At 40.7% G+C, this 57,442-nt stretch overlaps 1 protein-coding gene and 1 pseudogene across 6 annotated transcripts; both read left to right on the top strand.

The window, feature by feature from the left end:
• Positions 1-2,803: 2,803 nt before the first annotated feature.
• On the top strand, positions 2,804-33,722 carry CUNH2orf42 (chromosome unknown C2orf42 homolog). 6 transcript variants are annotated; one of them, XM_045580866.1, is made up of 11 exons: positions 2,812-2,877; positions 9,086-9,198; positions 12,319-12,567; positions 13,363-14,198; positions 16,332-16,442; positions 19,260-19,364; positions 21,112-21,216; positions 23,265-23,372; positions 26,027-26,127; positions 27,771-27,933; positions 33,070-33,722. In XM_045580866.1, the coding sequence occupies exons 4-11, from the start codon at positions 13,376-13,378 to the stop codon at positions 33,276-33,278; spliced, it is 1,725 nt and encodes a 574-aa protein (XP_045436822.1). In that variant the 5' UTR covers positions 2,812-2,877; positions 9,086-9,198; positions 12,319-12,567; positions 13,363-13,375; the 3' UTR covers positions 33,279-33,722. The 6 variants fall into 6 exon arrangements, with proteins under 6 accessions (XP_036291512.1, XP_045436825.1, XP_045436826.1 ...); XM_036435619.2 differs by lacking the exon at positions 9,086-9,198 and having other exon boundaries at positions 2,804-2,877; XM_045580869.1 differs by lacking the exon at positions 19,260-19,364 and having other exon boundaries at positions 2,811-2,877.
• On the top strand, positions 29,227-50,797 carry LOC118717483 (annotated as a pseudogene).
• The last annotated feature ends 6,645 nt before the right edge of the window (positions 50,798-57,442 follow it).

The following is a 57,442-nucleotide window of genomic DNA, read 5'->3' as shown; positions in this document are numbered from 1 at the left end:
CTATCAATCAGGAAACTTCCAAGAACTGTAATATCCTGAGAGGAAAGAAGATGTATTCAAGAAATTAGAACAGTGATAATAGTAAAATATCAGAACAAGAAATTAAAATAGGAATAAATTCACTGATAATATTAAGAGACAAATGTTCTACTCCTGGCCAAGCTTGGTTAGAGCGTCAGTGGGGGGGGGGTGCAAAAGGCAGCTGATCAATGATTCTCTCTCATCGATGTTTCTAACTCTCTATCCCTCTCTCTTCCTATTTGTAAAAAATCAATAAAATACATATTTTTTAAAATCTGCAAGTTCCAGAAATAAAGGCAAATATTTTTTAAAAATCATAACAAAAAATTGTAGAAATTCCAAAACACGTACTTATGAGCCAAAGACAATATCACAGTAAAAAACGTTTAAATATAAAATTGTTAATGAATGAAAATAATACATATCAGCCCTGCCAGTTTGGCTCAGTGGATAGAGCGTCAGCCTGTGGACTCAAGGGTCCCAAGTTCGATTCCGATCAAGGGCATGTACCTTGGTTGCAGGCCCATCCCCAGTAGGAAGTGTGCAAGAGGCAGCTGGTCGATGTTTCTCTCTCATCGATATTTCTAACTCTCTATCCCTCTCTCTTCCTCTCTGTAAAAAAATCAATAAATATATATTTTTTTAAAAAAATATCAAAATTTGTGGTTAAATGGCACTTTGAAAACAATGTATAACTTTAATGCTAATAGAAAAGAAGGGATTAAAATTAATGAGCTATGTTTCCTGCTTAGGAGGTTAGAAAATGAATAATGAAAGAAATTATGAAATGGGGGCAAATATTAATATAATTGAAAACAAATATATAATAAACTAGCTCAAATAAGCCAAAAAGTTTGTTCTTTTGAAAAGATTAATAAAATATATAACATCATGTGGTAAAACTAATCAGAAAAAAGAAAGCACAAGTAAAATTAGGAACAAAAAGAGGGTTTTCGCTATAGATACAGCCAAGATTTAAAAAGAAGTTGGAGCTGAAACCAGTTTGGCTCAGGGGATAGAGCGTCAGTCTGTGGACTGAAAGGTCCCAGGTTCGATTCTGGTCAGGGGCATGTACATTGGTTGCAGGCACATCTCCGGTAAAGGGGTGTGCAGGAGGAAGTCGATGTTTCTCTCTCGTTTCTGGCTCTCTATCCCTCTCCATTCCTCTCTCTAGAGAAAATCAATAAAATACATTAAAAAAATAAAAAGAAGTTGGAAATTTAAATGCATATTAGTAAATGAAAGAAGCCAATCTGAAAGACTAATCTATAATATCAATCATATAACCTTTGCTGAAACCGATTTGGCTCAGTGGATAGAAAGTCAGCCTGCTGACTGAAGTGTCCCGGGTTCGATTCCAGTCAAGGGCATGCACCTTGGTTGGGGCACATCCAAGGGGGTGTGCAAGAGGCAACTGATCAATGACTCTCTCATCGATGTTTCTAATTATTTCTCGCCCTCTCTGTAAAAAAAAAAATCAATAAAATATATTAAAAAAATAATATAACCTTCTGGAAATGGTAAAACTTTGGACATAGTAAAAGTATCAGTGGTTTTAGGGGGTTAGGAGGAAGTGAGGGATGAACTTGAAAGTGAGGACTTTTAACAGTGAAACTATCATAAGAAAGTGAGGACTTTTAACAGTGAAACTATTCTGTATACTACAATGGTCAATACCTATTATTTACATTTGTCAAAACCTATAGACTATATACACCATCAAGAGTGAACCCTAGTGTAAAATATGGATTTTAGGTGATAATGATGTTTCAATGTATTGTAAGTTCATCGATCATAACAAATTTACCACTGCAGTGCAGGATGTCAATAGTGTGTTAGGAACAAGGAGTGAATAGATGGGCACTGTCTGTACTTTCTGTTCAATTTTATTTTATTATTTTTTCATCACCGTTTATTACCCCCCATACCCTCTTCCACCTCCCTCCCTCCCACCCTGCTCAATTTTTATGTGAACCTACAACTGCTCTAAAAAAAAGTTTATTAATTTAAACTAAATTATATCCTAGAGGGGGAGAATAACTATAATAAAAAATATTATCTCAAGACGAAAGTGTGCCTTTCTCCCTTTTACCTCCTGGAAAGGATCATTTTCCCAGGCAACCTTCTCACAGAGCCAGGAAAGTAGCAAGACCAGGGCCATAGTTTCAGGAAATCGACACACACACTCCTCTCACCCTTAATACACTGCACTCAGGAGCGATCTTCACTCACGAACAAAAATCATATTTATTTAAAAAAATCATTTATTCTTCGTGATCCCAAGGACCAGAACTAGGACGTAGGACGCCGATTTCAACGCATTATATAAGGGAAAACGTTAAAATAATATGTCAGACTACAGTTAAGAGAGAAAAAGATAGCTTAATATAAACGTAGAAGGGATAGAGCGCATAACCTGTTGAATAAGACTTCCTTGGATAAAATGGCAAGACGCCACCGGTATCTGCTAATCACGTAGAAAATCTAAGACGATTTTTTGTCTCATCATTACCAATGGAACTCTTACTCAGAAACAGGACTCTCACAGGCCTGCAATAGTCCAGACCAGCCCTAGAGCTGTCAGTGCCTTCCGATCTAGGAGGGTCGGCCAGAGACACTGCAGCCCCTGCAGTGAAGAATCTGAGTGAAACTCCCCAGGTAAGCGCAGGTTCCACCACGTATTCTGCAGCTATTCTCAGCAGCCTACAGGAGAAAACTCCAACTCCCATCAGACAACGCGAGTTGAGGTGGGCGGGCACTCACCGCGCATGGGCGGCTCTGGCCAATAACGACTGTCGTTACAGCGAACAGTTTGGCCGCGTTTGTAAAAGACCGCGGCAGGCGAAGAGAGAGGAGGTGAGGGCGGTCGTCAGCTTGGGGCCTTGGGGCCGCGAGGTGGGGGGGTGGGGGCCCGGGGCAGGTGAGGGGGCCGTGCTGACAGAAGGCGGGGGCGGCGGTGGAACGGGTGTAGAGCCTAGAATCCCAGCGGGGAGAGTGTCCAAGGAACAGGGCGCGAGCCAGGTGTTGCTTCTGTTCGGGGCCTACTTAGAACCGGAAGTGAGCCCTCGCGCGGGGAGGATGCCGGGAAACTGGCCCGGGTGGTGCCGTCGGGGGCTGGCTGGTTCCGGAATCCGGGAGGGAGGTGCAGCCTAGGAGGCCCCTTTACCAGAGACGACCCTGCATTTCTCCATTGGCCTTTCTGCGGCGTTCGACTCCGCGCAGGGCTAATGGAGGCATCTTGGGCCGTGAGTCGGGGGTTCTGGCTTCTAGGCCTGCCCCTGCCTCTCATTTGTGTTTTGTCCAGGAAGCCATCAGATTCCGAAATCACACTAGGTCCTAGGATATCAGGTGGCTGACTGTGAGACATTCATCACAGCATTCCTTTCTCCGAGTCAGTTTCTTCCTCAAGATGAGTGTGTTAGTAGTACCTACTTCGCAGGATTATGGAGTTCACGAAAGAAACGTCCAAATCTGCAAGAATTTGTATGAGTGTATTTGAGCCAAACCATTTCCAGGAAGCAAAATCTCAACGGAAAGAGAAAATGCTCCAGAGAAGAGCAGTTTTGCACTTTATTTTATACATTAGGATCAAAGGGAAAGATGTAAGGGGGATACATGAACTTCACTGTTGATAGATTAGGGAGGTGGTAGAAAGCAAAACTGGGAAATCTCTGGGATTTGATAAATATAATAGACAATCTACTTCTTTTACACAGGTTTGTAAAGGATAGTTAACAGTTAACCTGTTAACCGGGGAGTTCCCTTTTTAATTACGCAACAATTACGCAACGTACAACGGGCGCATACTCTTTCACTAGTAGGACGTGTCAGTACGTCACTCCCCGTAATTTTATATTATTATTATTTTTATTTATACTTACTTAAAATAAATTAAATATATATTTTTTCGTTTATTTATATATAAAGCACAAAGGAAAATACAAAATTACAAACAAATAGAAAAGGATACCAACAAAAAAATGGAAACATCGAATTAAAAAATTACAAATTTTACAATTATAAAGATTACAAAAATATATATTTTTATTTCTATACACAATAAAAATATAAAAAGTTAATTACAGAACAATAAACAAAAGCACACAAATAAAATAGAAATATTGAGTTTAAAAAATTGAAATATAGATGTAAAAATTCAAAACTCAACTTCCGTGTGATATATTTTAAAACAATTGTTGATACATAGTGCTACCTTACAATCCACCAGTATGTAGATTCTTTCCAAACACCTTTTTTGTAGCAAACTCGGCATTTCCTGGATTTAGTTTTTCCTATATCGCTTTTCATTTGTTCTGGAAAATGCCTTTTAACTAAGTGAGATGGTTTAGATGTAGAGCTGCTTGTTGATGTCTTTGGGTGGGTTTTCATTATGTTGTTATCTACCAATTTCTCTACACTATCAAAAAGTGTAATCGATCCAAATGACCTTTATCTTTTTTGTATATAATATATGCACTGAAGCAGCACATATTAATTAATCATAGGAAAAAATTTAAAATTTTTTTACCCTATTACGGACAGCTGTGTAGGCCACTATAACTCCATCTCCCAAATCTACGCCGCCCATATTCTTGTTATAATCCAGGACAACATTCGGTTTTTCTTGCCTTCTTCCTCTCTTTTCAGTCATTGTCTTTTTGTCATTATGAATAGAACTGAGCATCAATACGTCTTTTTTTTTTTAAATATATATTTTATTGATTTTTTACAGAGAGGAAGAGAGAGGGATAGAGAGCTAGAAACATCGATGAGAGAGAGTCATCGACCAGCTGCCTCTTGCACACCCCCTACCGGGGATGTGCCCGCAACCAAGGTACATGCCCTTGACCGAAATCGAACCCGGGACCCTTCAGTCCCTAAGCCGACGCTCTATCCATTGAGCCAAACCGGCCTCGGCAATACGTCTTTTTTATCCTTCCATTTTAAAACCATAAGTTTGTCTTTGATTCTTACATATATTCATTTTTCTGTAATTTTTTTGTTTTTATTTCACTGGGGATTCCGACTCTGTTTATCCTCATTGTTCCAACAATGTCTGTATTGTTTTGACACAAGAGTTCAGCCAAATGAATTGACATATAGAAATTATAAGTAAATCCTATACCCTTTATTCAGTAAGTCATGTGTTAACTCCAAAACACTTCTTGTTGATTGTTTTTCTTGTGGGTTGTTCGAACCATAATTTGTGTCCTTGCCTGTGTATAAAATTATATTTTGTACATATCCAGATTGGCTTGCACTCAAAATAAACAACTTCATTCCAAATCTAGCTCTTTTTATAGATATATATTGTTTCCAAGATAAATTCCCTTTCCATAATAAAAGAGATTCATCTACGCATATTTCTCGTTCACATACATAAAAACTTTTAAATTTTTCTGACAAATTATTGATGATTGGATCAGTTTTATATGTTTTTTATTATATAAAGGTTGGAGATATAAAAATATATAAGTAAATAATATAAATACGAAAATAGGTACCATATTTTCCGGTGTATAAGACGACGTTTGAAACGAAAAAAAGTCAACCGAAAATCGGGGGCAAAAGACCGAAATTGCACAAAAATTACCTACAGATCTTGACGGCAAAGTAAGTCTTTTCTTTGAAGTGGGGGGTAGTCTTATACAGCGAATATAGGCCTAAACCTATGTTTTAACTGTAAAATTAGGGGGTCGTTTTATACGCCAGAAAATATGGTAGGTAAGTGTAAATACGTACCCGTCACTGCTCACCCAGAACACATCTACCACTCTCAATAGCGAAATTATTCCCTCCATGTCTTAAATTCATGTTGAGACATGTATGGATGACTAATACCTTTGTTGTTCAAAAATATACATCCTGCCCGTTTCAGGGTGCAACATATATTTCAAGGAGGTATTCATACGTCCTACCCGTACCCGATATTGTTTACGTTTGACGTATTTATACGTCCCGCTCGGTTAACAGGTTAACATGATAATGGTAACAATGAGAGGTTCTGTGGTTTCCTGTCTGGTGGGAGAATTATGCCCTGAGGGGTTTGTGAAAAGGAAATTATCCTGACATTTCAAAAGTATGTTATTGGTAGATGCAAAAAACAAATCCTCTCCCTGTCCCCCCAAAACAAACAACAACAACAACAAAATAACAGTAGGCTCAATTAAGATAAAGACCTTTTGTCAAGGAAGATATTGGCCCTCGCTGGTTTGGTTCAATGGATAGAGCATTGGCCTGCAGACTGATCCCGGGTTTGATCCCGGACAAGGGTACATGCCTAGGTTGTGGGTTTTATCCCCAGTAGGAGGCATGCAGGAGGCAGCCAATCAGTGATTCTCATCATTGATGTTCCTCCCTCCCTCTCTCTTCTCTATTATTGTTAAGATGACACTACTCCCGAATTGATCTATAGATAACCATATAATCCCTATCAAAATTAACAAGATAATCAATAAAAAATATATTTTTAAAAGGAAGATACTGGCCTAGGACATGACTATAGCCATGACTCACTATTAGTTAGGAATTTTAAATTTCAGACCATCTTATGTGGTTTCATTAGGTGTCTGAGTTTGTAAGGCCTTTGGCCTCCCCTGAGCTTGTCTGCTTTAGAGTGTGGCTCCTTTTTCATCCACAATGGTGAGAAATACATGAGGAAAATAAATGCATGGGAAGGGCTAACTTGTACTTAGTAAGCATTAGTAAGTTTTATGTTTATTTTATTTATTTTTTAAATATATATTTTATTGATTTTTTACAGAGAGGAGGGGAGAGAGATAGAGAGCTAGAAACATCGATGAGAGAGAAACATTGACCAGCTGCCTCCTGCACACCCCCTACCGGGGATGTGCCCACAACCAACGTACATGCCCCTGACCGGAATCGAACCTGGGACCTTTCTACCGCTGAGCCAAACCGGTTTCGGCAGTAAGTTTTATGTTTAATTCATGGTGATCATTTGTTGTCTTCACTTAGTGTAGAAAATTTACATATCTGTAAAAATTTAAATAGGAAACATTAAATAGCATCCACCAAGATGTATAGCTCTACAGCCAAATAGTAATTGAATGGCAACCCTCCTTCTAGGGAGCATTTTTAGGTTTGTTCTTCCAGCACTACTCCCTTTACCCCATCTTACTGAGACACCCTTTCATAGGCAGGATTCAAATACAGGTTCCTTACTAGTTGTGTTAACTTGTTTGAATATGCTTTCAATATAGAATCTAATAAGTGATACCAGTACATGTTTAAAATTCAAATATTAGAAAACAGTGAAATGTAACTCTCCCCTGGCCCTGAGTGTGTTTGCCAAGGCCAGCCAGTAGTGTGTATTCTTAACTTTGCGTAGGAAAGATTTCACAATCCAAATCCTGGGGACAGTGAAACAAGGAAAGGCTTAGCATAAAAGAAGTAACAGGAGAGCCTGGCTTGGGCTGCCTTAGCCTACTGGGAAGTCAGAGAAAAGGGGTTACCTCCGGCAAGCTGAGCTGCTGCTGCCCATTGCTCCCTTGGTTGCAAATTTTGTGGGGTCCCTTAGAGTTTAGGAGATGCACACCTGTGGGGGAAGAGGAGGGGACAGGGCATAGCACAAGCAAACTGGTTGTCATCATAGCCTTAGCTAACACCTCCATCACATCACATAATTGCCATTTCTTTTTTGTGATGAAGACATTTAAGATCTTGGCAACTTTCAAGTATACAATACAGTCTTATTAACTGTAATCACCGCCAAAACTGGTTTGGCCAGTGGATAAAGCGTCAGCCTGCGGACTGGAAGGTCACAGGTTCGATTCTGGTCAAGGGCATGTACCTTGGTTGCAGGCACATCCCCAGTAGGTGTGCAGGAGGCAGCTGATTGATGTTTCTTTCTCATCGATGTTTCTAAGTCTCTATCCCTCTCTCCTCTCTGTAAAAAAATCAATAAAACATATTTTTAAAAAACACTGTAATCACCATGCTGTATAGTAGATACCCAGAACTTGATCAGAACTGGAAGTTTTTACCCTTTGACTGATATTTCCCAATTTTTCCCACTCCCCAGCCTGGAAACCACCATTCCATTCTCTATGAGTTTGGCTTTTTTAGATTTTATATAGAAGTGATATATAGTATTTGTCCTTCTCTGTCCACATTGTCTTAATTTGATTTGTAATAAGTTTTAAAATCAGGAAGTGTGAGTCCTTCTACTTTATTCTTCTTAAGATTATTCTGGCTCTTCCAGATCCCTTGTATTTTTTTTAATGAATTTTAGGATCATCTTGTTAATTTCTGGGGGAGGAGGGAGTATCTGTAATTTTGATAGGTATTACATGGTATTTGTAGATCAATTCGGGGAGTAGTGTCATCTTAACAATATTAATTCTTCTGGTTCATGAACATGGGATGTCTTTCCTTTTTTTTAGGTCTTTAATTTCCTTCAACAATGTTTTGAAGTTTTTAGTGTACAAGTCTGCTTTTGTTGCTCAGTTTGTTTTCATCTTTGGACTTTGCTTGTAGTAATTTTTGATGTGCAGAAAATTTCATTTTTATGTAATCAAATATCAGTTTTAGTTTTTAAAATGGATAAAATATTTGAGGCTTTCTTTAAAAATATTTTTAATATGTTTTTATTGAAAGAGGAAGGGAGAGGGAGAGATAGAAACATCAGTGATGAGAGAGAATCACTGATCAGCTGCCTCCTGCATGCCCCACACTGGTGACCGAGCCCGCAACCCAGGCATGTGCCCTTGACTGAAATCTAACCTTGGACCCTTCAGTCCACAGGCTGACGCTCTATCCACTGAGCCAAATCAGCTAGGCTTAGATAAAATATTTTAATAGATTTCCCCCCAATGAGATAGACACATGGTTAAATGAGCATGTGAAACATTAGTGAGATGCCACTTCAACACACTATAATCAAACGGCTATGAGAAGATAGTAACATGTATTGATTGGCCAGGAAGTGGAGAAACAGGAACTTTCATTTGTTACTTGTGTGAATGTAAAATGATACAGCCAGTTTGGCAGTTTCTTAAAAAGTTAAACAAAAACTTATCTGATTCAGCAATTCCACTTCTAGGTATTTACCCAAGAGAAATGAAGCCATTTGTCTTCACAAAGACTTGCATGTTTATTTTCTCAGAAGCAGTGTTCATAGGAGTAAAAAACTGGAAACCAAGTATCTGTCAGCTGGTGAGTAGATAAAATGATATCTATACCATGGACAACTATTCAGCAATAAAAGGAATGAAATATGATACATGCCATAATGTGGTGGAATCTTGAAAACATTGAGTGAAAGAAGCCAGACTTTTATTTATTTTTTATTATTTTATTGGTCTTTTACAGAGAGGAAGGGAGAGGGATAGAGAGCTACAATAGAAACATCGATGAGAGAGAAACACCGACCAGCTGCCTCCTGCACACCCCCTACTGGGGATGTGCCCCCAACCAATGTACACGCCCTTGACCGGAATCGAATCTGGGACCCTTCAGTCCACAGACCGATGTTCTATCCACTGAGCCAAACCGGTTTCGGTGAAACCAGACTTTTAAAAGCTACGTATTATATGATTCCATCTAAATGAAGTGTTCAGAAAAGGTAAATCTATAGAGACAGAAAGCAGATTAGTGATTTCTTGGGGGTGGGAATCATTACTGCAAACAGCAAGAGGGATCTTTTCGGGGAGTGTTCTAGCTCTCTATCCCCTCTCTGTTCCTCTCTGTAAAAAATCAATAATATATATTAAAAAGAAAAGTAAAAGAGAAAAATAAAAGAATGGAATTACCATGAAGATGCTAAAAAAACCTTAGCATCTTAAGGCTTCACCTGTATGGCAAGCCAGTTTCTGCCTTGATGAACTTAGTTGTGTTTTTTCACTTAACTCATTATCAGTGAGTTTTTAGCCAAGTTCTTTCATAGAGAATTAACTCTTTTTCTGTTTTGCAAATGAAAAACCCTGAAGCTCAAAAGTTAAAAGCCTTAGTCACAGAGAGAATTGGTGGTAAAGGGCCAACTAAATCCTCCATCTTTTGACTTTGAACCCATGTTTGGCTGAATGAGAATACTTACAAAAGAAATTTATTTACCTGGGAAGGCAGTTCTGGGTAAACATGTTGATGTCTCTAGATCAGTAGTTTGGTTTTTTAAAAAATACATATTTTATTGATTTTTTTACAGAGAGGAAGGGAGAGGGATAGAGAGCTAGAAACATCGCTGAGAGAGAAACCTTTCAGTCCGTAGACCAAACTTTCTATCCACTGAGCCAAATCGGTTTTGGCAATCAGTAGTTTTTTTTGTTGTTGTTGTTGTTTTGTTTTTGTTTTTTAATATATTTTAATGATTTTGTACAGAGAAGAAGGGAGAGAGATAGAGAGTTAGAAACATCGATGAGAGAGAGTCATCGATCAGCTGCCTCTTGCACACCCCCTACTGGAGATATGCCCGCAACCAAGGTACATGCCCTTGACTGGAATCGAACCCAGGACCCTTCAGTCCCCGACGCTCTATCCATTGAGCCAAACCGGTCTCGGCGCAATCAGTAGTTTTTTATGAGTGATTTTAGCTCACCAGAGGCCATTTAGCAGTTCTTGTTTTTTTACAGCTTGTGGAGGAGGTTTGACTGCTACAACATCTAGTGGGTACTACTAAACATCCTGCGATGCATGGGATACTCCTCTAACAACTAAGAATTACCCAGACCTAAATGTCAGTAGTGCCAAGGTGAAGAAATCTTGCTATAGACCATATTTCAGAAAGCTTTATTCACTCAGTAAGCAAATATTACAGTTGGGAGACTATAGTATCAGTGAAAAGATGGGCATTCTTAGACTTTTCTTATTTGTACTTTTCAATTTGTTAATCAGTGGAATAAGATGTAGAAGAAGATGGAGGGAAATTAATACTAACAGTCTATTTCAAAATCACAAGCAAATTACCTGTGGTTTTTTGTTGTTTTTTTTCCTCCACCCGAGGATATTTTTCCATTGATTTTTAGAGAGAGTGGAAGAAAGGGAGAGACAGAAATATCGATGTGAGAGAGACACATTGATTGGTTGCATCCTGATAAGGGCCCTGGCCAGGAGGAGCCTGTAACAAAGGTATGTGCCCTTGACCTGACTCAAACCCAGAACTCTTTGGTCTGCAGACCGACACTCTATCCAATGAGCCAAACCAGCTGGGGTGCAAATTACCTTTTTAAAAAAAGCATTTAAAATATTGAACTTAATAATATGCATACTAAACTGATGGCTGAAACTTACTTTGAAATGAGTCAAAGTAAAAAAGTAATTGATGGATGACGAAGGGGATGGATAAGTAGATATGTAATAAGGCAAACACAGTAAAATGTTCATTGCATAATCTAGTGGGTAAGTATATGGAGGTTCACTATATAATTCTATATTTTTATATGTTTGAAGTTTTTAATAATGGGGACAATAAAAAACATATACTCTTAATAGACATAGGATTATTGTAAACCACATAGTTAATTTTGCTGGGGAATCTCAGACAAGTTACTTAACTTTTATTTTTTTATTAAACATTTTTTTTTTTTAATTTCAGAGAGAGGAAAGGAAAGAAGGAGAGAGACAGAAACATGAATGAAAGAGAATCATCCATCAGCTGCCTCCTGCACACCCCCTACTGAGGATTGAGCCCTGACTGGGAATCAAACCAGAGACTCCTTAGTTCATGGGAAGACTCAACCACAGAGCCACACTATCTGGGCAACAAGTTATTTAAATTTTAAAAGTTTGTCTGGCCCTAACCAGTTTGGCTCAGTGGATAAAGTGTCGGCCTGCAGACTAAAAGGTCCCACGTTCGATTCTGGTCAAAGACATGTACCTGGGTTGTGGGCACATCCCCAGTAGGGGGTGTGCAAGAGGCATCTGATCGATGTTTCTAACTCTCTGTCCCTCACCCTTTCTCTCAGTAAAAAATCAATAAAATATATATTTTTTAAAAAGTTCATCTGAATAATGGTTGATGTTTTGCTTAAATAAGATACTAATATTGTGCTGTTCAAATGAAATCATGAATGTAACAGCACTTGGAAAAGCATAAAGTACTCTAAAATAAAAATATAAGGCATTACTATTGGGAAGGATGAGTGTTTGACCAATTATACACCATGGCTCTCTGTGTTCTTGACAACTCCCTGTGTAATACCATTCACACTATTTTTTTTGCATTTGGAAGTACAAAGCAATCATTTCCATAACAATTTTTGTCAAATTAGATTCCTATTCTGAAGGAAAGAATCATTCTGTCTTTGCAAACTTTAATATTTTTTCTTGTTTTATTTATAGACTGCCAAGGTCTCCACGTAAGGCAGAGGGAATTTTCTCTGTGAAACACTGGGCAGGAGGATGCCGAATGTCTGCATTATACTATGGAGTTCGAACTTCAGAAGTCTTGGGGTTAAGCAGTAACATTTACTCTGTAAATGATTATGTCTTCGCTTGTCCTCTATGACTATCACAAACTGATGAAACACCTTTTTAGGTCTTATAAGTTTGGGTCACACCATTTTCCGGATGCTTTGGCAACTGAAACAGGTAAGATTGGGCTGGGTGTTGTGGGGAAGGGAAAGAGTTAACCTTTCCCATTCTCTAGTCCTTGCTTAAGTTAAATATCTGTGCATGTACAGATTAGATTAACTAATCTAGGTTGTTTTATGAAACAGGATTGAACCTAAAGAAATGCTTTAATTGTTACATTTGGTTTTTAATCTTCACTTTTATTTTGTTTGAGGGTTTATTTATTTTAAGTGTATTTTTATATATTTCAGAGATAGGGTGGAAAGAGAGAGAAACATCAATGATGAGAAAGGATCATTGATCAGCTGCCTCCTGCACGCCCCCTACTGGGGATCGAACCTGCAACCCAGACATGTGCCCTTGACTGGAAATGAAACCAGGAACTTTCAGTTCCCAGGCGGATGCTCTATCCACTGAGCCAAACTGTTTGAGGGTTTAAATTGATGTTGTGTTTGAGGGTACAATTTGAAGATAGTGGATAGCTTCTTTTTTTTTTTTTTTTTTTTTTTTTTGGTAAGAAAGCATTTACTTGGTAAAACACAGAGTAGAAGTAATTTCTAGAAGAAATGAGCTTAGGGAACAAGTTATAGTGGTAAAGGATGGGCCCTTGGAGGTTGGGAGTAAGGAAGCTAATGGTGACCTGTCTGGGGCAGGGAGGAAGTGGGGTAAAGGGAGAGGGAAAGAAAAAGAAAAAGGCACTGGTGTATTCTAGGTAAGGAGAGCACCTGGATAGCTTCTTTATGTTTCACTTTCTATCGTAAGTGATTTTAACTCCATGTGTATGTATGCTGATGGACTTACTGCTTTTTCTAGGGGCCTATGAAAAATGGAACCAAACTCTCTGAGGACTAAAGTCCCAGCTTTCTTATCTGATTTGGGGAAGGCCACATTGAGGGGAATAAGAAAGTGTCCCCGATGCGGCACATACAATGGAACCCGGGGACTGAGCTGTAAAAACAAGACGTGTGGAACTATATTCCGCTATGGTGCACGGAAGCAGCCTAGTGTGGAAGCTGTCAAAATCATAACAGGCTCTGATCTGCAGGTCTACTCAGTGCGGCAAAGAGACCGGGGCCCTGACTACAGATGCTTTGTAGAGCTAGGTGTTTCAGAGACGACAATCCAAACAGTGGATGGGACGATCATCACTCAGCTGAGCTCCGGACGATGTTATGTACCCTCCTGCCTGAAAGCTGCCACCCAGGGTGTTGTGGAAAACCAGTGCCAGCACATCAAGTTGGCAATAAACTGTCAGGCAGAGGCCACCCCTCTGACTCTGAAGAGCTCTGTCCTGAATGCAATACAGGCCTCCTCAGAAACCAAGCAAACCATCTGGCAGTTGGCCACAGAACCCACAGGTCCGCTCGTCCAGAGAATTACTAAAAACATTTTGGTGGTGAAATGCAAGGCGAGCCAGAAGCACAGTTTGGGGTACTTGCATACATCCTTTGTGCAGAAAATCAATGCCAAAAGCTTGCCTGAACGCCGTTTCTTCTGTTCCTGCCAGACTCTGAAGTCGCACAAGTCGAATGCCTCCAAGGATGAGGCAGCACAGAGATGCATTCATTTCTTTGCTTGCATCTGTGCCTTTGCCAGTGATGAGACATTGGCTCAGGAATTCTCAGACTTCCTAAATTTTGATTCCAGCGGTAGGTGGTATGGTGACACACTCTGTTTTACTAAAATGACAATGAAAGTGTTCCACTGATGGCATTTGGAGATTGTCCTAGCGACCTTCATAAGCAGTTGCTAGATAATTCAGATAAAAAGCATTATTTTATTTATTTATTTATTGTTTATTTATTTATTTATTTATTGTTTATTTATTTATTTATTTTTTAATATATTTTTTAATATATTTTTTACAGAGAGGAAGAGAGAGGGATAGAGAGTTAGAAACATCGATGAGAGAAAATCATCAATCACCTGCCTCTTGCAACCAAAATACATGCCCTTGACCGGAATTGAACCCAGGACCCTCCAGTCTGCAGGCCGATGCTCTATCCACTGAGCCAAACCGGCTTCCGCAGCATTCCTTCTTTTAATCCCAGTCATCATTTGCATAAAGGTTGTTTGGTTGGTTGAAATTAATGATCAAGAGACTTGAACATTTTCATTGAGACAATAAATCTAGTAAAGTTAACTTTGCTTTGATTTTTTTACTTTTCCACAGATACCCTATTTAACAAAAACAAAGAACAAAAATATTCCCTTTTATTTTGGCTTGTTTACTTTTTTATTGTCTATGAAGATAGGGAAAACAAGTACTCAGATTAAAAGAAAACCTTTGCTGAAACCGGTTTGGCTCAGTGGATAGAGCGTTGGCCTGCGGACTGAAAGGTCCCAGGTTCGATTCTGGTCAAGGGCATGTACCTTGGTTGCGGGCACGTCCCCAGTGGGGGGTGTGCAGGAGGCAGCTGATTGATGTTTCTCTCTCACCAATGTTTCTGATTCTCTATCCCTCTCCCTTCCTCTCTGTAGAGAATCAATAAAATATATTTTAAAAAAAACACCTTTTAAGTTTCTAAATCAAGTTTTTGTTGTTAACATATTTTTTAAAGAGATTTTATTTTATTTTATTTTATTTTATTTTATTTTATTTTATTGATTTTTTACAGAGAGGAAGGGAGAAGGATAGAGAGCTAGAAACGTCGATGAGAGAGAAACATCTACCAGCTGCCTCCTGCACACCCCCCACTGGGGATGTGCCCGAAACCAATGTACATGCCCTTGACCGGAATCGAACCCCGGACCTTCCAATCCGCAGGCCAACGCTCTATCCACTGAGCCAAACTGGTTTCAGCACAAATGTCAGTATTTTAATCTTTCTTATGGCTGAGTAGTATTCCATTGTAAATATGTACCATATCATCTTTATCCAATCATCCATTGAAGGACACTTTTTTAATTTAATTTAATTTATTTATTTATTTATTTATTTATTTATTTATTTATTATTTCTTTAAATATATTTTTTTGATTTTTTGATTTTTTTTTTGCCCCCATCCCTTCCTCCCATACATACCCTCCCTCCCCAGAGTTTTATGTCCATTGGTTGTACTTATATCCATGTATACAAGTCTGAAGGATACTTTTGTTGTTTCCATGTCTTGGCTACCATGAATAATGCTGCCATAAACATAGGGGGTACATATATCTTTATGAATAACTTTTCAAATTATTTGGGTAGGTACCTAGAAGGTTTGCTGGGTCAGATGGTAGCTCTATTAATTTCTTGAGGAACCTCTATACTGTTTTCCACTGTGGCCTTGTCAGTTTTCATTCTCACCACTAGTGTATGAGGGTTCCTTTTTTTCCACATGCTCTCCAATACTTGTTATTTCTTATCTTATTGAAAATAACCATTCCAATAGGTGTGAGGTGATATGTTATTGTCATTTTGATTTGCACTTCAAATGAACTTTTTTAATGTAGACAAATCACTCCATTGTTTGGGGATTTGGATTTTTTTTTTTAAATATATTTTATTGATTTTTCACAGAGAGGAAGAGAGGGTGATAGAGAGTTAGAAACATCAATGAGAGAAAGTCATCGATCAGCTGTCTCTTGCATACTCCCTACTGGGGATGTGCCCGCAACCAAGATACATGCCCTTGACCAAAATCGAACCCGGGACCCTTCAGTCCCCAAGCCAACGCTCTATCCACTGAGCCAAACCGGTTTCGGCGGATTTGGATTTTTATAAGTTCATTTTTCTTTAAATAGAGACCCATACTTCCTCCTGGGTAGTATTAATAATTCAGAAATATGTTATATTTTAGGTCTTAAAGAGATTATTGTGCCCCAGTTGGATTGCCATTCAGAATCAACAGTATCAGCTTGTGAGTCTACTCCATCTAAGGTGAAGAAGAGGAAAAAGGATGAAGTATCTGGTAAGAAGCTATTTGGTTTGTTTATGATTTTTTGTGTGTGTGTGGCATTGTTTTTTTTTTTGTTGTTTTTTTTATGGTTTTATCTTTAGAGACTGTTTTATGTGTTTCACTGGATTTCAGCAATGATAAGAATCAGTTTTTATGTGTTTCTTTTTTTGAAAAAAATTATATCTTCCAGTGATATTTCTTTCTCCAGTCAAGCTAAGAATTGGTTTTACTGATTAAATATAAGATCAAACCAAACTCAGCTCTTATTATTGAATATGTTTGTTCATCCCTTAAACATTCAGACTAGCCTTAAACCCTAACCTGCCTTTGGACAGTGTTAGAAGGTTTTCATCCATAGAATGTTTTTAAAAACTTGTGACAATAAGTCATTATCTTTTCTACATTAATATAGGAATATAGTTTGTTACTTGAAAATAACAAGTAATAATACCACTGTCAGTTAAGGACCTTTACAAATCAATATGAAATTGTTGAAGTATTCTAATAGATAAGTGTCAAAAGACATAGACTTTATTTATTTTTTAAAAATATATATTTTATTGATTTTTTACAGAGAGGAAGGGAGAGGGATAGAGAGTTAGAAACATCAATCAGCTGCCTCCTGCACACCTCCCACTGGAGAGTGTCCACAACCAAGGTACATGCCCTTGACTGGAATTGAACCTGGGACCCTTGAGTCTGCAGGCCGACGCTCTATCCACTGAACCAAACCGGCTAGGGCAAGACATAGACTTTAAATAAAGAAAATTTTTTGCCTGGTTTGCAAATGTAGACAAAACTCCAAACTCAATGGTGAAGAGAGTCCTCCTCTGCAGGCCTGGTCGCCCCCAAAAAGGAACCCTCATACACTACTGGTGAAATGCAAAAATTTTAGAAATACAAAAATTAAAATAAGATACTTTTTGCTACCAAATTAGCAAGTATTTTTAAAATTATGAGACCACAGGTAAAGGAGGTGAAGTTCAGGCTTTCTGGCATGGTTAGTGCAATGTAAATTGCCATAATTATCTGTTAAGAACCTGAAAAATACTACTATTCATAGGGATAATTGTTAAAGGTGGATCAGGTGATTATGCACAGGAGTTTTAGTGCTGGGAAGTTGGAGAAAGGGAGATAAAGTGACACTATCACTTTCATGTTGTAAGAGTTAATTCTAGCAGCAGTGTGTTGCAGAGATTGTTGTTAAATGTTTATTTATCGGTCTTTCCTAGGAAATCTTGAAATTCAAATAGTAAAGTTCTTTTCCTTTGATGCAGTAATCCACTTTTAAATAATCATTTTTTTTTTTAATATATTTTATTGATTTTACATAGAGAGGAATTGAGAGGGACAGAGAATCAGAAACGTCGATGAGAGAGAAACATCGACCAGCTGCCTCTTGCACACCCCCCACTGGGGATGTGCCCGCAACCAAGGTACATGCCCTTGACCGGAATCGAACCCGGGACCTTTCAGTCCGCAGGCCGACGCTCTATCCACTGAGCCAAACCGGTCCTGGCTTAAATAATCATTTTTAAGGAAATAATGCTCGGTACAGGAAAAGCATTTTATCCAGAAATGCTCATTTTATCATTATCCTATATAATAAAGAGGTAATGTGCAAATTGACCATCATTCCAACACACAAGATGGTCACCTCCATGTGGACACAAGATGGCTGCCACAAGAAGGCCAGCAGGGAAGGGCAGTTGTGGGCGATCAGGCCAGCAAGCGAGGGCAGTTGGGAGGGACCAGGCCAGCAGGGGAGGGCCGTTAGGGGTGACCAGGTTGGCAGGAGAGTGGTTAGGGGCAATCAGGCAGGCAGGCAGGCAGGCGAGCAGTTGGAGCCAGCAGTCCTGGATTGGGAGAGGGATCTCAAATTGGAGAAGGTGCAGGGTGGGCTGAGAGACACCCACCCTTGTGCATGAATTTTGTGCACCAGGCCTATAGTCTATATAAAAGCCTAAGCAACTGTTAAGACTTGATGACTGGTCAGCTGCTATGATGCACAATGACCACCAGGGGGCATATGCCCTCTGGTTGTTAGTGTGCACCCATAGCCAACCTCCTGCTGATGGCCAAACTGCTGCTGTCCCTCCCCCTAGCCTGCCTGGGCAAGACTGGGTGAGATGGCCCCGATTGGCCCAATTGCTGGCCAGGCCGAGAGACTCCACCAAAGCAGGCCTCTACTTTATAATATTAAAAAATTAGAAACAATTAAGCCCAACCACTGTGGATAGTTAAATGAACCATGATAAAACAACTTGCTAGAATATCAGGCAACCACTGAAAATGATTACATAGAATTTGGAGAAATTTTTAGGTCACTCAGGTAGCCAGACAAAGTACAGAATTGACTTTGTGATAAACAATGAATATTTTTAAATATAATTATTTCCCATTCTATATTTGAAACATACATTAAAGATTCATTTATTTGAGAAAAAAAAATTTTTTTTTTTTGCTTAATCTAGCAATCCTGGTAAAAATCAGTTACTTAAAAATCACAAAAACCAGCAAAATAATCTATTCATAGGGAAAAAAGGGAGATAGTTCACCAGAAAATTAATAGTGTTTGTCTGAGAGGTGGAAACAATGGGTGAAATTTTTTTTTTCTCTTTCACTTCTGGTTTCTCCCACTTTCCTAGATTTTCAGAAACTTAAAATGTTATATATAAAGGCTAATTCTAAGTTATAAATTAGGATTTATCAAAGCTAACTTAGAAATTATCAAAGATTTTTCATGTTTTAGACTCTTTAGAAATGAATATAGAATCTATTTATATTGTACAGGCATGTTATTAAACACTGTAATGATTTATGGTTTAGGTGCACAGACGAACAGTTCACTGTTGCCTCAGGATGCACTGAGCAGTAATCTAAGGAAAAGTGGCCTGAAAAAGCCTGTGGTTGCTTCTTCATTAAAAAGGCAGGGTAAGTTTCCCTGCCCCAGGATAAGCTAAAAAGGTTGGAAATCATCCGAAAGAAGGTAAAAACAGTAAATCCAAAGAAACATTGCATGGTGTCCTCAAAGGAATGTTAAGATAAACTCTAGTAGGCACTGAGGACGGAGTCTGTCTTGTCCCACGGGTCTCAAATCATGCTCAAATGCTCAAAACTAAATTGTAACCCAGCCAGTGCTTGGTGGTTAAGCATTCACCAGGACGCAGATTGATTGTTGTTCAGAGCACTTGCCCAGGCTGGGGACTTGATCCCCAATAGGGGGCGTGCAGGAGGCAGCCTGTCAATGATCCTCTCTCTTCATTGATGTTTCTGTCTCCCTCTCTGAAATCAATAAAAATAAATTAAAAACAACAACAAATCGTATTGTTTAAGTAACAAATCCAACAAAAATTACTGACATGGTTTGGTAGAGATATTTTGTAAGGATTTTTCCTCTTGTTTATTAGCCATATGCACTTAGTATGGAGATTTAAAATTATTGTTTTTTAAAGTATGTTTTTATTTATTTCAGAGAGGAAGGAAGAGGGAGAGAGAGAACATCAATGAGAAGAGAGAATCATTGATTGGCTGCCTCCTGCATGCTCCTCCTCCTGCTGGGGATTGGGCCCTCAACCTAGGCATTTGCCCCTGACCGGAATTGAACCTGGGACCATTCAGTCAGCAGGCTGACGCTCTACCCACTGAGCCAAACCAGCTGGACAGCCAAAGTTGAAGAAGAAACATGTTTATAATTATTCAGTGATAAACATTTGTTGAGAAAGACAAATAATATAATCGGTTCTCCACAGTTAGTGAAGTTCTGAATTTATGAAGACAGAATAACTAAATTTGAACATAACATATATTTATATATACATATACATATACATATACATATACATATATATATATATCTTTTCTACTGAGAATAAGCTTAGCTATTTGGGGAATCAACCTTTTATAAACCTCTACTTATACATTCTGTAAAAATAGTTTAGTTCAATTTTGGTAGTATTGATTGAATACTTGCTAAGATATTATTGGACACGTAATATGATTGGGTGATTAAAAACTAGATATCATCTCTGCCCTCATATTCTGATTTTGAAGATGAATACATAAATATAATACAAGACCAAATCTAATTAAGAACTTACACATTCCAGAAATAAATGTCTTTGGAAGGTCAGTAAATAAACAGATTAACTGTATCAGGTAGGTTTTCTACAAATTCTCATCACTTTCTTTGGCACAAAGAAGAAAGAAAATAGCTTTTAATCTAAATTATCACTATATACATTTACCAATGAGAATTTTAATTTCAAATGGATAGTAGTTATGGCATTAGAAATGTGAAAACATTTCAGGAGAAGGAATAGAATAGAATATTTCCTTATATACAAACATATTAACCAGAAATAGGACTAATTTATAGATCTCTAAGAGCCATTATATAAGGCCATTCTTCACTTTGCAGTTTATTGTTAAAAGGCTGCAAACTTTCTGTGGTTACTAATCTTGGACCTATTAGTATCTCAGAGATTTTCATTTCTTTTTTTCTAAATGGATTCTTTGGAAAAACAAATTCTGGAATCTTCTATTTTACTTAATTTCTTTGAATTTCAGCTTCTTGTTCTTTTTTTATCTGTGCAAATGCCTTAAAGTCTTCAAACTTCAATTAACTTTCTTTTGTAAGAAAAAAATAACAGTTACTAAAACGTTGTTTTGTTTTTACTAGCCTGCAGTCAGCTGTTAGATGAGGCACAGGTGACCTTATCCTTCCAAGACTGGCTGGCCAGTGTCACAGAACGCATCCATCAAACCATGCACTATCAATTTGATGGTAAGTATTGGTCACCCAACTGGGCTGTTGCTGAAAGTAGGATAAGTTAAAGTAATTGTGCTAGAGTTCTCTATTGTTGTTTTCTTGTTTGTTTTGTTTTTTAAATATTTTTTTTATTGATTTTAGAGAGAGGAAGGGAGAAGATATATTGTAGATGGAAACATCAATGATGAGAGAGAATTATTGCTCGGGTGCTTCCTGCACTCTCCCTACTGGGGATCAAGGCTGCAACCGGGAATCAAATCTTGACCTCATGGTTCAAGGGCCATCACTCAACTACTGAGCAACACTGGCTGGACTAGAGTTCTCTCTGTGTTGTCTTTGTTGGGCATGTGCCCTTGACTGGAATCAAATCTGGGACCCTTCAGTATGCAGGCCGATGCTCTATCCACTGAGCCAAACATGCTAGGGCGAGTTCTCTGTTTTGATAGAAAAAATAACTGGGCCCTGACTGGTTTGGCTCAGTGGATAAAGCATCAGCCTGTGGACTGAAGGGTCCCGGGTTCGATTCCGGTCAAGGGCATATACGTTGGTTGAGGGCACATCCCCAGTGGGGGTATGCAGGAGGCAGCTGATTGTTGTTTCTCTCTCATTGATGTTTCTAGCTCTCCCTCTCCCTTCCTCTCTGTAAAAATCAATAAAATATATTTAAAAAATAATAACAACTGGGCTTGACTTTTTCAAAACCTCAGTTACATTGGGCCACAAAAAGCAGAAATCTACGTGAAAGAAGAAAATACTCACATAATTTAAATGCAGTATCAGCAAAATTAATTTAGAAATGGAAGAGGAAAAATAGAGCAAATAATAAGTAAAGGTAGATATCTTTGATCTTGGGGGTATGATATTTGGTGGTGTTAGCTTGATCTTTGTTCCAAAAAGGCATCTAAAATGTCCTTAAGAGTCTTTCTGTAAGAGATATTCTTTGTTTGTTTATCCACATGATTCTGGATGTTTTCTCTCTGCTAGGGTTAGGTAGCCCCTTGAACACAGTTTTTTAAGAAAAACTCAGAACTCTTTCAACTCCTTCCCTGAACATTCTGTTGACTTTTATTGACCTAGTGTCTTGTAAGCTTCTTTAAAGGTTTGTTAAGTATTTTCAAACATTTTATCTGCCTTGAGATCATATTCAGAGAGAAAAAACTGGTGTTTATTGGATAGTCTCCTTTGTGGTCTTCTTTTTTTAAACTTTGAAATAGTTTTATTGGTTCATAAAGCCTGTGCATATAAAAAAAATCGTAACACTATGCAGTATTTAAATCACAGTCTAATTTTTTTTACCAATTAAAGCTACCCAGAATATACATTTTTTTAAAAAAATCCTACAGAACTTGCCGAAACCGGTTTGGCTCAGTAGATAGAGCATCGGTCTGTGGACTGAAAGGTCCCAGGTTTGATTCCGGTCAAGGGCATGTACATTGGTTGCGGGCACATCCCCGGGAGGGGGTGTGCAGGAGGCAGCTAGTCGATGTCTCTCTCTCATCGATGTTTCTAGCTCTCCATCTCTCTCCCTTCCTCTCTGTAAAAAATCAATAAAATATATATATTTTTTAAAATCCTACTGAACTACCTGGCCAGTTTCGCTCTGTGGTTGAGTGTCGACTCATGAACCAAGAGGTCCCCTGTTCGATTCCTGGTCAGGGCACATGCCTGTTTGCAGGCCCAGTCCCCAATAAGGGGTGTGTAGGAGGCAGCCAACTGATGTCTTTCATCGATGGTTTCTATATCCTCCTCCCTTCCTTTCTCTCTAAAATTAATAAAAAAACATAGTATAAAAAAAATCCTACAGAACTAAATTTTGAAGTGACATTATGATTTAATACTATGACAACATAGATAATTCCTTATAACATTAATTCATTGAACAAAGCTGCCAGATACTTTCATAAGCATAGCCATTGCAAAGTGCTAATGAACAGTTTCAACATTACACTTTTTTTTTTTTTTTCAACATTACACTTTTAGTTGAAGTAACTAGGAGCTCTCAATTTTCTGGCATAAAAATTTGGTCTGTTTTAACTGAATGAGTTTCTTCTTATTTCCTAAAGGCAAACCAGAGCCACTAGTGTTCCACATTCCTCAGTCTTTTTTTGATGCCCTACAACAGAGAATATCTATTGGAAGTACAAAAAAACGGCTTCCCAACTCCACTACAGGTATGGGATTTTTTCTTCAGCAATAGCCACAGATGTCTTCCCTATATTTCCAAAAATAGGGAATTATGTTTGGAAGTATCGTGTGGAATTTTCACAATTAGGACTTCTAGCTGCATGTTGAGAGCATGAAGCCTTAGCCAGTCAGCTCTTGGAATAATGATCTCATTCTTCAGTGCAACCCCATATTTATTCCAGCGCAAGTAAATGGAACAATTCAGAAAGCACAGACTTGGTAAAAGAACAATGAAGTGCAATGAATGTGCCCCCCAAGAAGTTTGATATTTTCTAGATATGAATCTATTTCAACAAAAGCATTATAGACTCCAATCATTATTTGGCTGGCTTCTTGGAGGCATATTACAGTATATGTCAAAAACTAAAACTTGCCCAGCTGGTGTGGCTCTATGGTTGAGTGTTGACCTATTAACCAGGTCATGGGCACATCCTTAGGTTGCAGGTTCAATCCCCAGTAGGGGGTGTGCAGGAGGCAGCTGATCAATGATTCTCTCATCATTGATGTTTCTCTCTCTCTCCCTTTCTCTTCTCTGAAATAAAAAATATATTTAAACACACACACACACACCCCTAAAACTTATTTTTTTGTGACTTCTAATTTTTTTTTTTTAAATATATTTTATTGATTTTTGTACAGAGAGGAAGGGAGAGAGATAGAGAGTTAGAAACATCGATGAGAGAGAGTCATCGATCAGCTGCCTCTTGCACACACCCCCACTGGGGATATGCCCGCAACCAAGGTACATGCCCTTGACTGGAATCAAACCCGGGGCCCTTCAGTCCCCAAGCCGACGCTCTATCCACTGAGCCAAACCGGTCCCGGCCTGACTCCTAATTTTTGATGAAGATTTTAGAGTTATTCTTAGGCTTGGAACACTTTATCATTACATTATTCTGGTACTTATTTCTTGGTTTTACATAATGTCTTTCTATTAAACATCTCAACATACTTATTGGGTAGCTAAAGGAAATAAGGGAGAGAAAAGGAGGAAGAAAGAATTACTCAGTAATGACAGCTAAAAATCAATTCTATTTCTTCAACAAATTTATTTGATGAGCCTGCCAGTGTTTTTCAGTGGTTGAGTGTCGACCTATGAATCAGGAGGTCATGGTTCAATTCCTTGGTCAGGGCACATGCCTGGGTTGTAGGCTCGATCCCTGGTAGGGGTTGTGCAGGAAGCAGCTAAACAATTATTTTCTCTCATCATTGATGTTCCTATCTCTCTCTCCCTCTCTGAAATTAGTAAAAAAAATTGTTATTTGATTATATAATACCCTGTTTCCCCAAAAATAAGACAGTGTCTTATATTAATTTTTGCTCCCAAAGATGCGCAAGGTCTTATTTTCAGGGAATGTCTTATTTTTCCATGAAGAAGAATATGGTACACATTTATTGTTAAATGAAAATAAAGGAAATTTATTACCTGTATACGGTACGATAGTATGGTAGTTGTCAACACAAACCAGACAAACTGTGAATCCTACAATATCAAGAATTTACTCATTTATTCAATGACAATCATGTCATCATTTTCTGGAACATCATCATAACAATCCAATTCCTGAATTTCCTGGTGAATTTCTTGACTCCATTTCTTTCAGAATCAGTGGACCAAATCTCTCATGTTTAGCAATAGCATTCTGAGACAGAGCCTTGGGGGGGCCTTATTTTCGGGGGGATGCCTTATATTTCATTCAGAAGGAAACCTGTAAGTAGGTCTTATTTTCGGAGGATGTCTTATTTTCGGGGAAACACGATAGGGACTGTTTGAAGTTTAATTCTGTATTTGAATGATGCAAGCTGTGAATCACTGTGTTTAGAGCTATGAAAATCTTTGTCTTCACAGCTTGTCTTCCTGACCTTTCAAGCAAGGTTAATTCTTTCTTCCATTTTAAACTTTAGGCCTAATACATTTGTTTTAACTCACCCCTTAGCTAGTTTTGCAGACATTCAGTGGAACCCCTTTATAATCCTGCAGGTAGGGCAGTGGATTGGCAATCATGTGAGCAGGCCTAAACTCCATGCAATTAAAATTTTAAGGACTATAATTTGAACTCTGATGATATATCTAAATTTGTAAGAGGTGTAAGAATTTTTTTATAATGGAGTCTGCATATAGTTTTACAAAAAAAAACAAAAAAAAAACAAGTTTCTAAGGTAACAGAAATAAGTAGCATCTTGAAGCATCAGAGACTTCATATAGTAGAAATTTAAAAATATATATATATATATTTTATTGATTTTTTACAGAGAGGAAGAAAGAGAGATAGAGAGTTAGAAACATCGATGAGAGAGAATCATTGATCAGCTGCCTCTTGCACCCCCCCACTGGGGATGTGCCCGCAACCAAGGTACATGCCCCTGACTGGAATCGAACCTGGGACCCTTCAGTCTGCAGGTCGACGCTCTATCCACTGAGCCAAACCAGTCTCGGCTAGTAGAAATTTTTATCACTTGATTTATCACATTTATGTCAAACCCTGTTATATATTTGCCTCTAAAATTTCCTTCTGGAATTTTCTGAGATTCTGTAAGGAAAGAATAATACTGCACTGAATTTTCTAGAAAGTGGGTAACAAATAGGGAAAGAGAATGTTATGTTTTGGTAGACTAATTTTGTTCTCTTTTTACATTGAAGCTTTTGTTCGAAAAGATGCCCTGCCATTGGGAACCTTTTCCAAGTATACCTGGCATATCACTAATATCCTGCAAGTTAAACAAATCTTAGATACCCCTGAGGTAAGAGTTTATTTCTATAATAGTGGGAGGGCAGAGAGGAGAAGAGAAGGAAGCAAGTTCGGGAAGTATGTTTGTACCAATTCCTTGAGTTACAGACATCAAAAAGAATTCTGTTTTTCATATTTAGATTATTCAATATAACATAGACACCCACAACTGAAACCTGTTCATGTTGGCCAATGTCACCCCAATAAATTTAATAAACAAAAGATTTTAAAAAGAGATTATTCAGAAATATTCATGGCTTTATAGTGCTGACTCTAATTTTAATAGGTATTCCCTAGAGCCCAAAAAGGTATCTTAAATTAGAGTATTCTTTTTCTTTGCCTTTGGGATCAGAAAGCAGGAATGATTTTTCCTATGTATTAAATAATGATCTATCTATGGTTAGCCCTAAATTAACTAAAAAATATGTAAATAGCCGGGACCGGTTTGGCTCAATGGATAGAGCGTCGGCTTGGGGACTGAAGGGTCCCGGGTTCGATTCCGGTGAAGGGCATGTACCTTGGTTGCAGGCATATCCCCGGTAGGGGGTGTGCAAGAGGCAGCTGATCTATGACTCTCTCATCAATGTTTCTAACTCTATCTCTCTCCCTTCCTCTCTGTATAAAATCAATAAAATATTTAAAAAAAAATAAGTAAATAATTTGGGACTTCACACCATTTGTGAAATTAATGGGCTAGCACAATTAATTGCTCCTCCCTAAACTGCAATTTAGTTCTCATTAGAAAAATGACCCTCAGTTTGTATTCTTTTTCTCAAGGGAAAGATATTTTAAAACATTTCTGTCCAGCAGACCCTGAAAATGTGAGGGTTTTCCTTTCTTACAATAATGGAATATTGTAGAAAAATCAGTATAATGTGATTTGATGTGTTAAGAGAAGCTTATTTTCAAGATATTGTTATGTTCAGAAGAAGAATAAGTTGCTTGGTAGCTGTTATGTTCAGAAGAATCAAAGGCCTAGTATGTTAGCACTAAAGACATTTGAGGAACTTCCTTAAATGCAAGATATCACAGAGGCAGCTTCTATCCTGGAATAAGTGGTATTTAGGGAGGCACTGTGCAACCCAAAGCAAAGTGAAGTGAGGGAAAAGAGCTAATGATCATTGAGCTTCTATCTGTTGGGCGTTATTTACCTGTATCACCTCATTCATGTATTTTGCAGATGAGAAACAGGCTATGAGATGCTCACCCTGCTGTTTAGTGGCAAAGACAAAATTCAGTTCAAGTTCTGTCTGGCTCAGTCCCAAGGATGGTGTGAAGCACACAGGATGGTGAGGTCAGCTGTAGGTGCTATCAATAGAGTTTTTAGGAGAATGTTCTAGCAGATAAGCAGGGGAAGGGAAAAAAAACAAATTTAGAGCAGGTCTATGCCAGTAGTGGTCCTGTAGACATGAAGATGATATTGGGGTTCATATTAAAGTTATAGAGAAAAAAGGAAAGCCAAGATATGAATGGTATAAGGAAAACAAGGCAGATTTGTTGACAGGATTTAATTGAAAATGCAATGGGAAATTTTAATTAATTTGGTTGTGCTTATTGAGGAACAGTGAATACATAAACAATCTTTTCTCATCCAAGTGTTTGTCTATTTTGAAAGTTTTTCTTTCTCACCTTTCTTGGTATTGTCTCCATGTCCAGATGCCCTTGGAAATTACCCGAAGTTTTATCCAGAACCGGGATGGGACGTATGAGCTGTTTAAATGCCCTAAAGTGGAAGTAGAGAGCATAGCAGAAACCTATGGTCGTATAGAAAAACAACCAGTGCTGCGACCCTTGGAACTAAAAACTTTTCTCAAAGTTGGTAAGTGATTGGTGGTTTCAATAGTGCATCTTCCTGTGAAGGTCAACTATGTGCAATACATTGTCCTAGACTTTGGATCTTGACCTTAAAGAAGGCACATTAACCCATCTTATAAATATAATCGTGAGATAGGGTATTTTGTTTCATTTGTGCCAGGGCTTTAGAAATAAAATTATAGAATAAGTATTCATGGGGGGAAGGGAAGCAATGGTAAGATATGTACACATATAATGCCTTAATAAAAAAATGAAAAAAAGTAATGAGTATTTAATATAGAGAAATCATAGATTTTATAAAGAAGAAAAATAACCACCTGTAATCACACCCACCAAAAACAGCATCACCATTAAGATTTTGGTAAAACCTTTCCAGACTCTTTTCTGTACGAAGTGTTTCTAAAACATGGGATCATACCTCTTTTTCCTTAAAAATAGTGTCCCCTTGCCAAAACCGGTTTGGCTCAGTGGATAGAGCATCGGCCTGCAGATTGAAAGGTCCCAGGTTCGATTCCGGTCAAGGGCATGTACCTTGGTTGCGGGCACATCCCCTGTGGGGGTTGTGCAGGAGGCGGCTGATCGATGATTCTCTCTCATTGATATTTCTGGCCCTTTATCCCTCTCCCTTCTTCTCTGTAAAAAAGTCAATAAAATATATTTTAAAAAATACAGTATCCCCCCAAAAATGTATACATACTTGGAATAATTATTAATTCCAATCAGTTAAATATGAAAAGAAACAGAACTGTCAGCTGTTTAAAGTGTGTATACATTTTTGGGACACTCTATATGTGTAGGAATATAGTCACAAGAATTTGACAAAATAATTATAATGTCTAAATTTCTCCTAAAAGAATAAGTACACAATTAGGTAAGTGAATGAGGCCTGCTTGATAGATGATAATTTAAGGTAATTTAAATTATGGCTGGCATTCATTCATTCATTCTTCATTCAACAAGTCTTTATTGAGTGCCTATTATGAACCAGGCACCATGCAATACTGGGGTACAGTGATGAACAAAAGTGATATAGTTTACTGTCTTGGAAAAGATGATAGTCTAATCATTGGATAGAGAGGTGAATATTAGATGGCTAGAAGTATAGGCTCTGGAGTCCAAAATTGCCCAAAGTTAAAGTCAGGTCCACCTACTAGTTGTGTAACTAAGCAGGAAGACTTCATCTATCCTCACCTCAGTTTATTCACCTATAAATAGGGAATCATAGAATCTGTCTCTTAGTGAGTTGCTGAGCATTACATTAATGCATTTTAAATCACTTAAGATAATACCTGGCACAGCTTTTTCCTGTGAGAGCCGTCGGGTAGAGAGGAGCGTGGCCCTCTCCTCTCTCCGCCATGGCGTGTGCTCGTCCACTGATATCCGTGTACTCTGAAAAGGGGGAAACATCTGGCAAAAATGTCACTTTGCCTGCTGTGTTCAAGGCTCCCATTCGACCAGATATTGTGAACTTCGTTCACACCAACTTGCACAAAAACAATAGACAGCCCTATGCTGTCAGTGAATTGGCAGGTCATCAAACCAGTGCAGAGTCCTGGGGTACTGGCAGAGCTGTGGCTCGAATTCCCAGAGTCCGAGGTGGTGGAACTCATCGCTCTGGCCAGGGTGCTTTTGGAAATATGTGTCGTGGGGGCCGCATGTTTGCACCAACCAAAACCTGGCGCCGTTGGCACCGCAGAGTAAACATAACACAGAAACGATATGCCATCTGCTCTGCCCTCGCCGCCTCAGCCTTACCAGCACTGGTCATGTCTAAAGGTCACCGTATTGAGGAAGTTCCTGAACTTCCTTTGGTGGTTGAAGATAAAGTTGAAGGCTACGAGAAGACCAAGGAGGCTGTTTTGCTTCTTAAGAGACTTAAGGCCTGGAATGATATAAAAAAGGTCTATGCCCCTCAGCGAATGAGGGCTGGCAAGGGCAAAATGAGAAACCGACATCGTATCCAGCGCAGGGGACCTTGTATCATCTATAACGAGGACAACGGTATCATCATAGCCTTCAGAAACATCCTGGAATTACTCTGCTTAACGTAAGCAAACTGAACATTCTGAAACTCGCACCTGGAGGGCATGTGGGCCTTCTGCATTTGGACTGAAGGTGCTTTCCGCAAATGAGATGAGCTGTATGGCCCTTCGCGTAGAGCTGCCTCCCTCAAGAGTAACTACAGCCTTCCCATGTGCAGGATGCTCAGTACAGACCTGAGCAGAATCTGGAAAAGCCCGGAGATCCAAAGGCCCTGCGTGCACCACGCGAGAAGATTCACCGCAGAGTCCTGAGGAAGAATCCACTGAAGAACCTGAGAATCATGTTGAAGCTGAACCCATATGCAAACACCATGCGCCGAAACACTATTCTTCGTCAGGCCAAGAACCACAAGCCTCGGCCTGATAAAGCAGCAGCAGCACTAGAAGCCAAGTCAGATGAGAAGCCTGTGGTGGGAAGAAAGGAAAGAAGGCTGTGGGCCCTAAGAAGCAGAAGCCTTTGGTGGGGAGAAAGGCTGCAGCTACCAAGGAACCAGCAGCTGAGAAGAAGCCCGCAGAAAAGAAACCCACCGCAGAGGAAAAGAAGCCCGTGGCATAAACTTAAATTGTTTATTCCAGAACGGTCAAGTCACTTTACTTTAGACAGCTAATTTTGAATAAAAATATGATCAAAGGCAAAAAAAAAAAAGATAATACCTGGCACAGTAGGTGCTTATTAAGTGCTACTTGTTATAGTTGTCATTATTATTAAATTACTAGAGGCCTGATGCACAAAATTTGTGCAAGAGTAGGTAGGCCTTCCTCCCCCAACTGCTGGCACCGGCTTCCCTCTGGCATTCAGGATCTGGGCTTCCCTCACAGCCCCAGCTTTGTCCGGAAGGACATCCGGTCTAATCAGCATATTGTGCTTTTATTATTATAGAATATACAAATATGTTAGTATTTACATAGTACTATAAAAACATTTTTTAAAAATATATTTTATTGATTTTTTACAGAGAGGAAGAAAGAGGGATAGAGAGCTAGAAATGTCGATGAGAGAGAAACATCGACCAGCCGCCTCTTGCACAACCCCCACCGGGGATGTGCCCGCAACTAATGTACATGCCCTTGATCGGAATCGAACCTGGGACCTTTCAGTCCGCAGACCGACGCTCTACCACTGAGCCAAACTGGCTTCAGCTATAAAAAATATTTTTATTGATTTCAGAGAGAGAGGAAGAGGGGGAGAGAGAGAGAGAAGCATTAGTGGTGAGAGAGACTCATTGATTGGCTGTGGACATCAAGCCTGCAACCCAGGCATGTGCCTTTTACTAGAATCGAACCTAAGACCCTTCAATCCACAGGCTGATGCTCTATCCACTGAGCCAATCCGGTTAAGGCTATAAAAATTTTTTTATTTAATATAAAAATTATTTTATTAAAAATAGACAAAGAGCTTGGCTAGTGTGGCTCAGTGGTTGAGCATCAACCTATGAACCAGGAGATCATAGTTCAATTCCCGGTCATAACACATGCCCAGATTTCAGGCATGCAGGAGGCAGCTAATCAATGATTCTCTCTTATCATTGATGTTTCTATCTTTCTCTTGCTCTCTCCCTCTCTGAAATGGATAAAAAATATACTTTTAAAAATAAACAAAGAACCCATAATTATCACTAATCAATTATATGAATTTGAGCTAGCAGAGATATTACTTATTTAAAGTCTTACATAGCTTTAAAATGAATCATGTAAAGTTTTTTTTTAAAATATATTTTATTGATTTTTTACAGAGAGGAAGGGAGAGGGATAGAGAGTTAGAAACATCAATGAGAGAGAAACATCAGCTGCCTCCTGCACACCCGCTACCAGGGATGTGCCCACAACCAATGTACATGCCCTTGACCAGAATTGAACCTGGGACCTTTCAGACCGCAGACAGGTGCTCTACACTGAGCCAAACCGGTTTCGGCTATTTTTTTTTTTTTAATATGTTTTTATTTTATTTCAAAGTATCAACCTTGAACAAAGTCATATATTTCTCCGGCAAAATGGGTTTATTTAGAAACAGCAAAGTATTGCAGTTCAGGACCTGCAAAACCATGTGCAAGTTCAGAGAACAAAAGGAGGAACTCTTCTTTCATAGAGGAAATGGGGCTGTTTAAAGGAGATTGTTAGAAACAATGAGTTTTTTGGAGAAAATGGGGAGTTCAAAGTATAATGACTTTATATTTATTTCAGAGAGGAAGGGAGTGGGGGAGAGAGAAACATCAGTGATGAGAGAAAATTATTGATTGGCTGCCTCCTGCAGGCCCCACACTGGGAATTGAGCCTATAACCTGATCATGTGCCTTAACCAGGAATCAAACCATGACCTCCTGGTTCATAGGTTGACTCTCAACCACTGAGCTATGCTGGCTGGGCTTTTTAAACATTTGATTTTAGAGAGAGTAAGGGAGAGAGTTGCCTTTTGTATGCTCCCTGACCAGGAAATGAACTTACCACCTTTTGGTGTATGGGACAATGTTCCATCCAATTAAACCACCCTGTCAGGCCTTTTTTTTTTTTTTTCTAGTCTCCCTTTTAATCTCATCCAGCTGTCCTTTCCTCTCAGTCTGGGCTCGCCTTATGATTCTTTTGGCCCTTTTTCTTATATCTCGGTCTTATTTTATTCAAGGATGCTAGACAGTTCCCTGAAATTTTCTTTTGAATAGATATAGTAATTCCTCTTACTTTCCCTTGATTCTTGTTGTTTTTCCTTGTTATTTTTTTCTCATATAGCTTTTTTTTTTAAAACATAGCTTTTTTTTAATTTCTTTTTTAATATTTTATTTTTTACAGAGAGGAAGGGAGCGAGATAGAGAGCTAGAAACGTCGATGAGAAACATCGACCAGCTGCCTCTTGCACACCCCCTACCGGGGATGTGCCTGCAACCAATGTACATGCCCTAGACCAGAATCGAACCTGGGACCTTTCAGTCCGCAGACCGACTCTCTACCACTGAGCCAAACGGTTTTGGCTTATATAGCTTTTTAAAAAACTAACTTTTCTTTATCTTTTTTTACTCCCGAACAGCGTGAGATCTGTCCAGACTCAAAATTAGAAATTATACTAATTCGTTGTTTTTTTGTTTGTTTTTGTTTGTTTTTGTCTTCAGGCAACACTTCCCCAGATCAAAAGGAGCCAACCCCTTTCATCATTGAATGGATTCCAGATATCCTTCCTCAGTCCAAGATTGGAGAGCTGCGGATCAAGTTTGAGTATGGTCACCACCGGAATGGGCATGTGGCGGAGTACCAAGACCAGCGTCCCCCTCTGGACCAGCCCTTGGAACTGGCCCCTCTGACCACCATCACTTTCCCTTGAGGCAAAACAGTGGAGTGTTTTGCTGCTAAATTTGCACATCCCTATCCCTTGACAAGTTTAAATACCAGTTAGGTTCTTTGTGAACTGCTTTTAGCTAAGATGCAATTTCTTACCACATCCAACTGGATTCTGTTGAAGAAAAACTCTGTAAATGGCCTTTTTGGTGCTGCTCTGTATAGTCCTCATTATAGATGGGGTGATATTTCTGTTTAGAATGTTTAAAGGAACAAAAAGAAAACTAGCGCATTTTCTTTCTTAAAAGATTCACCTTTATAGTTTGTCTCAACCTTTGAAATAGTTAACACCCCACCGTACACTAACAATGTGGAAACGTTAATAACATCCTGGTTAGGAAGAACGTTAAGGACCATTCTGGCAGAGCTCCAGTCATGCCCTTTTATTCTGTTATCAAATAAAGCACAGTGTCTTAGTTTTTCTAAATTATACCTCATGTTGGCCTGATTTTAAAATTATACACCGTTGAGATGAATTTAGGTTACAGTGAAATAGGAAAAAGATGTCCAGGTATCAAGGGAATATTGACAAATCAAACTAATGCTTGTATTTACTTCCTTTCTGAGTTCATAAATCACAGAATGGAGATATGAAAGACAGAAGTGGAAGCCTGTTTTCAAGGAGAAAAGGGAATGAACATTTCCTATATAACTACTATGTGCCAGATACTTTTATTTGCATTCTTGCCTAATTACTTTCCTCATTTAGTCTTCATTCTTCTTCTAGGCCCAGCAATCCCAGTCACATAAGTCCACCCCATCTTTCACTGATTCCTATGTCTGTCTATCTGTCAATAACCTGCCCATTCCTCTAGCCTACATGTGCATACATATGCATGCACACACATCACACACACCAGCCCAAGCTACTTAACAGATTGCAAACTGTGTATATGATAGAACCTGACACTGTTCTGTCAGTGCCCAGTTCTATGTCAGAAAGAGCCCAGAACTTTCCTCCACGAGAACCCAGGGAAAGACCACTCTATTTGCTAAAAGTGAGGAAATGGGCAGGGGCTGCCTTCCTCTAGTCCTCTGAGTGCACTGGACCCTCTCAATCACAAGATACAGACAACACACACACACAAAAACCCCACAAAGAACAGCTCTGTGTTTAGTGAATTTCCCTAAGATGGACCTGCCTACTTCAACCTATTTTTTTTTCTTATTTTCTCCCTGATTCTGAGTTCCTAGTTTTCCTCCTTTGCATTTTGTGGTATTTTCTAATATTTCTAATTTGATATTCTTGTTAAATCCCCTTCCAGACTTTGTTCCCTGTCTGCCTGCCTTCCCATCTTCCAGATCTTACTACCATCCCACCTGCTTCATCAAGGGAATAGAATGACTTGTTTTTTACAACAGTTCTTTAATGTGCATAGGAATCACCCAGGAATTTAGTAAGAACACATATTCTGATTCAGAAGTTCTAGAGTGGGGTCCAAGGTTATCTATTTGTATCATCAAGCTGGATGCAGAAAGTGCTGAATTGTAGAGACACTGCTAGACTGACCACCTTTCATGCCACCAATGGGGGCAGGACTGGAGGTCAATGGCAGCAAACAGTTGCTCTTGCATGTGGCTTTAGGTCTAGTTAGCACATAGCTAGGTGTTTCAATGCAGTGTATTAGTGTTAGCTGCTTTATGGCATGCTCCCATAAAGCTGCTCCTACTGATGGAGGGGCACTGGTCTTGCTCCTCCAATCTAGTTCTAACTCCACAGCCCCAGAAGTAGACAGTGGGTATATAACCATATAACTTCCTGCGGTTTTTCTGCCTTCTCCCTAGCACCACATTTTCCATTGCCCTCTCCAGGAACCCACCATTCTAAAGTTTCAGATTTGAAGCCCTGAGTTCAAACCCCCACTCTGGCACCTGTTTAACCCTCTGAGCCTGGATCATGTGCATAGTAAATAGGATACTGACTGAAAAACGCTCATTAAATAAGTAACCATTACACTTTTGCCTATTATTTGCACTTCTTCCTCTCTTTTGTGTTTTTCTAACTTAGCTGTGAGGCTGTATTGGTGCTTTGTCCATCCTTGAGAATTATTTTTAAAAATATATTTTTATTGGTTTCAGAGAGGAAGGGAGAGGGAGATGGGAACATCAATGAAAAGAATCATTGACTGGCTATCTCAACCCTTAACTGTACCCTTCAGTCTGCAAGCCAACGCTCTATCCATTGAGCCAAACCAGGTAGGATAATCCTTGAGAATTTTTGTACCTAATACCACTGTTATACAGCAAGATCGCTATATATATATATATATATATATATATATATATATATATATATATATATATATATATATATATATATATATATATATATATATATATATATATATATGCTGGTTTTCATTTTATCTCCTCAAATTTCCTATAATGAACATTTACTTTGGTCAATTCGAAAAATGGCAAGGTTACAACCACAAAACAAGGGGCATAAAAATCAAACTTCCGTACTGAAAGGAGGAAAACAAGACGGGGACCGCGGCGGCTGGGAGGCGGTCACGCGGCCATGGCCTCTCGCCTCCGCGAGATGACGTCAGTCACGTCCTCCAGCCCGCGCCGCCGCTCGCGGCCAGTGTGACCCCTCTCCCTCCACCAGGCGGCGCCGCTGGGCGTTCTGCGGTCGAGGCTCCGGCGCAGCCGCACTGGCTCCCCCCGACACGTCCCCACCTTCGCGTCTTTTCTGGAGAGCGCGGGAAGGCGAGTGCTAGGGCGGTGACGACACCGGGGTTCCCCGCGCGGCTGGCGGGGCGGGGCCGCGTACGTGGCGCACGAGGGGAGGAGGAAGGAAGGGGGGTGTGGAGCGCAGGACCCCGCTGGGCCTGACGGGGCTGCGTCCGCTCCGCGGCCCGCCTCGTGACCCACTGCGGGGCCGAGCCCGGGCCCCGCTGCGGGGAAGGTGCAGACGAGGCGGGTCTCGGCGGGGACGGGCGCCGGCGGCGGGGCGCAAGGCTCTCCCGAGGTCGTGGGCCGGCATGCCGGTCCGCCCCCAGGACAGCTCGCCTTTAGGTTCGCTTTTAGGCTGGGCACCGACTTCTGACGCCCTCATGCGGGTGGGACCGGTCCTGGAATCTAACTCGCGGGCCCTCCGGGACAGCGGAGCACGTGGGGCCGGGCCGGGCCGCACCCGACCCCATTTTCCTGACGGCGCGGCTCTGCGGGCCGAGGCGCCGCGCTCCGGGCCCAAGCCCCGCCCCGCGGTGACGTCATTCCGCTGTCGGGGGCGAGCACCGGCCGGTCCCCGGTGGGTGGGGAGAAGAGAGCACGTGGGCGCCAGGAGGAACCCGGGCTTTGACCTCTGGGGCTGAGCCCACTGCATTTTGTTTTCCGTTTGCGAGTCAGTCACTGTTTCTGAGCCCCGGTTTTCTCCTTTAAAATAGAAGTTAGTAGCATTCACTTTACGGATTGATTAGTCTGGGCTTAGCACACAGTAGGCGGTTGGTTAAAAAAACATAAAAATTAACTTGTCCACTTTTCTTTTAAAAATATATATTTTATTGATTTTTTTTACAGAGAGGAAGAGAAAGGGATAGAGAGCTAGAAACATCAATGAGAGAGAAGCATCAATCAGCTGCCTCTTGCACACCCCCCTCGAGGGACGTGCCCGCAACCAAAGTACATGCCCCTGACCAGAATCGAACCCAGGACCCTTCAGTCCTCTATCCACTGAGCCAAACCGGTTCCGGCAACTTGTCCACTTTTCCCTACTAGGTCCTTAGAGCCGGTTTGCAGTAGCACTAATCTCTGAGTAATCCTTAGAACAAAAGACTGTGTGGTTCCAGGTAGTGATTTCTAATCGAAGTTTCCACAACCAGCTCGGTGGCTTTGGAAGAAAAAAGTGGCGAGTGGCTGGTCCATGACCTGATGAGTTGAACCTGGGCCTGCTCAGAATTTAGGGAGGGGTTATTCTCTGGGCCCTAGCACCTGTGAAACTAATGGTAAATTTCTGGCTGGGAGCCCAGTCTAGGTTACACTCTGTCTTGGGGCACCCTTCAGTTATCTTTATCCTCTTGCTGCCCTTTCTCAGAATCTTGCACCTCATATTGCATTGCTATGGCCAAGTCATATTTCCTGGGGAGAAGCTAGCCGCCAGCTGCTATATGAAGTTGATCTAACAGAGTAAACAATAAAAGACTACCTCCTGGTAGGGAAAAAGTTAATGTATTACAAAGTGCTTATTTAGATGTGTCAAGAACAGTATTAGATATTTCGCTCAAGTTATTATCTCATTTGATTCCCACATCTAATCCTGTGAGCAAGGTGGACTTAACTCTATATAGAGGAGGAAATTGTGGTTCAGCAGATAAAATAAAGGCCTCACAGCAAGGATATGAGAGTGCTCTTGGAGGCCATGGTAAAGTTCGAGTTAGTACCTAGTCAGCCCTTCCCAACAGTACTAGATGCTGAAGTCCATCCTAGAGGGTATAAGTGAAGGCTTCCCTCATGTTCCCATGCCTTTGGCCACTTCTAACATTTTTATCAAGGCAAAACCAGGTTAAGTGACACATCAAGGGCAGCATTTGAAGCTCAAGAATCACTGCCTGTAAGAAAGCTATTACCATAAGAAACATCCAAAGCTGCAGAGAGTTTTTGTGAGTTTGAGTCAAATTGATGACATATGCTGGGGAGTGAGATCTCAAATTCTCCAAAGAATAATAGTTTGCACTTCTTTTATGCATTTAAAATTGAAGCAGGAATGCAAGGAAAATTAGATGAGCATGGGAGAAAGCAAAACGCATTGGATTAGGACATTACGTGCTTTCTTAAGGGTGGTTATGTCTTGAGTATTACTTATGGCATCTCAGAGGTGTGTATAAGAACAGTGAGCAAGGCTTGCTTTAAAAGTTTTCACTAAAGTTATATACCCACCATGACCTGCCCAGTCAGGAATTTATGGCTTATTACAGCATCCGTTCCTCATCCACAGGGGAAGAAGGAGGGGGAGCAGAGGCAGGAAGCCAGTTTTGCCAAGGAAATGCTACCCTTGTTTTAATGTTAACCTTCCTGTGAGATTACCATGGAAAACTAAAGGCTAATGCCCCAGAGAAGAAGGGTAGGATTTGCCAAGTAGATTGGATTTTAGTAGGTAGAGATGTCAGTATGGAGAAAAAATACCCCCTGCCACTACAGTGAAGTTCCCCTCTAGAGATGATGTAAAATATATTGTCATCTGATCTCTTAGCTGTTAAGCCAAAGGAAAAACGTTGTAGCAAGAGAGAAGTGGTAGGCCCTGGAGAAAAGGAAGGAAAAATCAACTGTTCAGGCAACGATTTTTTTATTTAACATATATTGAGTATATATGCCAGGCACTGAGCTGGCTCCGGAGGATACAGTAATGAACAAAACGAACAAAAGCCCTGTTTTCAAAAGTTTGCATTTTAGTAAGGAGAGAGAGAAAGACTATGAAAGGAAGGAAGGAGGAAGAAAAAACTATATAGTATGTCAGATATGCTCTGGAGATAAAGTAAAATGAAGGGTGGGAGGATAGCTGAGGTGTTTTTTCTCCCATTTTTAAATGAATCATGTGCAAGTTAATATAAAAGTAAAATTATCGATCCACATATGCCCAAGTTGCAGATCAATCCCCAGTAGTAGGCATGCAGGAGGCAGCTGATCAATGATTCTCATTATTGATGTTTCTCTCTCTCTTCCTTCCTTTCTGAAATCAATAAATATATATATATATATTTTTTTTTTTAAAGTAGAACCTTGCCGGGACCAGTTTGGTTCAGTGGATAGAGCATCGGCCTGCGGACTGAAAGGTCCCGGGTTTGATTCCGGGCAGGGGCATGTACCTTGGTTGTGTGCACATCCCTGGTGGAGGGTGTGCAGGAGGCAGCTGATCGATGGTTCTCTCTCATTGATGTTTCTAACTCTCTATCCCTCTCTTTCCTCTCTGTGAAAAATCAATAAAATATATTTAAAAATAAATAAATAAAAATAAAAAGTAGAACCTTCCAGCTCCTTTTCCTGTCCAGGGTGTAGGAAGGCAGGCCTTGAGACAGGACTGGGGCTGCCTATGGAATCGAGGAGACCACATGTATTCCTCAGGAGGTGCCATGTTCATAGATACATGAGGAGACTGGAGATAGTAAAGTTGAGGGAGGGATTTCAACTTGCCCACTTTATCCTCCACATCATTATTTTCTGAACCAAGAGTCTCAGAACTATGTTTATCATTCTCCTTCTTGGTGCCAGAGATGAAATTGGGACACAAAAATATTAACAGTCTTGCCCTAACCGGTTTGGCTCAGTGGATAGAGCGTCGGCCTTCAGACGGAGAGGTCCCAGGCTCGGTTCCGATCAAGGACATGTACCTTGGTTGCAGGCACATCCCTAGTGGGAGGTGTGCAGGAGACAGCTGGTCTATGTTTCTCTCTCATCAATGTTTCTAACTATCCCTCTCCCTTCCTCTCTATAAAAAATCAATAAAACATTAAAAAAAATATTAACAGTCTGAACACATTTTGATGGCTTATGGGTATAATAGGACAGAATGGTATAAGGAAGTAGATGTTTGAAGTTGAGGAGAGAAAGATCAAATGTGGAACAGTATTAATACTAGTGTTAAAAAAGAATACCTATTGGAACAAGGCCAAGAAATGTACAACAGCTGCAGAAGTCTGCACTGACCTGCAAGGTGGGGTCCAAATTCTCTTTGAAGCTGGGGAAATGGGAATGTGCCTTGTAGCTGAAATTGGTCCGGTGAGTTACAACTCCTGGCTTTACCTGCCACCCATCTGCTCCTCTGTTAATAAGATCGGGGAATTCCTAATAGAAGGGGTAATGGGACTTGTGTTCTTGGCTCTTTCTGATGCTCTATAGCTCTGTCCTTGGGCAAGTCTCTGTACCTCTTGGAGTTCTGGCTTTTGCTTCTGCACAAGAAGGACTTGAATTAACCTCTGTTGTCCCTCAGACATTCTGCAAAGAAAGAAAGATGGGGGCTTCTTTACCAGCCCAACCTGTTGGCAAGGAAGTTGGTCACCTACAGTAGTTTGGTGTCATCCTTTTTTGAATTATGTTGTATTTTATGCTTCTTCTGCACAGAAGAGGCAGTGGGAATAGCACAAAAGTTCTGTGGGGACCTGAGAAGTGGCATCTCGCCCAGCTGTAAAGTCTGAGACTATGACTTAGAAGAATCTGCAGGTTAACCAGTACTTTAAAACATTTTTTTAATTGAATGATTTTAGAGAGAGAGAGGAAGGGAGAGAGGGAGAAAAAAATAATCCATTTGTTGTTCCACTTATTTATGGTTGATTTTTTTAAAAATATATATTTTATTGATTTTTCACAGAGAGGAAGAGAGAGGGATAGAGAGTCAGAAACATTGATGAGAGAGAACCATCAATCAGTTGCCTCTTGCACACCCCTTACTGGGGATGTGCCCGCAACCAAGGTACATGCCCTTGACCGGAATCGAACCCGGGACCCTTCAGTCTGCAGGCCGACGCTCTATCCACTGAGCCAAACTGGTTTCTGCTATTTATGGTTGATTTTTAAAATTATATTTTATTGATTTTTTACAAAGAGGAAGGGACAGTGATAGTCAAAAACATCGATGGGAGAGAAACATCGATCAGCTGCCTCCTGCATACTCCCTACTGGGGATGTGCCTGCAACCAAGGTACATGCCCTGGACTGGAATCGAACCTGGGACCCTTCATTCTTATACGTGCCCTTACCAGGGATCGAACCTGCAGTTAGCATATTAGGATAATGCACTAACTGAGCTATCTGGCCAGGACAACCAATACTTTCTATATGTGGTCAGCAGTGCACATGAAAAATCAGAAAAGTAACCATACACTTTGATCTAAAAGTAGCAGCTCCCATTCTCTTATACAATGTGCCGATCCTATATTCACCCACTTCTCTTCACTTACACTGGTATTATCTTAGTTCAGCCCATCTTCATCTCTCACCTAGATCATTACAGGTGCCTACCTGGTTTTCCTGCCTCCATTTTTTACCCTCTTCAAGTCTTACCCCAGTATGCAAACCTGGTTACCTTACTCCCCTACTTTAAACCCTTCAGTGGCTCCTCATTGTCTTCAACTAATATGTATCCATCACTAAGTCCCATGAAAGACAAAATAGACATAGGGCCCTGCTCTTACCTCAGCATGACAAACAGACCCCTGATCACCTTGTTCTAATTTCCACCCATCCTCCTTCACCCCTTATTCTCCATCCTCACTGAGCCAAGTGCAGCTCTGCCTGAGCCACGTTTTCTCTCTCTGCACCTTCACACGTGTTGGTCTCACTGCCTGAACATCCTTCCTTTTACACTTCCCCTTGCTAATTCCTTCTGACTCTTCAGGTATTCAACCCAGGCATCACAGTGTCTGTTATTCTTCCCAAACTTTCTGTGTGCCACCATGCTTGAAACAAAGCAGAACATACAACAGTAAGAGCAGCTCCACTATGTGCAAACACTCATCATAGTGCCTTCCTGTAACTGTTGGTTTTCTTGGCTCTGCATCATTAGGCTGTGAACTTCTCAAAGACAGGAAATTTTTGCATTCCCACGCCTAGCATAGTGCTTGAAACCTCAGGGGTGGCTATAACTATTTGTTGAATGAGTAAATGAGTAAATGAATGAATGGATGAGTGCTGTCTGATCCTGAGCCTGACGTGATAGGCCTGGAGAACAGGGCTCTGGCCTACACCCTTGTTTTAGTGGATCCTTTTTCATCCTGCGGTTCCTCCAGGGAGACAGCTTATACTGTTCAATGTATAGTCTCATACAATTTTACTGAACTGAACTGTCTGTGCTGTGCAACAGTATTTGGCAAAGCCCATGGGCATTGGGAAACTCACAGGCAGTCTTCAGAGTCACAAGCAAAATGGGGCTTGTCACTTTATGCAGTAATGCTTGTGCTCTGAGTTTGTCACATCCTTATGACAAATTTGGTCCAAGGTCCTTTAAGACAAGGCCCTGTGTGTTCAGAATCTGTGCATGGAGTCTTCCCCAGACCCACAGGTTCCAATGTTTCTCTTCACCTAGAAAAAAAATGACCTGTCATTAATGGGAATGGGTAATTCTTATGCCATCTTTTGAGCTCTCCTTTGCTAGCTGATGGATCCTGAGATTTTCAAGGACATGCTCTGGCAGTTTCCCATCTGTCATTTGTATTACTCAGTGACAACTGTGTTTCAAGCCAGGATGTCCTGAGAGGAAACCTAAGTAACATAACACCTTCTTCCTGCTGATGTGTTTTGTGCGGATATGTGGGCGCCATGGTGATGCAATAACTTCTTGCTGCTGCTTGCAGTCTGTGATGTTCATTATCCTCAACCTCTGAGAATAAACCAGTACAGAATGAATCCTGTAGCATTATTCCTGGTGACACTGTACACATGTAATAGAGAATGGACATGCAATCTCCATGCAGCCTTCTGCTCTGTGTTCCCAGCAAATTTAACAACACCTGATGGCTGTGTTCTAGCCCAGCATTCTCGGGGGAGGTATATGGTACAGTGTTAGACCCCTGAATCCCTGCCAAGCTCATCACTGCTAAGAGAGACTTGCTTTCGGATTCACATATGATTTGCACAAAACCATTCATTGAACATACCTGGCATACATTTTAAATTTCCTGCACATTAGCCAAAGAGTTCTAACTAATGAGAGCCGAAAGCTATGACACCGTTATGAACACCCTAAAAGATCAGTGAATCTTATGTGGATTACGTTATCTAGAGTTTTAACCATGGCTTTGATGTTTGCAATATAAAGATTATTCCCGAAACCTTAAAAAAGGGAGAAAGCCATTCCTATAAATCATATTTCTGACACAGCTAATCATGAAAATGTCTATAATTGCTGAAGCCGGTTTGGCTCAGTGGTAGAGCGTCGGTCTGTGGACTGAAAGGTCCCATGTTCGATTCCAGTCAGGGGCATGTACGTTGGCTGCGGGCACATCCCCGGTGGGGGATGTGCAGGAGGCGGCTGGTCGATGTTTCTCTCTCATCGACATTTCTGGCTCTCTCTCTCTCTCCCTTCCTCTCTGTGAAAAATCAATAAAATAAAAAAAAATTTTTAAAAAGAAAATGTCTATAATTTAGTGAGGGATGTAGTTGATACCTTACAAATGGATTTAAAGAACAAAAAGAGTCCAGAGAGGTTTATGAGCTGAAGGTATCCTAATAGGGTTGTTAGGGGTTGGGAGCAGGACCTGGGGCTCATGTTTTTGTTTCAGTACCCAGCACAGGGCCTCAGATGGCCATGATAGGTGTCTATTAACACTGAATTCCTAAATGGAAATTTACTGGTGCTCTTTCACACACAAATAGACCTGCTTTGTGAAATTCTTAGCCAGAGCAGATATTTTATGAGAGCTGTCAGTCCCAAGTTGATTGGATGGACAAAGTGAAACCAAGGGATTGTATTTTAAAACCAAATACTCTGCTAAATTTTACAACTGGGATGTCCTACTTTGGGTAGGAAGTTGAAAAAAAAAATTACCTCGAACTTGAGGTTTGTAGACTTAAGAAAATACAGATTTTTTTTTTTTTTTTAAAGACGCTCTAATGAACCCAGCAGGCGAGCTGGCAGGAAGTCAGACTGCGGTCCTTGCCTGAGAGGATGACACAGGCCAAAAGAGAAAAATAAATAAATAGAAGGCAGCCAGAGCTAGGAAGGCTTTTGCAAAGTTTTGCAGAGCTTTCCAGGTTTTTCTGGAAAAAGGAAGAAAAGAAAGAGGGGCAGGAAGAGGATAGGTTCACAGCTGGCTTCAGAAACGCTGACGAGTGGATTTGCCTATTGCCTTTGTTTTTCTAAGTCAAGGATAAGGGAAGAGGGTGTGTTTTTGGCCTGGAGCTGCTCCCTGGCAGAGCAGACTTCCTGGTCTGCAGTGCTGCCGTAGTTAGAACCGCTTAAGGAGTCCAGAGGCCAGCTACCCTGAAATGGGGACACAAACATTCCAGAGATATCTTGGAAGAGTGGAAAGATCTGGAGTTTTGTTTTATTTTACTTTTTAAATGTTTATGTGTATTTGAATAGGTAATTTATTTGCATGGCTCAAAACTAAAAAAATACATAAAAAGATATATAAGGAAAAGTCTTTCTGCTTTTCCTATGCCTCATCCGCCTATTTCCTCTACGCCAAAGAGATAACCCTATTATTAGGTTTTGGTTTATCCTTCTAGTATTGTTTTTATGCATATGCAAGCTAAAACAAATATATACCCTTCCTTATTCCATTTTAACCTAAGTGATATGATGCTCTACCTAACTTCTGAACCTTGTTGGTTTTTGTTTTTTTTTTAATATATTTTATTGATTTTTTTTTTACAGAGAAGAAGGGAGAGAGATGGAGAGCCAGAAACGTCGACGAGAGAGAAACATCAACCAGCTGCCTCTTGCACACCCCCCACCGGGGATGTGCCCGCAACCAATGTGCATGCCCCCGACCGGAATCGAACCTGGGACCCCTCAGTCTGCAGACTGAAGCTCTACCACTGAGCCAAACCGGTTTCGGCTGTTGGTTTTTTTTTTTCCACTTAACACTTTATCTTGGAAACAAAATGGAATGCATTCTCACTTTTATTTTTAAGGTGCAGAATTTTCTAGTGTACATATGTACTGTAATTGAACTGGTTACCACTGAGGGACATTTAGGTTATTTCCAGTCTTTAGTAAGCACCGAACCTCTAGTTACAAATAAGGGCATGGACTTTAAAGACAGATGTGTCACCCTAGCTGGTTTGGCTCAGTGGACAGAGCCTGAAAGGTCCCAGGTTCGATTCCAGTCGGGGGCACATGCCTCAGTTGCATGCTCAGTCTCTAATGGAGGGGGTGGGCATGCAGGAGACAGACGATTGATGATTCTCTCTCATTGCTGATGTTTCTCTCCCACTGTCCCTTCCTCTCTGAAATCAATAAAAGAAAAAAACACACACAAACAAAACAAAACAAAACTGGTTTGGCTCAGTGGATAGAGCATTAATCTGCGGACTGAAAGGTCACAGATTCGATTCCGGTCAAAGGCATGTACCTTGGTTGTGGGCACATCCCCAGTAGGGGGTGTGCAAGAGGCAGCTGATATTTCTCTATCATCGATGTTTCTAACTCTCTATCCCTCTTCTATTCCTGTCTCTTCCTCTCTGTAAAAATCAATCAATCAATCAATCAATCAATATAATATATTTAAAAATAAATAAATAATTAAAATAAATTTTTTAAAAGATGTGTTTTCAAAACCTAGTCCTGATGCTTATTAGGTGATTGACTTTGGGCCTTCTTGCCTCATTAGAAAAACAGGGATTGTTTTATGTTTTTATTACCTGTTTGATAACATTTCTATGAAAGATTATGTGGACAAAAGGGGCCACATGCTAACCTGACAAGCTCAGGGAAGGCCTGCATGGCTGTCTTACAAACTCAGAGACCTAAAGTAACCACAAAGGATGGTCTGAAATTACACTTTAACTAAAAGCAGTTATGGTAGGTAGTTTTGTCCTAGGCCAGTATCTTCATCGACAAGGTCAACCTTTACCTTAACTGAGCCTATCTGTCTTTTGCATCTATGATAACATATCTTTGAAATGTCAGGGTAGCCCTAGCTGGTTTGGCTCAGTGGTTAGAGCATAGGCCTGGGAACTGAAAGGTCTCAGGTTTGATTCCCGTCAAGGCACATGCCCGGGTTGTGGGCTCGATCCCCTGTGGGGGACTTGCAAGAGGCAGCCGATCCAATATCTCTCTCTCCCTCTTCCTTCCTTTCTGAAATCAATAAAAATATATTACTAAAAAAAAAAGAAAGAAAGGAATGTCAGGGTAACTTGTAACTTCCCTTTTTCCAGACCCCTTGGGGCACAACCTAATGTCCCTAAGCATCAGGACAGATACCACAAATTCCTTCATTGTTATTGTTAACTTGTTAATTGTTGACTGTAACTTTCCCTCACCTATGTATGTGTCTCTCATTTTACTTTTTACCCAATCCCAGAGGTTTTCCCACTTTGCCTTCTCCCATCTCTCTAATCTGTCACCACCTAGGTCCCTTCCTTTGATTGTAGTGTATAAAAATAGACGAAAAAACACACCATTCTTTGGAGCATTATCCCAATCTATTGAGATACTGCTGCCCAGCAATTGTCATCAGTTAGGCTCAAATAAACCCCCAAAAATTCTGTGAATGTTTTTATGTTAACATTATAATAATGTAATATGTAAAATACTTAAGAGATAGAAGGTCTCAAAAAAAAAAAAGAGAGAGAGAGATAGAAGGTCTCAGTGAAAACAATATACCTTGCAACTGGGCAGAATAGAATTTGTCTTTTAAAAAATGTTATGATTTTAGAGGGATAGAGGAAGGAAGAGAAAAATGTTGATTTGTTGTTCTACTTATTTATGCATTCATTGGTTAATTTAAAAAATTTTTTTAATTGATTTCAGAGAGGGAGGGATAGATAGAAACATTAATGATGAGAGATAATCATTGATTGACTGCTTCCTGCATGCCCCTCCTGGGGATCGAGTCTGAAACCTGGGCATGTGCCCTGATCTCGAATTGACTGTGACCTTCTAGTTCTTAGGTCAATTAGCCATGCAGGCTGGGCAAATACATTTTAATTTTTTTTAAATATATTTTATTGATATTTTACAGAGAGGAAGGGAGAGAGATAGAGAGCTAGAAACGTCGATGAGAGAGAAACATCGACCAGCTGCCTCCTGCCCACCCCCCACCGGGGATGTGCCCACAACCAATGTACATGCCCCTGATCGGAATCGAACCTGGGACCTTTCAGTCCGCAGACCGATGCTCTACCACTGAACCAAACTGGTTTCGGCCTATGTATTTCTTCTTAAAAATTAAAATGTACGAACCGGTTTAGCTCAGTGGTAGAGCTTTGGTCTGCGGACTGAAAGGTTCCAGGTTCAATTCCGGTCAGGGGCATCTACCGTGGTTGGAGGCAGCTGGTCGATGTTTCTGTCTCATCAGCGTTTCTAGCTCTCTATCCCTCTCTCCTCCTCTCTGTAAAAAATCAATAAAATATATTAAAAAAAACAAAACAAAAAACACCTACATGTGTAGCACTTGGGGTGGAGGGGAAGAAGAAATACATGTTTAATATTTTTTAAATTTTATGAATTTGCCTATACTAGTGGTTTTCAGAAAATGTTCTTGTGTTTTTAGGTGAAGTAGCATATCATCTACAAATAATGATACTTTTGTCTTTCAAATATCTAGAGCTCATTTCTATTTCTTGTCTTACTTTAGTAGCTAAGATTTCTGGAACATGTTTAAAAATAGTGCCCATTCATTCCTTGCTCTAGACTTGACTTTAAAGGAATAACTCTAGAATTACTCCATTAAGTATAATCAGGCTATTGGTTTGCAAACTTTTTTCTTCTTTTTCCCCATCACTGTTTATTTCCTCTATGCCCTCTTCCATGCCCCCCACCCCACCAATCACCAATCTGTTGTTCATGTCCATGAGTTCTTTCTCTTTATTGCTCAATCCATCCAACTCCTTAACACTCCCCCCCCCCCACACACACACTAGTTTGCAATTTAAAAGAAAATGTTTTTGTTGGTTTCAGAGAGAGGAAGGGAGATGGAGAGAGAGAAACATCCATGATGAGAGAGAGTCATCAGTTGGCTACCTCCTGTACATTCCCTACTAGGGATCAAGCCTGCGACCCAGGCATGTGCCCTGACCTGGAATCAAACCATGACCTCCTGGCTCATGGGTTGACGCTCAACTATTTAGCAACACTGGCTGGGCTGGTTTGCAAACTTTTCTAACAAGATTTTATGATTTTTCTAATCATAAAAAAGTTTTCTGTCAATCGCCTTTGCTTCTAGATTTGAAATTAGAGCAGTGCTTACAAAAAAAGGAAAAGTAGTGAAATATTTTTTTTCTGCTTTGTTTTGCTTGTTACTTCTAATACTTAGACCCAAGCAAGAGAATCACCTACTCTGGAAGCTATACTTTAGAGGACCCCACATATCACAAACACATAAGATAATAAATTACTTAAAGAATTCATGAAGCCCTGGCTGGTGTGACTCAGTTGGTTGGGCATCAAATTTTGCTGGTTCAATTCCTGGTCAGGGCATATGCCCAGGTTGTGGATTCAGTGCCTGGTAGGGACATGTAGGAGGTGACTGATTGATGTTGCACTCACACATTGATGTTTCTCTCTCTTTCTTTCTTCCTCTCTAAAAATCAATTTAAAAAAAATCAGAAGATACCACAGCCTGTACCTGAAAGTGCAGGGTAACGTGTTAAAAAACAAGCGGATTCTCATGGAACACATCTACATGCTGAAGGCAGAAAAGGTTTGCAAGAAGCTTCTGGCTGACCAGGCGGAGGCCCGCAGGTCTAAGATAAGACCAAGGAAGCTGTGAAGAGCGGCTCCAGGCCAAGAAGGAAGAGATCATTAAGACTCTGTCCAAGGAGGAAGAGACCAAGAAATAAAGCTTTACCTCTCTTATCTGTACTTAGTGGCCTTGGCAATTACATGGTTCAGTCATTTAATAAAAGTAACCTTCATCTAAAAAAAAAAAAAAAAGGAATAACTAAAAACACCTCATGGAAATCTTTGTCATTTAGGACCTGGTATTCAGTGCCCACCCAGTCCCACTCATAACATCTATTTTTTTTAAATGCATTTTTAGCCGAAACCGGTTTGGCTCAGTGGTAGAGCGTCGGCCTGCGGACTGAAAGGTCCCGGGTTCGATTCCAGTCAAGGAATTGGTTGCAGGCACATCCCCGGTAGGGGGTGTGCAAGAGGCAGCTGGTCGATGTTTCTCTCTCATCGACGTCTCCCTTCCTCTCTGTAAAAAATCAATAAAAATATATTTTAAAAAATAAATAAATAAAATGCATTTTTATTGATTTCAGAGAGGAAAGAAGAGGGAGAGATAGAAACATCAATGATGAGAATCATTGATCAGCTACCTCCATTCCACCTACTGGGGATCAAGCCCGGAACCCTGGCATGTGCCCTTGCCTGGAATTGAACCTGGGACCTTTCAGTCCTCAGGCCGACACTCTCTCCACTGAACCAAACCAGCAACGGCATAACATCTATTCTTATGACAAACTTTCTTCAGGTTCCAGTAACCAGGGCCTCTCATTCTAAGAGCTTGTTGTTTCTCCTCCCATTTGTTGCTGCTCTGCATTAAGATTCTCTGCTAGAGTCTGGACGATGCACTGGGAAATCAGCTCCTCTTGTCCTCAAGTTTACAATTCACAAGGAGAGGTAAGACAAACCAGGATATGTGGGTCTCAGAGAGGTATATATTGAGGGCTGTGGTTCTTTAGAGAAGAAAAAAAAATCCAATTATTGGGGAGAAGAGAAGGCTTCATGGAGTAGGAAAGGTTTGGGTTGGGTTTTGATTTGGATCAGGGAAAATAGGAGTTAGAGAGTCATGTTAGGCAGAGCGAACAGCCTGAGCAAAGAAGGAGAAAATGGTTCAGTTTGAAGCTCAGGACCTCTGTTAGGAAAACTAGAAAATGTGAGAAAAGACAGGGCTGGTTTTTTTTTTTCTTTTACATTTTTTTATTAAATTATCTGTGTACATATTTTAACATTGCCCCCCCCCCCCCCATGTATACTCTCCCTCCTCAGAGTTTTGTGTCCATTGATTGTACTTATATGCATGTATTCAAGTCCTTCGGTTGATCTCTTATCTCCCCCAGATCTCCCTCCCCTCCCCGCGACAAGGCTGTTTTAATGAGATCTTGGATGTCAGGTTTTGGATTCTGCATTTTATTCTGGTAAAAATGGTGAACCCCTGAAAACTTTTCAGCCAAGAAAAAGACATGCAGGGACCTTTGGATTAAAAAGAGGGAAAGTCAGAATCATGGAAACTGGACAGGGAACTAGTTAGCAGTTCAGGAGATACTCAGGGTGGTGGTGGGGATGGAAATGACACTTCTGTGGGACACAGCATGGCTGTAGAATTGATTGAAATTGACCATTGATTGGCTGTGGAAGGGCAGAGGCATGAGTAAGGAGTCCAAAAAACCCCAAATTTTACCCTGGATACTTAGGGAAAGGAGTGTTTCATGGACATAAACATTGAAGTCGGAAGGATAAGGTGATTAGGAATAGTGAGGCAGGTTGGGGTGGGGGTGATGGAAATTTGGAAAATTTCTTTTTTGGACCTTATGAATTGAGTTATTAGTGGAACATCTAGGTAGAAATAACTGGTCAGTTGGAAAATCAGTTCTGAAGGTAGGAGAGAGTTTTAGATTGGGGGTAAAATTTAAGGGACTTTTGTAACTGGTGATATTGATATTATGGGAGTGAAGACATGAAGGACATGAAGGGAGATGTCACCTTTGAGAACTGAGAGGAAGAAGTGGAAGTGCAGTAGCCAGGTAAAGGGGAGATCCTTTGTGAGGGACATACCTGAAGGCAGAGACCAGGTGTCTTACCCGCATGTTCCCTACCTCCAATCTGTGCCTGTTGTACTACAGGCGCTCAATAAATGTTTGCAGTCGAAACCGGTTTGGCTCAGCGGTAGAGCGTCGGTCTGTGGTTCGATTCCGGTCAAGGGCATGTACCTTGGTTGCGGGCACATCCCGGGTAGGGGGTGTGCAAGAGGCAACTGGTCGACGTTTCTCTCTCATCAACGTTTCTAGCTCTCTATCTCTCTCCTTTCCTCTCTGTAAAAAGTCAATAAAATATATATATATTTTTAAAAATGTTTGCTGATTGAGTAAACAAATGAATGGATCATAAGAGAGAAAATATATCCAAAAAGGAAAAGAGGATTTTCAGAGGAAGGTTAGTAACACAAATGCTGCTGACAAGAAAAGGGCAATGTTGATAAATACAAGGCCCTTAGCTTTCTCAGTCTTCTTTTTCACAAAGCTCACGAGGTCACAGGAACATGACCCAGGTCAGGCAGAGGGTGACTGCAACCATCAAGTAGGAGGGAACTCTCCCAGGGAAGAGGCGGGCTCTAAAGACATCAGGCAGCTGCTGTTGGAGAGGACACCCAGGGGTCTGGTGCTTTCTGGCCCACTCCCACCCTCCTCTTATGTGTTATGTAGTTCCAGTGTGCGGGTACTGGGCCCCTCCCTCTGAGTCAGGAAAGAATCATTTCCAGTTCTTTGTCTGACTAACGTGAGGGACCTGTTTTGGTTTCTTTTAGTGCTGGACTGCTAGTGAGTTGGGGAAGCAGGAAACACTCTCCTGTAAAATGTGGCCTTATATGGAGTGCGGCAGGTTGATCCCGGAACTTTAAATGAAGGCATCCTCAGGGCTGGCTTCAATAAGGCAAATACCCTTTTCTGAATATATAGAAAGCTGGGGGTTTTCCCTCCCAAAGGAGGGGCCTGGAATTGACCTTGATGAAAGGCATTTTGTGATTAAATAAAACAGGGTGTGAAGGAAGGGAGGGGAGAAGGATGAGACCCAACCTCTCCTCTCCTTTCTAACTAACTACACCATCACTCCCATTTGAGCCCTTGAACAGTTTAGGGGTACATAACTTTCTAGAAGTGTATGCAGGAAGACAGATGGAGTCACCATAGCAAGACAAACTGGCTTGGTAATCCCCATGGTATTACCAAGAGCTTAGTCTGACTGGCACTTAGCCTTACCTCAAGACCTGATTTATTAACAAAGAGTAGATCAACTCTCAGGGGGCTCAGTCATTAATACAGCTCTCAGACATTGATGTGCATACAGGGATAATATTTTGATCTCCTAACCATTGTTGTTGTTTTTTTCTTCTCAGTTTCCTGTTACCCTGTAATCCTCCCTCCCCTAGACATGGCTGCATTTAGATGCATTTTTTTTTGCCTCAAGGCACTGCTGTAGAGCAGAAAGCATCCAACAGAAGACTAAGGACTGGGTTAGTTGAGTGTGATTTAGTCTGTTCTCCACCATTAGATCACATTTTCCCAGACTAGGAAATGCATGCAGTCTCAGGGTATAGTCCTGGGCACTTGTGAGGGTTTGCACTTATCTGTTGAGTATTTCCATGCCTGAGAGCACAAAAACAAATAGCAAATAAAAACAAGCATGACAAGGTTGAGAGAGCAACTTCAGAAAAGAACAAACTTTTTCCTTCTTCTATGAAAAAGGACCTACATTTTCATTTCACACTGGGCCATACAAATTATGTAGCTGACCCTGCTGGCAGATGGAACATTCCAGAAGGAGCTAGCCAGAAGTGTTAAGAATATTCTAAGGATGCCCTATCCAGTTTGTTTCAGTGGATCGGGCCTTGGCTTGGCTCATGGGCTGAAGGGTCCTGTGTTTGATTCAGGTCAATGGCAGGTACCTTGGTTGCAAGCTTAATCCCCCACATTTCAAAGACAACCATTGATGTGTCTCTCAAATCAATGTTTCTCCCCCATCCCTTCCATTCTCTAAAAATCAATGGAAAATATCCTTGGGTGGAGGAGTTAAAAAAGAGCCTTTGGGGGTGTGGCTTACGTGAGAATATAATTTAGCCCTTCCTAAATTTGGAACAATTTTGGGTTATTTCAAGCCATGTGAAATGTCAACCCTAGTGGCAAAGAACTATTAGCAAAGCAAATGTGAAATGACCACACATGTGACAAGGGAAAAGAATCAAACCTGTTAGAAGGTGTTTGTTGGCTGTTCGCCTTAATTTGGAAAAGGAAAAAGGTGGATAGAAAAGGCTGACTAGCCCAGCTGGCATGGCTCAGTGGTTGAGCAGCAACTGTGAACCAGAAGGTCATGGTTTGATTCCTGGGTTTTGGGCTTGATCCCCAGTTGGGGGTGAGATATATATATATATATATATATATATATATATATATATATATATATTTAAAGAAGTCTTATAATTTAAAAAAGAAAAACAAAGCTGACTGGTTTCTCCTTGAAGCAAGTACTCTTTTTTTTTAAAGCAAGTACTCTTGTTTATCCTAGTAATCTGGGATCAGATCTATCAAGTCAGAATAATTTAAAAATATATATATTTTATTGATTTTTTACAGAGAGGAAGAGAGAGGGATAGAGAGTTAGAAACATCCATGAGAGAGAAACATCAATCAGCTGCCTCTTACACACCCCCTACTGGGGATGTGCCCGCAACCAACGTACATGCCCTTCACCGGAATCGAACCTGGGACCTTTCAGTCCGCAGACCAACGCTCTACTGCTGAGCCAAACCGGTTTCGGCAAGTCAGAATAATTTGATTTGAAAGGAGAATTAATCTCACACCTTCAATATTAGGTGCCACCAAATTCTGGTTGTTGTCAATTTGTTACTCAACAATGGAACATATATATTAGTTCCCAGGAGAGTGGAACTCATTTCAAAGGGATTTTCTTTTCTTTTCTTTTTTTCTTCTTTTTTTTAAAATCATTTCCGCCCTGACTGGGTAGTTCTTTAGTTGTTAAAGCATTCCTGATACACTAAGGTTGCAGTTCCATGCCAGGTCAGGACACATACAAGAATCAGTCAGTGGTTGAGTATCAACCTATGAGCCAGGAGGTCACGGTTCAATTCCTGGTCAGGGCACATGCCTGGGTTGTGAGCTCCATCCCCAGTGGGGTGCATGCAGGAGGCAGCCTATCTTTCACCATGGATGTTTCTCCATCTACCTTCCTCTGAAATCAATTAAAAAATATATTTTTTTAAAAAAAGAATCAACCAACGAATACTCAAGTGGAACAACAAAAATTGATGTTTCTCTCCCTCGCACCCCTCTCGTCTTTTTTCCTTCTTCCCTACCTCCCCCTTCCTATCCCTCTCTCAAAGCATTTAAATTTAAAAAAAAATCACTTCCAATATGTCTCCTTTTTTGAATTTCCCATTCATATTTCTTATTTTCTTATTTGCAAGCACTTCCTACATATTGAAAATAACAATTTTTTTTGTCATATGTGTTCCAAACAGGTTTTCCCAGTTTGTCCATTGTCTTTTAACTGTGTCCAAGCCACATCATCTGATGGTAATTCAATTAGTAATCACAATTTACCACAAATAATCAACATTTACTGAACATGTTCTAAGTGCTTCGTATGCCATTAATCCTCATAATCTCCCTATAGATTGAGTACTGTTCTGTTTTATAGATGAAACAGATAAAAGGGTAATTTGCCTAGTTACCCAACCTAGTAAGGGATGCAATATGGGTCTTGATCCCGGATCTGTCTGACACTCAAGCCCCAAGTTCCATCTCTGTGCTGTCCAATACAGTGGAAAGGTGACCATTAAACACTTGAAAGGTGTTGCCAGTTAATTTGAAAGACTACAGTAAATATGAAAGAAAGAATGGGAGATATCTCATTAATTTTTAAATTAATTACTTAAAATATTTTGAATACATTGATCTAAGTAAGATATTTTACTGTTTCTTTTTATTTTTTTAATGTGGCTACTAGAAAATTTAAAATACTAATCAAGCCCTAGCTGGTTTGGCTCAGTGAATAGAGCTTCAGCCAGCAGACTGGAGGGTCCCAGGTTTGATTCTGACCAAGGGCATGTATCTTGATTGCAGGTTTTGACCCAGGCCTTACTCCAGGCACGTGCAGGAGGCAACCAATCGATGTTTTTCTCTTACACTGATATTTCTCTCAGTACTTCCCTCTCTCTTCTATCTCTAAAAATCAATGGAAAAATATCCTCAGCTGAGGATTTTAAAAATAGTGAATTATATTTCTATTGACAAAACAGTTCTAACCATTTTCTACACTACCATCCTTCACTTAAACGAAGACATGTCCCTTGAGTCTTTTCCAGTTACATCACATTGTTGGCTTCTAAATTTGTTATGAAACTAAAACCTCCCACATTTTTAAATTTTTTAATTTTTAGGAGAATTCAAAACATCTCAGGACCTCACCTTTTTTTTTTTTTTTTTTTTTTTTTTTTTTTTTTTTTTCCAATACAAATGTTTATTTAACCAAAGATCAATGTGAAAATGGACAGGACTCTATTTTTATACTGTAGTAAAACAGGTGCTGTGGAGAGGGGACATGTGGAAGCAGTTGTTTCTCTGGTGACTGCAGCCATTCTTCATACTCATTCCAAGGCCTCTATCATGATGATACCACTTCCTCCTGTTACCACCACTAGAGGCCCCATGCACGAAATTCATGCAAGAGGGGGCCTTCTCAGCCCCAGCTGTTTGGCTGGCCCTCACAGCTCCGGCTTTGTCCGGAAGGTCATCAGGACTGTCGTTCGCTGTTCAGCTGTTCAGTCAATTTGTATATGATGCTTTTATTATTATAGATTCCAATATTCTGTTGCCCACCAGTTGCTATCTCCACACTTTATTGATGTATCACAAGATTTACAAAGGGATCAAATTCCCACAGTATTCCTTGGATATGTCTGCCACCATTTCATTTCAACGATAACTTCTTGTCCATAAGTTTTGTTTTTTTTTAACTTGGGAGAGTGAACTTTGCTCATGGTCTAAGCAAGCTCAAAGATATCTCCAAACGGAATTCATGGCCTCTTACGCTCAGGACCGCACTTTTTGAATATTCTCAGTTCCATCCACTCTTTCTCATATATGACCAGGTTTTGTCACCTTGTCATTAACCCCACCTGGATATTCTCCAGTGTATGGCTTGTCCCCCTCAACCCCTCAATGTGGGAACACAGCCATTGCAAATAACACAGAAAAGTGATGCCCCCAAATTCATTGATCCAGAAGGTGGAGTGATGGTTACCAAGGGTTGAAGCAGTGTTATTATTCGATGGGTACAAAGTTTCAGTTTGGAATGATGGAAAAGTTCTGGAGCTGGAGAGCGGCCATGGTTGAATGTTACTTATGCCACTTAACTGTACACCTAAAACTGTTCAAATGATACATTTTATGTACATTTAACAAATTTGTAAAAAGGAGTTAAGTTATCAGACATATTGCAACATAGGTGAACCTTGAAGACATCATGCCAAGCAAAATAAGCCTGACCCAAAAGGACGGATATGATATGATTTCCCCCTCACAGGAGATAGCCAGAATGTGTAAATTCGTAGGCAGGAAGTAGATCACAGGTTACCAGGGCTGAGGGGAGGGGTAATAGAGAAAAGGGGGAAGGGCACAGAGCAATGGTTGCTTGGATTCGAGACCTGAGGAGGGGGCCCCTTAGCACCAGGGACAGATAAAGGCAGCCGGTCTCCGGAGGTGCGCGCGTGGCCCCAGCGCTCTCCGCCCAAGCGCAGGGGCTTTGTCTGGGCGGAACGCGACGCGGATCCACTGGGTCGAGGATGGTGGCGGGGCCCCGGATCCGGGCCAAGTCCCTCCGCCTGCTCGCTCCGGCCTACCCCCCCCCCCCGCCCGCCCCGCGCGCTCCGCGCCCGGCGCCTGCGCCCTCCCCCACCGCGCCCTCCTCCGAACAAAGAGCTCGGAAACCCTACCCGGCGCCGCGCCCGCCCGCGGGTTGGCAGTCACCCGCAGCGGCCAGTCCCCGCGATCCTTCCTGTCTCAGGGTCTCCATCGCCGAGTCTGGGGCCCGGGGTGTTTGGGAGTTTTGTTTTGCACTTGGTCCTTTTACTCTGTAAGTATTAAAGATTTTCTCCCTTTTCCTCTTCTTTGTCTTCCACTATCCCAATTTCCCCCGTGGCCACGCAATAGTAGACACACACACGCACACGCACACTTGTGCGCGCGCGCGCAGTGTTTCCATTTGTTTTCCCAAATGGCATCGTATAGCATATGCCACCCTGCGTCTTGCTTTTCTAATGCATCGTGGAAACGCCAAGCCCCAGTTGGGATCCACTCTATTTGAGGGCTGATTGTTAATCCGTGGCATGGAGACATCTCAGCTCATTTAAGAGTTCTGTCGATTACGCCTTTCCCTTTGTTTCCTGTGTTTTGCCACCGTTAACGGTGCTGCCAGGAATAATACAGCCCCCAAACCTGGAGCAATTTCTGCTTTCGCCAGGAAGGTCTGAGAACTCGTTCTCCTCAGGCCCACGGGCCTTTTGTGGGTCGATCGGGGTGTAAATATCGAGGGATCGGCGCCTGCTTTCCTCCCAGATGGAACCCACCGGCGCTGCTGTCTCCCTCCCGGCTTCCTCCTCACCGTTTCCACCCAGCTACGACAGACACTAGCTTTTTCTCCTCCCTGGCAAGGCCAAGTTCCCCGGGCCTCACAGCTCAATCCTCTCACCCCTTCGCCCCCACCTTCTTTCCCCTAACCAGCCCCCCCCCCCCTCACATGTTCAATTTCAT

This window comes from Pipistrellus kuhlii, unplaced genomic scaffold, assembly GCF_014108245.1.
Source record: "Pipistrellus kuhlii isolate mPipKuh1 unplaced genomic scaffold, mPipKuh1.p scaffold_m20_p_13, whole genome shotgun sequence".
Lineage (NCBI taxonomy): Eukaryota > Metazoa > Chordata > Mammalia > Chiroptera > Vespertilionidae > Pipistrellus > Pipistrellus kuhlii.
The sequence above is the reverse complement of the archived record's forward strand: the minus strand, read 5'-3'. Positions and strand labels throughout refer to the sequence as shown.

Excerpts from the sequence above, each read along its gene's own strand:
- CUNH2orf42 (XM_036435619.2), top strand. The coding sequence starts at position 13,376 with ATGGAACCAAACTCTCTGAGGACTAAAGTCCCAGCTTTCTTATCTGAT. Across the intron at positions 14,199-16,331 it reads CCTAAATTTTGATTCCAGCG|GTCTTAAAGAGATTATTGTG; the intron begins GTAGGTGGTATG and ends GTTATATTTTAG. Across the intron at positions 26,128-27,770 it reads AAATCTTAGATACCCCTGAG|ATGCCCTTGGAAATTACCCG; the intron begins GTAAGAGTTTAT and ends CTCCATGTCCAG.